Source organism: Triticum aestivum, chromosome 1D, assembly GCF_018294505.1.
Source record: "Triticum aestivum cultivar Chinese Spring chromosome 1D, IWGSC CS RefSeq v2.1, whole genome shotgun sequence".
Classification (NCBI taxonomy): domain Eukaryota; kingdom Viridiplantae; phylum Streptophyta; class Magnoliopsida; order Poales; family Poaceae; genus Triticum; species Triticum aestivum.
The window spans coordinates 269072007-269144095 of NC_057796.1; positions in this window are offsets into that span (position 1 = coordinate 269072007).

Below are 72089 nucleotides of genomic sequence, written 5' to 3' on the forward strand. Positions count from 1 at the left end.
CGACCTCATGTAACCCTAGATCTCTCCGGTGTCTATATAAACCGGAGAGCATAGTCTGGATAGGACAGATTCATTACCATATACTCATAGGCTAGACTTCTAGGGTTTAGCCATTACGATCTCATGGTAGATCAACTCTTGTAATACTCATATTCATCAAGATCAATCAAGCAGGAAGTAGGGTATTACCTCCATAAAGAGGGCCCGAACCTAGGTAAACATCGTCTCCCCCATCTCCTGTTACCATCGATCCTAGACGCACAGTTCGGGACCCCCTACCCGAGATCCGCCGGTTTTGACACCGACACACCACCAGCCGAACCTCGCGCCGCCTCACCACCCCGAAACAACTCCCCACCGCCGGTCCGCCGCCGCCTCGAAACAACTCCCCACCGCTGGTCCGCTGCCGCCTTGCCGCCCTGAAACAACTACCCACCGCCGGTCCGCCACCGCCCCGGCCAGCCCTCTAGACCCCCTCCCATGCCAATCTTTTTCTCCGGCGATCCCCACACCACCGCCCCACCATCGCGCGCCCCACCGCCAGCGAGCAGCACCGACCCAGAACCCTAAGATAGATAGTGTGTACCTCTCCGGCGAGCCCCCCTCCCCGCTGCGGGTGGTTCTTCCTTAACTCCGGTGAGACCCCCACCCCCTGAAAATCGACTGACCCAAAAGTCGATTCAGTCGATTGAAGTGTAGCTAAATCGGAGCAGAGCAGCAGCACGAGCAAGGGGGAGAGTAGCAGCAGTAGCGCGAGCGAGCGAGCGAGCGAGAGCCCGAGCAGCAGCAGCAGCGTGAGCGAGCGAGCGAGAGCCGGAGCAGCAGCAGCAGCGCGAGCGAGCAAGCGAGAGCCGGAGCAGCAGCAGATCCGGCTGGTATGGACGCCGCCGCCAAAGGGGCCTCGCACTGGGGGAGAGTGGCCGTGAAGATGTCGCCCGTGGCGCCGGCTTCGAGGTAGCCGCTCCATGGGGGTGCGGGATGGAGCACCGTCGGTGCCAGGAGGTCGAGTTAAGGAGAAGGTGCGATGCGATGACTGTGCAACCTCTTTGGTGGCACCGAGTAGGCCTCGGCTTCGTCCGAGGAGTCGGTGAGGATGTTGCGGTTCCGGTGGAGCAAGTTAAGGCGGCGCTGTGGGGATGGAGCAACTGCGATAGACGAGGTGATCGTCGGAGAGCTCCTTGGAGGTGGAGGACGGGGCGGCTGAACCGGCGGGACGACGGGGTGCAGGACGGATCCTCATCTGTGGAGGTGGATGAGGGACGTCGAGCTATTGCAGTGGACGATGTCGTCGGGGAAGAGGCTCCGGCTTGGCAGCGGTGAGGTGGCAGACGGAGGAGGGTGGGGTTTCGCGGCTGGAGCAGAGAGGTTATGGCGGACAGATTTTGAATGGCGAAAAGGAGGCGATGGGAGGGGGAACCATGACTTAGGGACGCGCTTGTCCAAAATGTAGGGTGTGTTACAAAAGTACCCCCGCCGATTTGAACTAGCGGCCCTTTCGGATCAGGGTTAGAAGGGGGATTTCGCGTGTCGGGATTTGGCAGCTAGAGGGAGTTTTCGCGCGCGTTGTAATTTCGGGATAGCAAGGCACGGGTTGTGAAGGCGCCAGTTTTGGGAGCATGATATCTGAATTTTCGAGATATAACAAGGTGCGGGTTGAATTTTAGGGACAAGCCTAACGTGCAATATTGTACTTGTAGTACGTACCAAATCAATTCGCACTTTCCTCAACGAAAAAAACGAAAAAATAAAACTATTCACACCACACAAAGAGAGTCTTGTCCCGTTTTAATATACAAATGCTATTCAAAGCTACTCCCTCCTTCCATCTATATAGGGTCTAATGCCTTTTTCGAGGCTAAATTTGACCAACCAAATATTAGAGCAATAATATATGACATGCAACTTACACAAAGCACACTGTTAAATTCGTGTGTGAAAGGAGCTTTCAATGATATAATTTTTCACATTGTCCATGTCATGTACTATTAATCTTGTCAATAATCAAAGGCGGTCTTAAAACACACATTAGGCCCTATACAGATGGAAGGAGGGAGTATGGATCCATGTTATGTCCAATTAAATTTTTTCGCTGGCTGTATAATGCATGTAACCTACTCATGCCAACATTTGAGTGCATTCCAAATGTCTATACTACCGCTGCAATTCGAACTGAATTTGAATTCGTTTCTCTATTTCAATAAGAATCTACAATCATGATTGTTGCCAACTTCAACCATCATTCGTGTATTACCTTAACAACACACCACATGATTACTATAGAGATAGATATGAACTATGTTTACTATATGAACTCGAATTCAATTTTTTGAATACACTTGATGTTGATTCCAAATAATAGTACATTTGATGTACTAACTATATATTCATAATCTAAACCATGTTCCATACGTACACCATGTTTATCACACAAACTATAGTGCCGCGCCCCTACATTATGACAAGTATTTAGCCCTGAGCTGCAAAAGCCACACATTATCCCAAATTATAATCAGTGTTCCATATATTATATGTAGTACTAGCAAGATGCCCATGTGTTCCACGGAACATCAACATGATCAAGGGGATGCCTTATTTGCAAATATGGAGAGGGGTGTGGGTATCTTTTTTTAAAATTGCCATAGTTTCCTTCCTATCCATCAGATATAAATCGGACAACCTATATTGCAGGATGGCAGGCGCACCATCGTCAACAACTCTGTTTTTTACAAGAGTAGAGATAAAATATATTATATGTAGTATAACATGTTCATAACCAAACCATGTGTATCACCATTATATATATTCACGCATGCGTCGGTTTAAAACACTATGATAAATTCATCAAATATCTGAATTCGCTTTTTATAATGAATTATGATCTCTATTCGTCTTTTACGCCCACACAATCCTCTTATCTTTGTAGCTAGCGCTAACTTTCTCTCGTGCATGCACACGCCCGCATCCCTCTCACCCTCCCTTATCATTCTCTACCTCCATCGCGCAAATTTGTCTTTTCACTTTAGGTCGTTCACCCACGGTGTGTGTAGGCCCCCCAGCTCCTTCTTTATGGCACACATCGATCGATATGCCTCTCTAGCCAGATGTGCCTACCACAAACACAAGCTTCCCCTCTTCTCTTCTCACCGTCCATGCCTCACTCCCACCACTCTTTTCATCGATCTCGTACTCGCACATTCCTTCCCCCTCGATATAGTATGCCTCTCGCACCACCTCCTAGCTAGATGCATCCCTCTCTCTCTATCCTTCTCCCCGGGCCTTATTTGCTTCTAACACATACATGCATTTATACCAATCAATCTCCCTACATATACCTAGGTCGAGTTTAACTATTTCCCCCCACCCATCAACCGACGTACCTCACAAGTTATGTCTCTCCTTTCTCTGACAAAGGACGATTGATCTTCCTACGTAGTTACGTCTTCTTACCACGGCCATATCGTCCCCCTCATCATTTGTGCATGCCTCCTGACCCGTCTTTCGCACGCACGTGCACAGACAGGCAGCCATCCCCTCTCTTGTTGATATTGCAGGCACGCCCTCCGTTTGTCTAGCAAGCCTCTCCCACCATTAGTTAGAAGCAACTCCACTACCACCCCCTCCAACATTCTAGCTTTGTCTCTCTCCCAACCTTATTCCACTCCTACACATAGACATGGATGCCGAACGATCTCCCTTAATACACAGAGGCGTAGCTAGGGGGTGGCCAGGGTGGTCCACGGACCACCCTGGAATTTCCTATAGCTTGTATATAATGTAGTAAAAAAATATTTCTATGAAAATAAATAAACTTATGTAAATACTAGCAAGATGCCCATGCATTGCACGGAACATCAAGATGCATTTATATGAGTAGTTTATCTTGTGAGAGAAAAGGATGAATGAGGGAAGGCCTTATTTGCAAATGTGGAGAGGGGTGTGGGTATCTTTTTGCAAAATTGCCATAGTTGCCTTCCTATCCGTCAGATATAAATCGGACGGCCTATATTGCAGGATGGCAGGCACACCACCAACACCAACTCTGTTTTTTATAAGAGTAGAGATTTCTATTGATGGATCACCCTGGCTTATTGGGCTAGCTACGTCACTGTTAATACATAAGGTAGGCCTCTCTCCTCCACAAATATACCAGCCATTGTAACTCTATAATTAATTAGCCCCCCCCCCCACCACCACACACCGATAGTCGAGCGTTGTAGGTAGGTATCCATGCCACAGAGACAAACTGCACATGTCCCCTCTCACATTCTAGTAGGCCAGCCACTCTATATCTTTGACGTGGGCATACACAAATTCGATGGCACTCTTTATCGATCGCGCGGACACACACACACACACATCATCCCTCTTCGATTCTATGGATACCTCAAGCCGATGATACCTCAACTCTCTTGTCGTGGATCGCCCCCTCTATATATATTATATATCCAGGACTCTATTTCACACACATTGCATATGTTACATTTTTTATTGACCACCCCTCCAAAAAAAACACTCACGAACCCACACACTATATCTCTCTACGTTTGTATCTCTCTCACACACCCCCACGTAGGTGGTGTACGTACACGAAGAGAATAGGTGCACGTACTCACGCTTCGTGCCCAGCCACACCCGCGTGGGTACACGGTGGAGCTCATTTCTGTACGAAATGGCAGCCCACGTGCTAATTTGAACACGTGTAGCGGTTGTTTACCTTCGGAGGTCATGTACCACGCGTGCACGAAACAAAGTTCAACTTGATGCGTTGGCACATTATTTTTAAATAAAGTTATATCGCTCAATGGCATGTACACAAAATATAAAATGATTTTTATGGAGAAAAAGGTAGTCCGCTCCACTATATACAATCGAGCCTGCTTGCATGGGTTTGTCTCTCTTCAGAGTATATCACACAAGGTGACGGTGGCCTCTCTCTCTCTCTCACCGTTGGTCACTGATCCGGCCGCATCCCGTCCACCGGCGGAAAGGGAGGATGTGCATCGTTTCTCCGTTCGGCGGCGCCGAGGCAGTACGTCCCGATCTGCGGTACCCACCATTCTCTCTGACCAAGCTCCGGCGAGGTAGGGCCTACGCCACCTGATTGCTGCCGCAGTATGGGCAGACCGCGCCCGCCGCCGCTCACCTAGTTACATCCCGACGACCCCCAGGTATCCCCTCCGGCCATGCTCCACTTCCCTTCTTCCCACGTCGCTGCATGTGGATCTTCCATAGTTCTTTGCCCAAAACGTAGCTCGTCCGGCATACTTTCCGTATTGCATTCTCATCCTCACACCGTTTTAGACAAACACAACTGTGTTGTAATCTTCCCTTATTACATGGAATGTGCTTCTTTTTTGTCGGTGTATGTGTCTTCAATTCGTGTTATTGGCCAGTAATTGTTTCCTTTCTACCTCTTTTTTGCAAACAGGGCTACCATTTCACCTCGTTGCTATTGCGACCTTTTGGTGAACTGCACAAATCACTTTTTTCTTAAGAGTGTTTTGTGCAGTTGTACTAAAATGTCACACGGGCAACGTCTCTACATTTCAGTGCGACTGCACAAATGCAGATTGGTTTTGCTCTATCCTCCTCATCCAACTCCGAGCCTAATCTTCTCTAACTATTTGCTTAATCTTCTCCAACTAGTTAGTCTTAAGAGAGACTGCAAAGGTGACCGGCTTCTATTTGTGTGTTTATTGTTTCATCAGCAGTCCTCTATTATCGTAATCACACTTAATATCTTTGGAACAGGGACGCTCAGCTCTATTTTAGTGGAACTGCACAAAATGATCGGAATGTTGCATGCACCAGACAACTACTTTTTTTCCCAACATGCCTTGTTGATTTAGACGGAGCTGGGGGGACGTTGCTGCCAATGAAAGCATGGATCAAATTTAATTTAACACCTTCTCACAACTTTGTCTTCAGTTGTGATGTAAATATTAGCTCTGATCTGCTAATCATTGAGATGCATTAGCAAGGAAGTTGGTTGTTTATTGTTTCCGAAAGAGCATCGATGGCAAGACACACGAAACAAAAGCTGAAAGCTCAGAGCATTGTACAATTTCATGTCGCTGGAAAATTATTTGTATAGTACGTCAATAATGTAAACAAATGCTGGAAGCTTGATAGCATTGCCAGAAGCCTCTTCAGCATCCGGGTCCATGTGCCATGCACAAAATTATACTCCTCCGTTCCTAAATATTTGACTTTTTACATATTTCAAATGGGCATATTGTAGAGTGTAGATTCACTCATTTTGCTTCGTATGTAGTCACTGCGGAGTATATTTAAGAACCGAGGGAGTAGTGGACAACCGCATGGGAGACTCAGCCCGGTCGTTGCGCCGCATTAATAGTGAGTAATGAGCAGTCAAATCATAAGCCCCACCTTTCCCACTGTATGTTGCTTGGAAGAAGCAACCATCAACACGCTCTTCTTTGAATCCGCTCATACTACTCCATCCGTCACTGTATATAGAGCGCGCTTCAAAAAATCTGTGGGACCAAGGCGACTAGCGATCGGCCTGAAAAATAACATTGGTAGTTATAGCACGACATCTATTACAAGAGGAAATAATGTGTACACACATGCATGCAGTGCTTCCACCACGGGTACACACATGCATGCACTTACTCCACTCCGTAGTACATCAAGAGAAAATTTTGGACTTGATTGCGATTACCAAGCCCTAATTAATTGAACATTAAACCAAACACGTCTAAAGTCTCTCTGGTGGTGGAAATGCATCCGAATGAAGCGCGCCCTGTAAACTGTGACGGAGGGAGGAGTAGTATGAAGGTGCAAAACTGAGTGCGTGTATGGCCAGTCGGTCAACGCACCTCATGTTGGCATATCACTGACATGTGGGACCGGAGTGTGAGCAAACCGATCTCAATTGATGGCAAAAAGGCCAACCTGCCGTTCCTTGACAGAGACGAGGAGTGAGAACACACAGACGGGCTCGCACGGAGGCCAAGATATATTCGAGCATGGTTGATCGACATCATCATTACATGTTCGATGTTTTCTAATACTATACTATTGGGATGCCGTTTTCCGGCCTTCTCCTGAATAAATGTGTACTTTATCAGAGATTAAAATAAAATAAGAGTACACATGCTCCACCATGCGGTTCTAGTAGTAGTACTACTCATACTACTAAACCTTGCGCCTGGCTCTTCGTGAAGTCGAACAATGATGGTACTCCGCATGTTGGGTACTACAGTGTATGCCTCTGGCAATCTCACACCGAATGAACGGATGCATGTCCACCGCCTAGGCGAGGGCAGGTTGCATTAGTCAAAAGGCGTAAGCGAGCTTCACCTTGTCCTGCAAGCTTCTCCTCGTTCTGCGAGTTGACGGGACACACCAAAAAGTAGTGCTAGTCCATACTCCCTCCTTTCCACTTAATATGGCTTAATCTTTTTTGCGGGTAAATGAGAGAGCTTTATTCATATATAAGCATACTTAGGACGATCAGCCAAGGGACTGGTCACTAGGAAGCGAGGTACCCCGCAAAAAAAGAAGAAGGAAGCGAGGTGTTTCATAAAGCCAGCTCTCGGTCACATTCAAAGTGCAGCAAGCATGGTTCGCACAAAGATGCGCCGCAAGGTTTGTTGACCTGTTTACATGTTGAATAACAAAAAAGAGGAAATATTACCGAGCGCTCCTATTTGTAACAGGATATGAGCGAGAATTGTGGCGAGTGTTCCATGCAATTAACTTCCATTATGACATGCGAGAACCCTCGAAGAGAACCAAATGTGTTGAAGATTGCTTTATCACATTTTTAAAATATAATAAGAGTGCAGACGCTCCTCCATCTGGTTCCTAGTAGTATAGTACATACCTCTATAGTAGTAGTACTAGTAATAGTAAACTTTGCGCTTGGCTGTTCGCCTCTTTGGGAAATCGAACAATAATAATACTAGTATAGTGTATACTTCTGGCAATCTGACACCAAATTAACTGTTGCACGTCCACCACCTGAGCGAGGGAGAGCTTGCATTAGTCAGAAGTTTCTCCTTGTCCTCGAGCCACCGCGCGCAAGCTTCTCCCGTCCTGCAAGCTTCTCCTCGTTCCGCAAGTTGACGGGACACAGCAAAATGATGCTAGTCCATACTGCCTCCTTTCCGGTTAATATGGCTTAATTTCAAACGGGATAAATACACTGTATGTCACTATATATTTGTAAAAATACGGTCAGTGGACTTCATAATACGCTCATTGCGCTCAATATATACATTTTCCGGTGGTTATACGGTCACTAGCTCACCCTGGCTGAGTATGTGTGTGCATGCACGTGTAGGTTGAGCACTTGCAGCGTGACCGTGTGTGTTCCGTTGTGTGCTCGGACATTCATGCATTAGGGCGTCACGCACGTTTTTGCGTCCATGTGTACGTGTGACTGTTGCATGCATGCACGAGGTTGTAGTCCCTCACATTCACATGTTCATGAGTCAATGCTTTGTCAAAATGTTGCATGCAAGGTTTAATCATTCGTTGTTCACGCATGCATTCCCGATATTAATACGTTGGTAAATACAATTTCTTGAGGAATACGAGCCCATGAATTGAATCCAAAGGGGACCAATAAGCTAGGACGGAGGGAGTACCAGTAGTGAACCGGAAGGAGGGAGTAGGTACAAGTAGTACAGTACTACGTAACAACGTGTAGTAACAAAATTCATCTGTGCGCATCCTCTCTACGTGTCATGCAAGAAAACAGAGATAAGTACAAGTGAGACTCGGGAACGGTCATACACGTAGGGGGAGTACGTGTAGGGGCCACTAAGGAGCGGTCAAATCACACGGTAAGTTAGCCGGAAGAAGCAACCATCATTTCACTCTTCAATGACACGTACGCAATATAAAATGGTTGATATGGAGAGAAAAAGAAAACCACTATATATACACTAGCAGGAGCCTAAGCTACAAGCCTGCTTGCTTCGGTTTCTCTCTTCACAAGCATAGAACAACGGTGGCCATACCGCTGATCACATATCCGGCCTAATCCCGCCGCTGGGGGAAGGGAACAATGTTCTGCGTAGACGCGGTCGACATCGGCGAGGGAGAAAACCCACAGTCGATGCGTCCCAATCGGGGGTCCCCGTGGTATGGGCTGATGCCGCGTCCCAACCGCCCTTCTACTACAGCCCGACGTCCCAACCGCCCTTCCTTTTGGAGCCGGCTTGCTCCACTGCCGCAGCTCCCCACGTAGCTCCATCTCCATGTCGATCTTTCTCTACTTCTATCGGCTTCTATTTGTGATGAGTTTATGTCTCATGAACTAATGCCAAGTACTATTATTCTAATCACACTTCTTCAATATCTTTGCCATCAGGGATGCTCAGCTCGATTTTAGTGGAACTGCAAAAAAGCATCATATGATCCGAGGGTGCCAGCCATCTTTCCTTCGACAAGTTCTACCTAGCCAGGAAATTAAATCCTGTTTAGGGTTTAGGGTTTAAGTCGTAGTGACCCCATCAGTAGTTTTTCTTTTGTACACGCTCTCACAACTTTTGTCTTTAGTTGTGAAGTAAAAATTGGTTATGATCTGTGAATCATTGAGATTCATCAGGATGTGTGTTAGTTTTCCTTTGTATTTGATGGAATGTTCTAACGGGGCAACCTTGGAGTAGGAATGAAAATGGAGTGGAAAGTTTCCGTTTTTCCGGAGAAAATAAGGAAACGGAGAGAAACAAACGTATCATTTCGTTGGATCGCACCATCGAGCATAACCAACGTTTAAATCACGTCTATCGCGTTCGTGTCTCACCCTCCTCCACGGCTCCACCCCACATGGTCGCTCGGCATGCCATTCACCATAAACGGAGTATACGATAACTTTCGCGCCTGCTTGTCGATGGATCGCGCCATGGAGTACTATCACTACCGGAAGAGACTGACGAGTTGGGGGAGGACAGCTAGCTGTAGCACGGACTCCCAAGAACTTTTTACATGCATGTTGTGGCCGGCTATTGCGACCTTTGAACACGGAGCAGTCGCGTGCACCGGAAAGCGGTGCGGGCGACGCTCTCTCGGTCGGCACGCCGCTTCAATGCCGGCGCCAGTGACAGGTCGCCTCCGCTTTGGCCGGGCATGAATGCGGCACTGACCATTTCGGGTGGGAAGCACGCGCGGGTGATGAAGAGGGTTCGGGTTGGTCAGGAGCAGGCATGGCAGCGGTCCGGACGCCCGCAAACAAGAGATGTTGTACGTTAATATTGTTGCGTATATAATTAACAACGTAAATAATGTGCCAGTTGGACAAATGTGATTGGAGATGGAGATGGAGATGGAGATGGAGATGGAATTTTACGTAAATACGGATATGCATGTCTATGTCTATGTGTGTGTGCGCGACGACTCTCGCGACCTGGAAGCAGGGGCGTGTTTTGATCGAGTTTTCTTTCTTGGTCAGTTTTAGTTTCTTTTTTCAGGGAACGCGCGTATTCTATTTAAAACCACTGCTATGGAGAGAATTTTTTACTCCATTGTATATATAGCCTCTTGTTTGATAGTGTTTCTCACGTCTTGCTCTCTCACCCTCTCCATATCAAAACAAGATGACAGTGTCCACTCTATCTCTCTCCTCACCGATGGTCACAGATCTGACCGAATCCCGTCCGTTGCGGGAGGTGAGGAGGGGCAGCACTGACGTTGTCGCCGTCGGCGATGGAGGAAGCCGATGCGCACCGTCCTCTCAGAGCCGACGCTGGCGCTGGCGCGGACGAAGGTCCTCTGCGCCCTTGTTCGCAGCCGTCATGTGGGAAGATCCCGCCCGCCCCCCTAATCGATATCTCGCCCACCTGAGGTATAACTTCTTGTACTGGTCCAGCTCCCCAGGTCGCTGCATGCGGGTTTTCTTCTATGCGACTACTCCCCAGCTCCCCATGTATAGTAGCTAGGGTTCGTCGGCTAGTCCAACATCACCTACTATTATAGAGGAAATTCCACTCGAAAAGTTGTCCTGATTTATGCCTCGGTGGAGGTATACATGTTGTTTCGACAAAAAGTACATGGTGGTTGTGTGGTCATTGTCCATATGCTCCTATTGCTGGTGCTAATCTAATACTATCACTGGTTAAATGAAGAAATATTTTTTTCTCGGGTATCCTGGTTTAGTTCCCATCAAGATAATCATGATGCTTCTGTTTGTTGGCATACTTTTCATTAATTCTTGTTGACAATTCAGATGTCGTTGTTAATCTTGTACCACTGCCAAAACAAAGTAACAACACTATATCCCTTTTTTATATTTTTGCAAACAGCGATGCGTATCTCCATACCCGGGCATGTCTTCCTCAATTTAGTGGAACTGCACAAAATTGGATGGCCATTGTTGTTCCGCCTCACTGTCGTCTTCCACGTGGTTCTTCCTTCCTCGAGCTTGATTAATAGAAGAAACAAACCACAGTGAGGATTTATCGAACTTCATAGGTGCCTCACCAAAACTTGATGCCAAATGGATGATGCATCACCACGATGACCTATCGATGCTCATGGTTGCGCCTCATGGTTGCGTCGGCTAGTGAAGCTGATCGATTTTTGACGAAAAACAAGTTGTCTTCCATCAGTGCTCTTTGCTTGGTTGCGTTAGAGACGCAGTCGTCTTTCACGTTCGTGCAATTTTATCACACAATTGGCTATGAACCAAATGTTTCCTCGAAGCAGGATCGACGTTGGTACTAAGAGCATAAGTTTTGTATTGATTTCTAAGCCTTCTCACAACTTTGTCTTCAGCTCCCCTATAATTTTATTTGTCCACCTATTAACTTTGATTAAAAAATGGTGTGGACTAAAAACCCTGATGGTCGTAGTAGCCCTCCATTTTTATTTACTCTGCATATTAGATTTGACTGAAGTCAAACTTTGTAAAGTTTGACCAAGTTTAGGCCGAACACAACAAACCATAATTATTGAGAGAGGGCAAACTGTACATACTCTCAAACCTTTCCGATAATTGAAATTAAAATTCTTTATTTGTACACACTCTCACACATTTCCGATAATTTGGCGCATGTGTGGTTATTCACTTAAGGGAGGGTAGTGTACCGCACGTGAAGGACAGGAAGTGCGACCAGGACGCGTGGATCGTTAGTTCATCGGAAGTACTAGTAGTTTTGTTCACTGGTACGTTAAATAAAGAGTTTCGTTTTGTACTTACACAATTTAAAAAGATTGTTATGGAGAATAAGAAAACCACTCCACTATATATTAGTAGTATACGCGAGTACTATATGGACGCAGCTTCATTGACTTAGTGCACCTGCCTTTGGGTGTGTGACAGGTGGGCCCAAAATGTGGCTGGCCCATGAAAGTGCGTTATATCGACTAGAGGGGGGTGAATAGGTGATTTTTATGAATTCTTCACTGAGGAATTTTGGAGTGAGAAAATTCCTAAGCGAAGAACTACTTGCAGCGGAATAAGTACTCAGATGTAAACATAACAGAACACAAGCATGGACATCATGTTGAAATGAAGACAGGCACAAAGTACAGAAAGCGTAAACACAGGATAACACAGGATGAAGACAAACAGACTGAAGAAATTGAACTGAGGAAATTGAGAAAGTCTTCAGTCAAAGTCCTCAAACAGATATGAACAGGCACACACCATGGAAATGAGGAAATGAAAGAGTTGAGGAAATAGAACAGTAAGCTTGGTGAAGACAATGATTTGGTAGACCAATTCCAACTGCTGTGTTAGTTGTACATCTGGTTGGAGCGGCTAGGTATTTAAACCTAAGGACACACAGTCCTCACCGTATTCTCCTTGAGCTAAGGTCACACAGACCTCGCCCAATCACTCGTGGTATTTCTTCAGGTGACATCCAAACCTTCACAAACTCGGTCACTCCTTGAGCTAAGGTCACACAGGTGACTTCCTAGGGAGCAGCCCGACATGATAAGACATAAATGCCCTTCAATGATATGACCGTTAGGTGGGTAGATATTTTGGGACAGCTGGCACATAGCACAGCAATGGTCGGAATTTTGAGTATCAAATACCTCAGGGCTATCATGTTCCTCACTGTGTAGGCAATCCGCACTGGCGAATTCCTAACTCCTCAGTCAGAACAAATTCTCAGCGGCCAGAAGAACTTCGTCTCTGTCACTGAAGAAATTGACTAAACTGTATGAGATTTCCAACGGCTTCACTCGAAGGGATTGGTAGGTGTAGGATTTTGAGTCGAGCATCACTTGGAAATTTTTCCTTAGTATTTCCTCGACCCCCTTTAACAGTACGGTGTTTCCTATGACTCAAGAAAGAGAAAATGAAACTACAAAAACAAAAGTCTTCACGCTTCATGTTCCTCGAATGAATACCAAGTCTTCAAGGTCACACCTATTTCTTCACTTTCAAAGTCTTCAGAAATCCAAAATCTTCAGTCGAAGATATTCATTTTTAGGGGTCGACTTTTTCTGTAAATATCAAACTCCTCATAGACTTATAGACCTGTTTACACTCATAAACACATTAGTCCCTTAACCTATAAGTCTTCAATACACCAAACTCACTAAGGGGCACTAGATGCACTTACAATCTCCCCCTTTTTGGTGATTGATGACAATATAGGTTAAGTTTTCAACGGGGATAAATATATGAAGTGTAAACACTGATATTGAGGAATTTGATAGCAAGATATAGAAGAACTCCCCCTGAAGATGTGCATAGTGAGGTATTTTCTTTTGAAGCAATGCACACTTGAAGAGTAGAATCATGGAGATCTCCCCCTATATCTTGTAAATAATACACGCATTTGACATATAATATGAAGAATTTGAAATGCATGATGAAATATGGTGACTGATGTAATTCAGCATGCGTGCATTAACATTAACAAGGAATAAGCATGCAGAAAAACTCAGCAAAAGTATCAGACCACCATAGAGTTTAAGTTTACAACTCGATCAAATAAAGTCTCAGAAGAACGAGAGTTGTAACTTAGCAAGAAAAATGCCCATAAGATAGACCCGCTTGAAGACTAACTCAAATTTCTCCCCCTTCGTCATCGAATGACCAAAAGGATCGTAAATGAGGACTAACGCCCCTGAAGAGTACCAGGTTGAAGAAGGAGCGCTAGCGTTGTTGGGGTCGTGTGTTGTTGTAGGTCCTGCCGCAGTGTTGTTCAAGTCTTCATACTCGTCGGTGTCGCGTGATGAAGAATACGAGCTGGCCACCAAGGAAGGAACCTTGACTTCTTGAATTTCTTCGGTGGAGGTGCAGACCAGTCAAATTTCCTCCTTGAGACCCATTTACTTCAGGTCTTCTTCACCATACAGATGTGATACGACAGCCCAGGTGCTACCGAAGATCTCATGGAGGTAGTGGTGGTTTTTCTTCACTTCATTATGTGTAGCAGTCATGTTGTGAAGAATAGAACCAAACTGACGCTTAACCCATTTGTGATTTCAATCCACCTTCTGGTGAAGACTAAGAAGAAGCTCACGGTCAGTCATCACCCTGGGAGCTGTGGCTTGAGGATTTGGCTTGGATGCATTGGCAGCAGAGTAATGAGTGGCAGAGTCATCATTGGTGGAATAGGATGCAGCTTTGCGAAACTGACCATCCAATGGACGAATGCCTTCATCAATAATAGCTTGAGCCTTTCCCTTGTCATCAGCTGAGGAATCTGTCCGCTTGAGGACTTTGATTGGGGGCAAGTAGCTGAGGTGATTCTGAAAATCAGCCTTGTAGTTGAGTGAAGACCTTATCCTGAGGAATCTCATAATCCAAGGTGCCTAAGGCTTCAACTCAAATAGAGAGAGCGCAACATTTGCCAAAGTCCTCTTGAAGAAATCATGATAATTGACAGGAATACCATGTATGATGTTGAATAGCAGGTTCTTCATGATGCCAACGATTTCCTCATCAGATGAGTCGTGGCCTTTAATTGGACTCAAAGTCTTCGTCAGAATGCGATAGACTGTTCTTGGCACATACAACAATTCCTTCACGAGGAATTTTGTCCTTGGGACTTGACCGGGCTTCAGAGGCTTCATTAGCACTTGCATGTAATGAGCAGTGAGTTCAGGCTCTTGGTACAGACAACGAGCACCTTCAAGGGGAGGACTGATTGGCAGGGCATGAAGTAATTCAGAGGCCGGTGCTTTGTAATGAGTATTTTCGGTCATCCAGTCCAACGCCCAAGTGTTGATATCATCAGCATCTCCGGTGACATGCAGCGTTGCGTAGAACTAAAGAATAAGCTCTTCATTCCAATCAACAATGTCAGAGCAAAAGTTGAGCAGTCCTGCATCGTGAAGCACACTAAGGACCGGGGTAAAGCAAGGCAGTGATTACATATCCACGTGAGGAATATGCTCGTGGTCAAAGACTTTGTCCTTGTTGAAGAGCAGTGAAAAATAAAAATTTGCCTGGCTGGCAGTCCAGAAGCGCTTCCTTCTAAGACGAGCAGAGTCATAAGGATTATAGTCAGTGAAGAAAACATGCTCGCCGAAGAAGTCATCAGCCTTGAATTTCTGTTTCTTCGAGAAGGGATCCTTTTGCTTGGGCTAAGGAGTATCAGTCAATTGCATCACCACCTCAGGAATCGCAATCTCAGGTTCCACATGCTGAGTAATTTCAGCATCTTCTTCAGTGGCAGCCTGGGTCTTTAATTCTTCATTAACATTTGCTTCAGCACTAGTGGCTGGAATCTCTTCATGGACAGACGGTGTGGCATGAGGTTCTTCAGATCCCATATGAACTGTAGTCACTGGGGACTGAGGAATTTGTTGCAGAGGTGTCAACAGAGGAGAGTTTGGGTGCTGACTTTCCCAAAAGTCATCATTCAGCACTGGTGTTGTACATCCAATGTCCACATCTTCTTCTTCACTCTTTTCTTCAACGCCAGCCTCTTCAGCAGTGAACTGAGGCATGGGCGATGAGACTATTAGGTTTGAAGGGATTGCATCCACTTCAATTTCTTCATCCAACTGCTCTGACGAAGTAGCAGAAGGAATATCTTCATCTGATCCACTTGGGATCACATATTCTTCATCAAAAGGAACAAGGTCCTTTGATGGCATGGATGAGACCGGAATAGCATCAATTGGATTGTAAAAAAGAGCTGGTCAATGGCTTCATCTTCTTCGGAGTTGAAGAATCTGATGAATTTGATGCTTTCCTCTTCTTCACAGTTGCACGCTCTGCAGCCTTGGTCTTCTTCACATCTGATGCAGACGGAAGAATCAGAGTTGGGGTAGGTGCAGGAGGAGCAGAGGAATTTGGTTCATTTACTTCAGGCTCAGCGGCAGAAGCATCAGCTGGCCTGACAGTTTCTTCAGGCACAACACTAGTGGTTGCCCTGGCAATTTCTTCAGCGGATGGAATGCAGTCATCAGCCCTAACACTAGCAGTTTCTTCAGTAGCCTGAATGTCATCAGTGGTGCTGGCATGTTCTTCAGTCGGCTGAGCAGAAGCCTCAGCCTGAGGATTTTCTTGTTGCGATGTAGCTGCAACATTTGTAGTGAACTTCTCAGTTAAATTCACAAACCTGACTTTGGCTCCAAGCCAGTCAGCGCGGTATACGTCAAATTCATCACTGAGTTTCTTGATCTCAGATTGAATAGTGATAAGTTCTTCAGTTGTCATAGAGACAACGTTTTTCTTCAGAAAACGATCCTTCCTGTACTACGCTTTCTTCAATTGCCTGGCCTTTTCAAATTTCCATTTTTCTTCTTGAATGAAGGCAGTCAGCATATGACTTTGGCCAGGAGTCAGCTTGAAATCAAGCATAGGAGTGTTGGGGTCCTTGTGCCAGAGGTCAATGTAATCAAGGATCAATTTTGGATCCAAAAGTAGAGGCACATTTGTGCCTTTGGCTCTAGCGGCCTTGAGCTGCCTGTCTGTGATGATTTCAGCAAGTTCTTCATCATCAGCTTCGTCTTCATCAGACGGCACTTGAAAGGCAACCTGCTTCTTGTGAGGACTTGGTCGAGAGCCTCGTCCAGCAGTGGCCTTTTTCTTTAGCAGAGAGGGGCCAGTTGAAGAATTTGGTGGAGCTGAAGAACTAGCAGAAGCTCCTGAGGCAATAGAGATGCCTTTTGTCCTTTGGCATGTGGCAGGATGCACAGGTGCTGAGGATTTTATCGGAGGAGCTGAGGACTTTGGTGGAGGAGGTGAGGACTTTGGAGGAGCTGGAGCAGCTTGAGGAGTTGGCCGTGAGGGCTTTGAAGCATCTGGCCGTGAGGGCATTACTGAGGAACTTGGCCGTGAGGGCATTTGGGGTGAAGCACTTGGCTTATGAGCAGGCTTCTTTGCCATGGCCTTCTTTCGCTTGCTTGCAGAAGCCTCAGCAGTGGTAGCAGCAGCAGCAGAGTCTTCATTATATTTCCTCACTGCTTCCTTAGCTATTTTGGCTAGCTTGGCCTGGCGCTTGGCCCATTCACCAGGATAGTCCTCACCACGCTTGAGGCTGGTGGGATCAGCTTCTTGGCCAGGTGCCAATGGAGGTCTTGGGCATGGAGGATTTAGAGCGAATTTCTTCATATACTTGGGAGTAACATATCTGTACTCCCTCCATTCCCGTGCCCATCTCCTGTCTATCCTTTGTATGCGCACCTTGCGCTAATTTTTTTCCTCCTTGCCAAACTTGGCCTCATCAGGAGTGCAATAGTCCATGTATATGTCATCAGGGATCTCAAAAACAGTATTGATCTCAGGCCTTTTTCCTCCCTTCTGTGGCTTTTTACCGTCAGCCGTTTTCTTCAGCTGAGGAATATGAACAACAGAATTTTCTGAAGAGGTGTGCAACTTTTCTTTGAGGAACGCTGCAAATGAGTTAAGTTGATGAGAACCTAGTGATTCAGCAGTGGACATGAGTACCTGTGAACAGAGTATAGTTGCGAGGAATATGGAGAGGTCATATGCGTTCTCAGAAGGTTTTGCAAAACGAACAAGTTTGAGGAATTTGACCAGATGAGTCTTGAAGGATTTCACTAAGCGTTCTTTGTCTTAGGTTCCAGAGTTGTGCAGATTAAAAATCCACACAATTGAGGAATCTTGAAGAAAAACGTTGCTTAGGGAAATAGATCAAGAACAGAAGTTATGAGAGGTGTTCAGAGTGAGAAGATTAAAAAAATAAACACCTTTGAAGATTTTGTAGACAACATTTGAATCAAAGAGGGCAGTAAAAGTAACTTTTAATTACCCTTGATGAAGAACACGACGAACTGGGAAGTGTAGATGTGAACCTCGTCAGTTCAGATCTTCCACGCCCTAACTTGGCTGAGGAAGACAGCTACGGCACCGGCGGAGTGAAGACATCCGCAGCCGGCATGAGTACGACGGCGACGAGGTTGAGGCAGTGAAGCTGTTACTCACAGGCGACGATGGAAGTAGCGGCGGTGCTAGGGTTTGAGAAGCTCGAGCGGGAGTGAGGTCGAGCGGAGTAAAAACGAAGTGAGGAAGGGGAGGGGTATTTATAGCCGAAGTGAAAAACTGTTCGCCCGAAGAAATTGGACGAATGTGCCCCTGACCCTTCTCATTCGCTTGACATGTGTCACCCACGTACTGAGAGGTGGCGATCGTGGGTGAATATATAAGTATTATCGTGGAATGTGGAATGGTTTGAGCGGCAACAGCCGAAAATTTGGATAAGATAGGTTTTAAAGTTCCGTTCGCAAATTCTTCAGCTGACAAGGACACAATGAAGATTTTGAACGAGTTTCAAATAGAACGCACATGAAGAATTTGTGAATAGACTGGGTTGAGTTTAGCATAGAGGGGGAAGGGTCCGATCACATTCACTTAGTAGAAAAGACAACATGAAGAATTAGCAATAAGTGAATGCTGTAGAGGACATAAACTCATATGTAAATATATTATATATATATATAGGACAAATTTTATCTACCACCAGTGGTAGTTACCACCACTTGCGTTTGGTATGTTGTATGTAATATATGTCAAAACCGAGAGTATGTACGTGTAGTATGTAGTATATAACGATGTTTAGGTAGTATATGTACTACTTTTTAGGTAGTTTGCACCATATTTTAAGCATGCTCTTTTTTACGTATAAATATGTACGTATTTCATAAATATAACAAAAACTATGGGCTCATATGCAATTTTTTCATTTAACTTGCGTTGAAATATCTTAGATATAGTATATGAACATATTTAGACTGATAAAGTACTATATATATATAGTACCACATGATAGTATATGAGACATGTGGGGTAACTACCACTAGGTGGTAGGATGTATTTTCAAAAACGATGGAAATGGCGAAGACATTGCAAAGTTGAACAAATTGAACAACTGAGGAATTTCAAAATATGAGGAAAAACTCAAATTGAAGATTTCAACTTTTGGTGGTGGTGTGACCCACCGTATAAGAATGATGATTTCAGACACCGCGTACAATTGTCGTAGGGTTCTGAGAATCAAATTCTTTGTTAATTTCTTCACACTTAGATTCTTAGTCTTCATTGATTGAAGAAAAACGTTTCTTCATGTGTTCCACATCTAAGTCATCAAATTTGCATAAGTGTTAGGATGAGTGTCCTTTTCAAAGAACATTCGAAGATTCTAGGATATTTATCTCACACCTCAACTTGCTAAATCTCTTCTCATCCAAGGGCTTAGTGAGGATATCGGCTAGCTGGTCTTCAGTCCTTACATGCTCTATAGAAAGGTCGCCCTTCTACACATGATCACGAAGAAAATGATGACGAATCTGAATGTGCTTTGTCTTCGAGTGCTAAACTGGTTTATGAGCAATCTTGATTGCACTCTCATTGTCACAGTAGAGAGGCACATTCTTCATGTTGACGCCGTAGTCCTTGAGAGTTTGCTTCATCCACAGCAATTGAGCACAGCAAGAACCAGCATCAATATACTCAACTTCAGCAGTAGACAGTGACACGGAGTTCTGTTTCTTCGAGGTCCAACAGACCAAAGATCGTCCGAGGAAATGGCATGTGCCAGATGTTGACTTTTGGTCCACACGATCACCAGCATAGTCAGAGTCTGAATATCCAATGAGATCAAAAGTCGAGCCCTTGGGGTACCATAATCCAAGTGTTGGTGTGTGAGCTAGATATCGAAGAATATGTTTCACAGCCTTATGGTGTGATTCCTTCGGTGTAGCTTGAAATCGGGCACACATGCAAACACTAAGCATAATATCCGGCCTAGATGCACATAACTACAATAAAGAACCAATCATGGAGCGGTATACCTTTTGATCGAAGTCAATACCATTTTCATCAGTGCATAGATGGCCATTTGTAGGCATAGGAATTTTGACCCCTTTGCAATCTTGCATGCCGAATTTTCTCAATACGTCCTTGAGGTATTGCTCCTGAGATATGAATATGCCGTTGTGTTGTTGACGAATTTGAAGACCTAAGAAGAATTTCAATTCTCCCATCATAGACATCTCATATTCCTCCCTCATCATATAACCAAATTCGTCAGAGTAACGTTGGTCAGTACAGCCAAAGATAATATCATCAACATATATTTGGCACACAAACAATTCACCATCATAAGATTTAGTGAAAAGAGTAGGGTCAAGTGAACTGGGTTTGAAGCCTTTCTTCATGAGGAATTCCTTCAAAGTATCATACCACGCCTGAGGGGCCTGCTTGAGTCCATAGAGGGCCTTATTGAGTCTGAAGACTTTGTCGGGATGCTTTGGATCTTCAAAATATATGTGTAGCCTTGAGCTACAAGCCGTGCCTTATTCCTCACCACAAGGCCATTTTCATCTTGCTTGTTGCGGTAGATCCACTTCGTGCCAATGATATTGTGCTTGCGAGGATCTGGACGTTTGACCAGTTCCCAGATGTTGTTGAGCTCGAACTGATGTAATTCTTCTTGCATGGCTTGAATCCACTCAGGCTCCAAAAATGCTTCATCTACCTTAGTGGGATCTGTGATAGAGACGAAAGCAAAGTTCCCACAAAAGTTAGACAAATGTGAAGCTTTTGAGCGTGTGAGAGGACCTGGAATGTTGATGTCGCTGATGATTTTCTCAAACTGCACTTCGTTTGCAACGCGGGGATGAGCCGGTTGTCGTCGAGGAATTTGATTAGCATTTTCTTCAGCACCATTTTCTTCAGGTGCATCAGCATGACGTTCTTTACGTTCTGGAATGATTTCTTCAACAGATTCTTCAGTAGGAATGACATCCTCAGTAGCCTTGAACTTGATAGTTTCCTGAGGTGACTGTTCATCTAACACAGAAGGTAGGTGCTCTCTTTGCGAGCCATTAGTTTCATCGAACTGCACATCTACAGTTTCAACAACTTTGTGAAGAACGTTGTTGAAGATTCTGTAGGTGTGTGAGTCCTTTCCGTAACCAAGCATAAAACCCTCATGTGCTTTCGGTGCAAATTTTGAGTTGTGATGGGGATCTATAATCCAACATTTAGCACCGAAGACTTTGAAATAACTCACATTGGGTTTCTTGTCAGTGAGGAGTTCATAAGCAATCTTCTTCAAGAATTTGTGAAGATATACCCTGTTGATAATGTGGCATGCAGTATCAATTGCCTCAATCCAGAAGCGACGAGGCGTCTTGTATTCATCAAGCATAGTGCTAGCCATTTCAACAAGAGTCATGTTCTTGCGCTCCACGACGCCATTCTGCTGAGGAGTATAAGGAGCAGATAACTCATGAGTAATACCAAGTTCATCAAGATAGTCATCAAGACCAGAATTCTTGAACTCAGTTCCATTGTCACTTCTGATGTGCTTGATCTTCACACCAAAGTTGGTTGAAGCCCTCGAGAAATATCATTTGAAGACTTCCTGCACCTCATGTTTGTAAATGACAATATGCACCCATGTGTAATGAGAGTAATCATCAACAATAACAAAGCCATATAGAGATGCATCATTGGTGACTGCAGAATAGTGATTAGGACCAAAGAGATCCATGTGAAGCAATTCAAATGGTCGAGTGGTAGTCATGGTTGTCTTCGCTGGATGTTTGGTCTTGGTCATCTTTCCAGCTTCGCAGGCTCCATGCAAGTGATCCTTGAGGAATTTGACATTCTCAATGCCAATGCCATGCTTCTTCTTCGCGAGAGTGTGCAGATTCCTCATGCCTGCATGACCAAGTCGTCGATGCCATAGCCAGCCTTCTGAAGCTTTTGCAAGTAGACACACGGCTGGTTGAGGTCCTATAGAGAAATCAACAATATACAACTCTCCTCTCCTAAAGCCTTCGAAGACTTTGGAATTGTCAGCTTCCATGATCACAACACAACGATACTTGCCAAAGACAACAACCATATCAAGATCACAAAGCATTGAGACAGACATGAGGTTGTATCCTAAGGACTCGACAAGCATGACTTTGTCCATGTGTCGATCCTTTGTGATCGCAACCTTACCTAGACCCAATACCTTGCTTTTGCCTTTGTCAGCGAAGATGATATGCTTTAGATGCGATGAAGATAAGGGGACATCCATCAATAGATTCTTGTCACCAGTCATGTGATTTGTACATCCACTATTGAGGACCCACTCATTGGCTTTGGGTTGATCATCCTGCAGATGAATTAGTGCAGCTTACGAACTCATATACTTCATCAGTGAAGAATATGACATCAATTTCATCAGATCAATTTCATCAAGCACCAAAACAGATAAAGCAGTATTAGTACGTGAGAAATGAGGATTCATTTCTTCATGATTAGCCTGCGTCCTTTCAGGCATTTTCAGGTCTCCAGCAACTTCTTCAGACGTTTAAGCACGTCTGGAGACCTGACCCTGCAGAAGAAATTAGTTCTTTTTCTTCACCACCCACATTTGAAGGGGTGGCAAAAAGTTCATCACTCTACGAGCTCCATACGAGAAAGGTGGCATAGAAGCCAGCCCACTTCGTTTCTTATAAGAAGAGTTAGGGTAAGCAAATGAATAAGCAGAGAAGTTCTTCGAGGTCTTATGAACATAATGATTAGAAGAATAATGCTCATATTCATAGCCCTTAGTTCTTCCCTGCGAAACAGAGGTGTTAGCATGATGATGTTCATATGAGGACTTTGATCCTCTTGAGGAATTTGATCCATGTGAGGAATTTGGTCCGTATGAGGACTTGGATCCATATGAAGAATTTGATCTGAGGTTCCTAATCTTCACAGGTGGTGTCATGATGACATTCACCTGAAGATTTTCAAGGCACCTTTTGGGAACCCAGATTTTCTTCGTAGGAGAACCGTTCCTGCAGTTAGTGCCAACATATCTTGCAAATACTTCACCATTTTGATTTTTGAACAGTTTATAGTTGGAGTCAAATGACTCATCAGAAGAATGAGGAGAATCACATGTAAAGCTAGATAGATTAGATGGATCTACTGGAGGTCCCTTTGCAGCAACCCATGAAGTTTTGGGGTACTGCTCAGGCTTCCAATATGTTCCATCAGCATTGATTTTCCTCTCAAAGGCAATACCCTCTTTCCTAGGGTTCCTGTTGAGGATCTGCTTTTTAAGCACATCACAAAGAGTCTGATGCCCTTTGAGGATTTTGTACATGCCTGTCATGTACAATTCCTTTAGCCCTGCATCGTCAGTGTTACTAACAGCATCCTCAGATGAGGAATTAGTGATAGCAGAGACAAGTGAGTAATTTGTAGCATTAGAAGCATTTGAACATTCAGGTGAAGAATTAGCAGATTCACGTTCAATGCACTTCAAACATGGAGGAACAAATTCTTCCTGAGGAGCGCTGGTTTGTTGAGCAAGTAATGAATCGCGCTCCTTCTGAAGATCTTCATAACTCACTCTTAGCTTTTCAAGATCTTGCTTTCTTTGAAGAAATTCATAAGAAAGCTTCTCATGATCAGATAAGAGAGTGTTATGATGACCTTGAAGGTTGTCAAACCTAGACTGAAGTCTCTGACGATTTTCAGTCAAGGTTTTAGTGCGATCCATTTCTTCACCCAACATATCATCACTTTTGTCTAGCATGTTTTGAACCTTTTCAAAAGCCTTTTGTTTTTCACAGCAATCTTAGCAAGTTTAGAGTAGCTAGGCTTGAGGTTTTCATCAGATTCATCCTCACTTGATTCAGAGGAGGGGTATTTGAGTACCTTGGCACCCTTTGCCATGAATCAATAGGTGGGAGCATAGTCATCATTGCCTTCATCAGCCTTGTTGGTGAAGCCATTTTCTTCAGAGTTGAAGATAGACTTGCTGACGAATGCAGTAGCGAGAGCTAGGCTTGCCAGACCAGACTCAGACTCCTCAGATGCCTCCTCTTCCTCATGTTCCTCAGATTCAGCCTCAGAGTCCATTTCCTTGCCAATGAATGCCCGAGCCTTCTTGGAGCTGCTCTTCTTCTGAGATGAAGACTTTGAGGATTTTGATGATGAGGACTTTGAAGATTTCTTCTTTTTCTTCGCATCATCAGAACTATAATCCTTGTATTTCTTCTTCTTTGATTCCTTTTCCCACTGAGGACAATCTTGAATGTAGTGACCAGGTTTCTTGCATTTGTGGCATAGCCTCTTCTTATAGTCACTAGATGAGGAATCATTACTCCTTGAGGATTTTCCAACGCGGCCATGTCTTGAGAACTTCTGAAATTTCTTCACAAGCAGTGCTAGCTCCTGGCTCAGTTCTTCAGGATCACCAAGGCTGCTACCGGAATCTTCATCTTCAGATTCAGAGACTGCCTTGGCCTTCAGGGCACGTGATCTGCCATAGCTCGAACCATAGATCTCTCTTCTCAGCAAGCTGGAACTCATGAGTATTTAGCCTCTCGAGGATATCAGCGGGATCAAGTGACTTGTAATCTCCATGTTCTTGTATCATCAGTGCCAGAGTATCAAATGGGGAATCAAGCGATCTCACAAATTTCTTCACCACCTCATGGTCGGTGATGTCAGTGGCACCGAGTGCTTGAAGCTCATTTGAGATATCAGTGAGGCGATAAAAGGTTTGTTGAACGTTTTCATTGTCGAGTCTTCTGAAGCGGTTGAAGAGATTGCGAAGAACGTCATCTCGAGAGTCACGCTGAGTTGAGACTCCTTCATTGACTTTGGACAGCCTATCCCAGATAACCTTAGCAGTTTTGAAAGCACTCACTCTTCCATACTGCCCTTTGCTCAGATGGCCACATATGATGTTCTTCGCTTGAGAATCGAGTTGCTTGAATTTCTTCACATCAGCAGCATTCAGAGAATGTGTGACTGAGGGAACACCATTTTCCACAACATACCAGAGATCGTTATCAATTGCCTCAAGATGCATTCGCATCTTATTCTTCTAGTAGGGGTAGTCTGTCCCATCGAAGGTAGGACAACCAGCAGAGACCTTGATCATACCTGCGGTTGACATAACTAAAACTCCAGGCGGTTAAACCAAAATCACATAGAACAAGGTAGTACCTTGCTCTGATACCAATTGAAAGTGCGTTATATCGACTAGAGGGTGTGAATAGGCAATTTTTATGAATTCTTCACTGAGGAATTTGCGAGTGAGAAAATGCCTAAGCGAAGAACTACTTGCAGCGGAATAAGTACTCAGATGTAAACATAACAGAACACAAGCATGGACATCATGATGAAATGAAGACAGGCACAGAGTACAGAAAGCGTAAACACAGGATAACACAGGATGAAGACAAACATACTGAAGAAATTGAACTGGGGAAATTGAGGAAGTCTTCAGTCAAAGTCTTCCAACAGATATGAACAGGCACACAACACGGAAATGAGGAAATGGAAGAGTTGAGGAAATATAACCAGTAAGCTTGGTGAAGACAATGATTTGGTACACCAGTTCCAACTGCTGTGTAAGTTGTACATCTGGTTGGAGCGGCTAGGTATTTAAACATGAGGACACACAGTCCTCACCGTATTCTCCTTGAGCTAAGGTCACACAGACCTCGGCCAATCACTTGTGGTAAGTCTTCAGGTGACTTCCAAACCTTCACAAACTTGGTCACTCAGCGATCCACAATTTCCGCTTGGATGCTCAGACCATGACGCCTAACCGTCTGGAAGAAGCACAGTCTTCAAAGGTAACAAGCGTCGGATCTACACAATATCAATCTCTTCAGTGATGCTCAATCACTTTGGGTTTGTAGGTGTTTGGGTTTGGGTTTTCCTCACTTGATGATTTTCGCTCAAAGTCCTCGGAGGATGGGATGCTCTCAAATGACAAGTGTCAGTTTCTCTCGGAGAAGCCAACCAGCTTTGTAGGGGGCGGCTATTTATAGCCTAGGGAGCAGCCCGACATGATAAGACGTAAATGCCCTTCAATGATATGACCGTTAGGTGGGTAGATATTTTGGGACAGCTGGCGCGTAGCACAGCAACGGTCGGAATTTTGAGTATCAAATACCTCAGGGCTATGATGTTCCTCACTGTGTAGGCAATCCGCACTGGCGAATTCCTAACTCCTCAGTCAGAACAAATTCCTCAGTGGCCAGAAGAACTTCGTCTCTGTCACTGAAGAAATTCACTGAACTGTATGAGATTTCCAATGGCTTCACTCGAAGGGATTGGTAGGTATAGGATTTTGAGTTGAGCATCACTTGGAAATTTTTCCTTAGTATTTCCTCGACCCCCTTTAACAGTACGGTGTTTCCTATGACTCAAGAAAGAGAAAATGAAACTACGAAAACAAAAGTCTTCACGCTTCATGTTCCTCGAATGAATACCAAGTCTTCAAGGTCACACCAATTTCTTCACTTTCAAAGTCTTCAAAAAGTCTTCAGAAATCCAAAATCTTCAGTCAAAGATATTCATTTTTAGGGGTCGACTTTTTCTGTAAATATCAAACTCCTCATAGACTTATAGACCTGTGTACACTCATAAACACATTAGTCCCTTAACCTATAAGTCTTCAATACACCAAAATCACTAAGGGGCACTAGATGCACTTACAGCCCACCTGTCATACATCCAAAGGTAGGTGCAGTTAAGGCACTTGAGCTCAGTCCGTAATGAAGTATATATGTAGTACACTATATAAGATGGAGCCTCAGTGCTTACTCGCTAGGGTTTGCACTCTCCACACTCTCGCCGCACTACATATATATGGAACCCATATATATACACCCTGGAGGCTCATTGTTCCTTTGCTAGGGTTTGCTATATTCACAGTCTCTCACCCTCTTCACCAGATCTAAACAAGACTGCGTTGGCCTCTGTCTCTCTCTCCCCCCTCACAGCTGGTGAAGGAGGCGTCTGGATCCCGTCGCACCGGGAAGGGGAGGAGGTGCAGTGTTCACTCTATCGCCTTCGGCGAGGGAGGCAATCCACTGCCGGCTGCGCTGTTCTCTTTCACCCAGCGCCTATGCGAGAGGGCCACCGACCCCTTCTTCCTCGCTATCGTATGTAGTGTGGGCAGGTTCGGCCTCCCGCCGCACGCCTTGCCACATCCCGACGACCCTAAGGTATAAGTTTCTTTGAAACCGTCATTGCTCTTGCTTCATGCAGATCTTTTTCGATTCTGTAGTCGAATCCAGGTCTTGGTTCAAAGAGGAAAGAAGGGTGCGGTGGGGTGGAGCATGAATCTAGGGCGTGGTTCAATGAGGAAAGGAGGGAGGGAAAGTAGTATAGACTGGCTATCTAGCCGCTTTGTTGGTCGAAAAGGGAAAAAGGGGGTAACCCAGTACACACATCTGTAAGGAACCGATCTCTTTGTTGAAAAGGGAAAGAAACTGGGGGGTCGGGTAGTTTGTGCAGGACTAGATTTGCTGCCCTCACATAGGAAAATGGTTCAAAGAGAACAAATATGGGACCAACGCAGATATGCTGCTTGGCTACATACTCTGCATCACCCATTTGTACGTGTGGACGCACATGGTGCTGGCATGTCCCATGTCCCATGTCCCATACAACTATTTTGCTGTTGTTAATCTAAGAATGCTGCTGGAAAATTGAAGCAATGCCACTGTTAAAAGTAAATTACATTCTTAACGAATGTTGTTTTAAGAGAATGTCTCTGTTAATATGAATCAATGCAACCATTTTAGAAATGCTACTGTCCTACTTTGTTTTCCATCAAGATAAGTTAGATGCTTCTTTTTGTCGCCGTTTGTTTCATCCTCCTTTATTGGCCAGTAATTGTTTCCTTTTTTGCCTCTGTTAAAACAGGGATATCTAGTCAACTTGTTGCTATAGCAAACTTAAACGTCACACCAGCAACTTTGCTTGATTTCAGTGCAACTGCACAAAACGAGATTGGATTTCCTATTCGTGTTGGCAGATTCGTAGGTGATCTTGTGTGTGTCATGAAAGGTTGGTACTTGCCTTCATCCACATGATCGTGCAGTGTGTTTTGACACGTTGTGGTACTTGTATTGGTACTATTTTAAATAAATGTTGAATTGAAGCTATTGTATTCCTCTCTTTCCCCATTAAGTAGTGAACAAAAATGGTACCAACCCAGACATGATGCTTGTTGCTTTGTTACAACAAACTCTGCATCACCCCCTTTATAAGTAGATGGACGCACATGGTGTTGTTGCGTCCACTCTCCCCTGGAACTGTTTATGCTTTTTCTTAATCTAATCCCGCTGGTAAAATTAAGCATGCCACTCTTAGAATTAACTACTGAACTGTTTTAAGAGAATTTCTCTGTTAATACGAATCAATGCAACCGTTTTAGAAATGCTATTGTCCTATACTTTTTTTCCATCAAGATAAGGTAGATGCTTCTTTTTGTGGACGCATGTTTCATCCTCCTTTATTGGCCAGTAATTGTTTCCTTTTTTGCCTCTGTTAAAATAGGGATATCTATTCAACTTGTTGCTATAGCAAACTTAAATGTCACACCGGCAACTTTGCTTGATTTTAGTGCAACTACACAGAACGAGATTGGATTTCCTATTCGTATTGGTACATTCGTATTTTATGTTGGTTGTCTCATGAAAGGTCAGTACAGGCCTTCATCCACATGATTGTGCAGTGTGCTTTGAGATGCTGTGCTACTTGTATTGGTACTATTTTAAATAAATGTTGAATTGAAGCTATTGTATTGCTATCTTTTCCCATTAAGTAGTGAATAAAAATGGGACCAACCCAGACATGATGCTTGTTGCTTTGTTACAACAAACTCTGCATCACCACCTTTATAAGTAGATGGATGCACATGTTGTTGTTGCACCCACTCTCCCCTCGAACTGTTTATGCTTTTTGTTAATCTAATGCCACTGGTAAAATTAAGCAATGCCACTCTCAGAATTAACTACTGAATCTTAGTTCAAAACCGCAACACTTGTTAGGGATTGGCGGGATTACCATTTTTTTGGCCGGATGTTTCATCCTCCTTTATTGGCAAGTAATTGATTCCTTTTTTGCCTCTGTTAAAACAGGGATATCTATTCAACTTGTTGCTATTACGACATTTTTCTTTGCTACGCGAAACACTTATGTTTTAAGAGTGTTTTGTACAGTTCAACTTGAATGTCACACCGGCGACTTTGCTTAATTTTGGTGGAACTGCACAAAAGGAGATCATGTATTTTCATATATGTCTTGGGACTTCTTTCAAGTCCTCCTCGCAGGTTGTTTCAAATCTTGGTCAAGAAAGGTCAGTACCGACTTTCATCCACATGATGCTGCAGTGTGCTTTGAGATGTTGAGCTACTTGCATTGGTACTGTTTTCGATAAGTGTTGAATTGAAGCTATTGAACTGTTGTCTTTTACCATTAAGTGGGCAAAAATTGTTCCAACCCAGACACGATGCTTGTTTCTTTGTTACAATAAAACTCTGCATCACCCTTTATAAGTAGATGAAAGCACATGTTGTTGTTGCGCCCACTCTCCCCTCGAACTGGTTATGCTTTTTGTTAATCTAATGCCACTGGTAAAATTAAGCAATGCCACTCTCAGAATTAACTACTGAATTTAGTTCAAAACTGCAAAACTTGTTAGGGATTGGCGGGATTACCATTTTTGTGGTCGCATGTTTCATCCTCCTTTATTGGCCAGTAATTGATTCCTTTTTGCCTCTGTTAAAACAGGGATATCTATTCAACTTGTTGCTATTGCGACATTTTGCTTCGCTTAATTTTGGTGGAACTGCACAAAATGAGACCGGATTTCCATATATGTGTTGAGAATCTCTTTTAGATCTTCCTCACGAGTTGTTTCAAATCTTGGTATTGAAAGGTCAGTACCGACTTTCCTCAGAATTAACTACTTAATCTTAGTTGAAAACTGCAACACTTGTTAGGGATCGGCGGGAGTATCATTTCTGTTAGGGATCGACCGGATTACATGTTTAAGAAATGTATTGTTCAGATAATGTCTCTGTTATTATATATTAGTTACAGTGTTTTACAAATGGTAGTATCCTGCTTTGTAGTTCTTTCTACATGTTTAACCAAGGTATTGTTAAGATAATGTCTCTATTAAAATGAATCAGTCCCATTGTTTTAGGAATGGTGCTTTTCAGCTTTGTCATTCTTTATACATGTTGAAACAAGGCATTGTTAAGATAATGTCTCAGCTAATATGAATGAATCACACTGATTGAGAATTGCTACTCTCCTGCTTTGTTCCCATTAAGATAAGGTAGATCAGTAGATGTTTTTCTTCTGGGTACACGTCATCAACCGTTATTTCTCAGTAAGTGTTTCCCTTATACCCATTGTTGCTTACAGGGATATCAAATTAAAGCTCGGTTTTATTCCGACTTTGATTTTAGTTGAACTGCATAAAAGGAGCCAATGTGTCTAAGGCAAACTGCTGCATTAGTGGGTCCAGTTCGTCTTACCACTTTGCAGAAAGAAGCAGCCATTGTTTGCGCTACATTACGTAAGGAATGATCGAGAAGCTTTACGGAGTATTAGTAGACGCTGGTGACATGACTAGTCTGCAGAGAGCATAGGCAACTCTACAACACGTGGAGTGCACTGGGCAAAAAGTTCCCAAACAAGTACAAGAAGCCATGAGAGGACTCCAAGTCTACCAATGTCATTCTAAGCAACAATGATGGGGCATGTGGGTATGGTAATCTGTTTACCGTACTTTCAGTTTGTTAGTCCACCGATTGGTGGGTTGACACTGGGGCCAATATTCATGTGTGTGCTGATGTGTCTTTGTTTTCTTGCAGAATATAAATATGAAATCCACAGGGATGCTCAGCTTGATTTTAGTGGAACTGCACAAAATGTTCAGATGGTTTGTGTTCTCCATAATACTTCATCACGCACAATACATCGAATGGTTCTCTAATCATTCGTTGTCACCTTGAGCCACCGGACTATCAGTTGTCAAACTGATGACAAACCCTGCCTGTTCCAGAATCATAGGTATTACATATTTTGAATGGGAAAAGCTTGTCAAAGTTTAATCATTGATGCTAGCAAGAAGACATTAGTTTAATGTATTGGAACTGGAAAACCTTGTCAAATTTTGCTCATTGATGTTAGCCAGAAGACATGCATTTGATATTTTTGAGTGGGACGCACTTTGCTGTGAGCAATGTCGATCGCTTTTTCCTATTCCTGTCTTCAGTTCAGAAATATTTACTCTGCTGAGATGCATAGTCAAATGAATGTTGACTTATGCAAGGTATTTTAAGAGTTTGTTCTGAATGTTGTCAATGTAATGCCAGGCCTTGTGAGTTTGATTGCAAAGTGGAGCTTGGAATGCTGTGGCATGCGGCATCACGAGCTGTTCACCGTGCCTCCTGGGTGCTTCATATTGTTTTGCATGTTGAGCTAATGCTTGTGATTTGCATGTTATGAAGATCATCCTCTTCTATTGTTTATGTGCTTAAGAAGTTCATTGTCTTATGTTTCATTCATAGCCTATACGACAACTCGGCTAGGTTAGAGGTGAAACCATATGATCTTGCGACCAACTCATCATCTTAGGCCGTGATTGGATCGTTGTTTTCCAACCAAAACCGCTTGTAAAACTAACGCTTGTAAATAAAAGCAGATGGTCTCGGGCGAAGAGCTTGGTTGGTCGATTTCGACTAGTAAAATACACACTGGTCTCTCAAATTACACGCGTAACCCGCCGGTTTTACTTACAGACCTCGGGCCCTCGGTTTCATTACGCCTGTATTTTACGCGTTGTATCCGATGACGAGTAAATTAAACGTGTATCTTAATACAGGTGTGAAATAAACCAGAGCTCCCAAGCGCGGCCTTACCGTTTCATGCCGTCTCAGTCTCTTGAAGGTGCTCATAGGTGTCCGATGATCCTGGCTTCCTGAATGAGCAGTGGGCGCTGTATCAGACCATCCGTAGGGCCCGCGAGGCCCTCTCCGTCGTCCTTCGAGTTGTTGCGCTCACCGTGGCGCTGAGGATTGTCAACATGGTCAATGAACATGAGGATTCGGGAGATGACTTTATTTGACTGGATGACAGTAGGGACCCACTAGGGCCATAGCCGTACGTACGCAAGTGCCTCCTTATTATATACAACTATATATTTTTTGCTTCCTCTTGGTTTCCTGACAACACGGTCGAACACCATTGTCAACCTATGTAGTCAATAAATGAGAGAATTGCACAAGGAGTGGCCGACAGCTGGGACCAAGCAGCTCGAGCAGTATTCGTGTTTTTGAGGTGTGAGCACTGCAGATTTTTTCTTGAGCGATGTTTTCATTGTTGTTCAGAGGAGAGCAGGGTATTAACTGGGTGGCTGTGGCAAGTCTAGCCCAGGCCAGATATCCAGCCCAGATATTAATTTTTTTAAGCTGAAAATGGCTAGCCTAGCTATAATTTTTTTTGAGGAATACCCAGGCAAGGTCAACTTGTTATTCTCCGCCCCGCTAGGCTGCAAATCTTTCCTAGGAGGGATGCATTAGGCTTAACAGGAAAATGGGCTTTAAGAAATATTAAATGGGATGTAATTATAAAAACTGGGCAGTAACTATAAAAAATGCACCAAACACGTAATTAGTTTATAAAATATTATTTTTGGATTTTGAAAATTTTAATTTATTTAATTGTTGCGCGCGCAATGTTTCGTTGGATTTTTACGTAATACAAATTTATAGTGAAATTGTATTTAATCTGACTAGAAATTTCGGGATAAAAATATTTCGGATCCCATCAAAATGTGGGAAATTTTATTGAATTCTGTTTTGAACGGTTGGTTGAAATTATTAATCGTTGTCCTAGCTAGAAAATGGGATGTCCTTTTAACAAACTGTAAATGGGTTGTAGTAAATTCCATTAGAATTCAAAAATGGGTTGTACATTCTTACAAATCGCAAATGGGCTATAAGTTCTCTGCCACACACTTGTGGGCCTACTAAGTTGACGCGTCCCCTAAAAAAAGTAAGTTCACGCGTATGCAAGGCTTTGTCAACTTTTAGCCAACACACGGTTCTAGCAGTAGTGGCCGTTGGATGTCCATCCTACGGATGCCGTGCTTCTTCTTCAATCTCGGATATTCTAAATTCAGCCGCCCAAAAAATGATTCCTCCCCCTAACATCTGGGGCGAACCATTTCGGAGGCTGACCTGTGGGCCTACTAAGTTGACGCGTACCAAGGGCTTTGTCAACTTAGTCAATATAAACGATTCTAGCTGCAGTGACCGTACGATGTCCATCCAACGGCGTCGTGCTTCCTCAACCTCTGGTCTTCTTGCTCCAGCCGACCAAAGCAGTGCCGGTCGTGCCGCCTTCTCCTGCCTCCCGTGGCCGGCTGTGCTGCCGCAGAGGCCTCACCGCCCCCTACTACTCCCACCGCTGGCCAGGCCATCCCTCTACTCACCCACACCCCCTGTTATTCTGCGGCGGCGGCAGCCTCACACCGCAGGCGAACCAGTGAACCCTCATACTCCTCCTCGCGTGGGCATCCACTACCACGTCTTCCCCGGCTCCGCATCGTCCCCTTCCTATAGGCCTCGCCGTCGTCCACCGCCCTGGTGCTCCGGGTGCAGCATGGTCAATGTGGTCAACGAACGACATCCATCGGACGTGGACTCTACGTGGAGAGGCTGACAGCTAGGTCCAAGGCCGCACATAAGGAAATGCCTCCTTATTACGCGCAAAATAATGGTTCCTCCACCTGACATCTGGGACCCACTGGAAGGGCCTCCGTATTGCGCAAAAAACGTTCCCCCCGCTGACAGGTCGGACCCACCAGCTATATCTTCGCACGCAAGGAAGTGCCTCCTTATTACGCACAAAAAAAGAATACTCCCCCTGCTAGCTAGGACCCAGCATGGTGGGAGGCTGACTTGTGGGCCTACTAAGTTTATGGGGACGGAGGGCTTTGTCAACATAGTCAATATGAACGATTCTAGCTCTAGTGACCGTACGATGTCCATCCAACGGCCATAGTGCTTCTGCAACCTCTGGTCTTCTTGCTCCAGCCGCCCAAACCAGCATCAGTCGTGTCGCGTGCTCCTGCTTCTGTGGTCGGCTGTGATGCCGCGGAGGCCTCACCGTCCCCTACTACTCCCACCGCTGGCCAGGCCCTCAGCGACGGCAGGCTCACACCGAAGCCAAACCAGTGAACCCTCATACTCCTCTCCGTGTGGGCTTCCACTGCCGTGTCTTCCCCGGCTACGCGTCGTCCCCTTCCTAGGCCTCGCCGTCGCCCATCGCCCTGGTGCTCTCACCGCAGCGTGGTCAATGTGTTCAAGGAACGACTTCCATCGGAAGTGTACTGTACGTGGAGAGGCTGACAGCTGGGTCCACGGCCGCAGCAAGGAAATGCCTCCTTATTACGCAGAAAATAATGATTCCTCCACCTGATAGCAGGGACCCACCGGACGGGCCACCGTATTTCGCAAAAAAAACATTTCTCCTGACTGCCGGGACCCACCAGCTACATCTTCGCACGCAAGGAAGTGCGTCCATATTACGGGCAAAAAAATGATTCACCCCCTGACTATTGGGACCCACCAGCTACATCTTCGCACGCAAGGAAGTGTCTTACAGTCGGGACCCACCTGGTCGAAGCGTACGTAGCGTTGTCATTCTGGTCGCGAACGTGTACGTACATACTGGTCGATGTAGAGGCGTGCACGTGTCGTAGTAGAGGCACGTACGTACAACGACCAGGGTGCAAGAAAGAAAATATGGCCACGTACGTACATACGGGCAGGGTCTCGAACGCCTACTCGCGCATACGTACGGCCAGGGCTCGTGTACATGGCTGGGTCGAAATGGAGAAGCTGCGCCGTTGTCGTGTTCATGGTGAGGCAACCGGCTGGGTCGGAACGGAATGCGTCGCCGTGTCCATCGGGAGCCAACCGGCTTGGACGGAACAACCGATGGAAATGAGGCCTAGCGTACCGCAGAACGGAGGAAACGGCCTTGTGTTCGACAGGCCACGGTCGAAACAGGATCCTGTTCATCAAGAGGGGTTTGGCGTACCGCAAAACGAAGGAAACGGACCTCCTACGCTCGAAACGGGGTCCTGTTGATCGGGAGGGGTGTGGCGTACCGCAAAACGGAGGAAACGGACTTGTGTTGGAGCGCTACGGTCGAAACGGGGGTCCTGTTGATCGGGAGGGGTGTGGCGTACCGCAAAACGGGACTCCACGGGATACTGTTCATCTCCACCGTCGACCTCCTCCAGCCTCCAAGGGCTACTGTTCATCCACCGTCGACCTCCTCCAGCCTCCACCTATGACTGTTCATCCACGGGCTCCTGTTAATTTGGCCTCCACCGCGCGCTCCTCCACCGACTACTATTCAACCAGCCCTCTCCATGGGGTCCTGTTCAACCACCCCTCCACGGGCTACTGTTCATCCAGCCCTCCACCGGCTACTGTTCAACCAGCCCTCCACGGGGTCCTGTTCATCCAGCCCTCCGCGGGGTCCTGTTCATCCACCGGCTCGATCGATCGGGGGTACTGTTCATCCAGCGGCAACGGCCTCTACTACCACCGGGTCCTGTTCATCCAACCCCCACCGGGAACTGTTCATCCAAACCTCCTCAACAACACTCACTGTTCATCAAGGGAAGGAGTCAGCAATGTTCGATCAGCTTCCGTTAGCAGCAGTAGCGAAGGAATCACTCGGGTTCAGTTAATAGCAAGGGATCGATCGATCGCTCGGGTTCGGTAACGCGTAGCCTGCAGTGCAATCGCTCGGGTTTAGTTAGAGCCCAATGCCTCGCACACACGCGCGTACATACGAGAGAAACGTGCATCGCTCGACACCCGACCACCCACCGTAACCGGGAACTCCCCGATATTTTCCTCGCCCTCGCTTCTACCACGGTTTTTTTTCCGTCATGGACCACTGGTGCGCGTCGGTCCTAAACAAATGTTTTTTTACCCCTTTCCGCGACGACATTTGGAATCGTCGCCAAGTGAGTGGGGGCGATAGGGGGGTCCTTCCGACACGACCCAGAAACCTTCGGGGATAGGGAGCCTTGATGCGTATAGTTGTCCCTATATAACCGTTTCCGATATCTCGAATATCCCGAACGCTTCATCCTTGCTACTCGTTTTGTGGTTCTGCCTAAAACCAGGCAGATTCTAGGCACGGGAGCTTGCAAGGCAGATTTTAGGCAGATTCCAGGCACGGGAGATTTACGATGCCTGGCACATCACAAATAGTTCATGATTATAAACCGTGTACGGTAGGTAGACAATCACACACATTTAGTTTTCCCGCACCGTATGTGATAGTGTCTGACATCACACACGCTTTGCGAATGGCAATTGTGTGCATGCTTGCACACGTTTCCTCTCTGTGAACCGTCTTGGATTATGGTGTATATCACAAACGTTTGTGTTTTACCAACCGTGTGTGTCGTAATGACCTGCACAATGTAATTTCTCCCTAATTTAATTGCTGCTATTTAAATTTCTACCTAATTTAAACTTGAAAGTAGGCTATAGCTTTATTCATATCCATCAGGTTCGAACAACCAATGCCTTATTCGATTCACAGGTACATATGTTTAAAAATTACAGAAGCACCAAATAAAGAATGATGTACCAGGGTTCTATACTTGTACTATTACAGATGGTAAAGAAAGAGGTGACAGACATTCCAGTTGCTGAACAAGGTGAAGCGGAATGGCCCTATTGTGCTCTCCTAGATGCAGAAGGCATGCAGGACTCTAGTCCAACCCCTTGTGATGGCCGGCCACCAATCATGTAGTTTGAGAGGTAATCTTGAATAAACTGCTTCAGGATCCACTGCAAAAGAAAAAAGATTCAGATATTGTCATCTAACACAACTCATTACGGGCAGTAAAAAGAAGGCTACAGGGTTCTTACTACCATCCTGCAGTTCACTGTTGTCTTGCATAAACTGTAAACAAATAGTTCGATTGACATCTTTTGACCCATTTTAGTAACAATCTTTATCAGTTTCCTCACTTGATGCTGGTTCATGAATATCTCATTGCCCCATGCGCAGAAAGGGTCGAAGTGTGGATCTTTGGCAATGATATATGTACCTAAAAGCACCAGGTTAATATTAGAAGCTAAACAACAATTGAAAAATGATGTAGTACAACATTCCATCCATCCCATTATATAAGATTTTATTACATGTATATCTAGACATCATCAGAACATTAAGGTAACACTCTTCCTTGTTGCTATGTAGCCTGGGAGTGCATATTTAGTCATTCAGTACAATGCATGTTGCTAAACAACAATTGAAAAATGAAAAGGCAAGTTAACTGCAATATCCTTAACAGCAACCAAATATCGTAATTCATAGTGGTATTGTTGAAACTGTTATTGATGAAATTGAACTGCACAGCAAATAGTTGCACATATAGAGCATCACATTGTGAAGAACTGAAATAAACAAGTCATAAGGACATCTCTAGGCAATCCTTGAAAAGTTAAAGGACTAAAACCCTTAGTGGATATATAAATATATACTCCAGCAATTTTTGGCCTTTTCTAGTCGATCCCCTAAACTTAAGGTTGTGAACTTCAATTTTATCAAGTTCAAAGCAGGTTCAACCGAAAGTAGCATGCATTCAAACATAAACATAGATAGTTTTGCATAACCGAACATAAAACAGAAATTTAAACTAAGCTAAACTACTTTCGGTCGAAGTAGAGGTCGAGCCAATCCTTCCTCGTCATGTACAGTGTGCCGCGAGCCGGATCCGGGCCAGTACCGTCGTCGGGGTCATTGGGGAAGGCACTCCTCCACTTGTCGATGTCGATCTCCTCGTCCTGGGGGCCCACCTCGACGCCCTCTGCACCGCCGTCGCCGCCGCCTTCGACCTCGTCATCAGAGGAGAGCGCGATAACCTCGCCGCCCTCCGCGCCGCCGTCCTTGCCGCCTTCGACCTCGTCATTGGAGGAGAGCGCGATAACCTCACCGCCCTCCGCGCCGGCAAAGATCGCCCGTTGTGCCTCCACGAGCTCCGGGTGCTGCCGACGGAGCTCTTGCATGTAGGCCTCATCCGCGGCCTCAGCCTCAAGACGCCCCCACGCCTCGCGGTCCTCCCGCGCCATAGCCGAGCTCACCACCCCTGGCTCCGGCAGAACGAGGTGGACCGGGCGTGTGCCGAAGGGGAAATTGAGCCTAGCCGCCGCGCCGTGGTAGCGGACCTGCCAGTGGTCGTACTCCATGGCCGCGAGCTCGGCCGTGCGGAAGCTACCTAGCCACTGGCGGGTGTGGGTCTCTCGATCTATAATCTCGGTGACCCATGTCCCCCATCGCCGCTGCCGGACCCCAAGGTAGGACTTCGTCCGCTGCCGGTTCCGGGGAAGGATGGGGAAGTCCTCGAACCGGCGTAGGGGCGCGGCGGCAGGCGGATCGGGAGACCGGCGACGGAGGATCGGGCTCGCGGAGGACAACAGGGACACGTCGGCGGCCACCTCGCCGGCGTCGGGCGAAAAGGCCGCGATAAACCTCTTTTTGGCCATTGGATACTCGAGCTCCCCGGCACACAGGCAGATGTTGAGGATGGAGGCGTCGGCGATGGCGGCGACCTACCAATGGTTTCGAGGGTTGTGTGTGTCTTTGTGAGCGGAGGTTATGTTTGAGGAAATACTGCGGCAACTGAAAACTTTTACTAGGCGGGAGTAACAAGGCGGGGCTACTGAAAATTTGGATCAAGGGCGAGCAGATATTTTTGAGATTGCGAGGGATGCAGAGGCGGGAGTAAAATGCCGGGGCTACTGAAAATTTGAATCAAGCGACTAAAGCAGAGAGGGATGCAGAGGCAGGAGTTTTGGGGGAGCGAGCTAGTGTTCTTGACACGCCGGCTGTGGACTGTAGCCGACACATCTTCTCGCGTAAGCCATAGGCGTACTATACACCGACGGTGCTCCAAGATATTTTGTACTACATCTCACACGGTTGGTGAGAATAAACTGTGTGGGATCTACTTGATTTGAATTACAAAATGGTGCATACAAATTGGTTGAAAAATCAAATTTGTGTCCTTCAGTGCATGCTTAGGTCCCATGGAAGAAATGGGAATGAATTTTTTGGGGTTCGTTTGGCCTTTTTATACATTAACTGGGTTTTCTAGGCATTTTATGTGCATAATTCAAATATGAACTACAAGCACATGCTCCAATGCACTAAAGTTCGTTGAAAAATCACATGTGTGTCCTCGGGTGAATTTCTAGGTCCCATGCAAGAGATGTGAATGAATTTCAAACCCCAGGGCACTGTTGATTGCAAGCAAAACATTGGGATACTTGGTTTTTAAATTCTAGTAAATCCAAAACTCGTCTGAAATTCATGAAACTTGACATGCTATCATGGAGCGGCATCAACATGTCGTGGTGAAAATTTTGTCCCATTTGGACCAGGTTTGGGTATGAGCTTCTCACAAACCAGAGCTTCTCACAACAAGCATGATCGTTTCAATAGGGAACGTACCACCTTTGGGGATGAGACGATATTCGTTGCCTCTTATTGCTTTCAAAAAATTTCTAGTGTCAACATAGAATAAAATGAGTTTTGTGTTCAATCTTGGAATTTTTCGGGGTTCGTTTGGCCTTTTTTATACATTAATTGGATTTTCTAGGCATTTTATGTGCATAATTCAAATTTGAACTACAAGCACATGCTCCAATGCATCAAAGTTGGTTGAAAAATCACATGTGTGTCCTTGGGTGAATTTCTAGGTCCCATGCAAGAGATGGGAATGAATTTCAAACACCAGGGCACTGTTGATTTCCGGCAAAACATTGAGATGCCTTGTTTCTAAATTCTAGTAAATCCAAAAAACGTCGGAAATTCATGAAACTTGGCATGCTATCATGGAGCGGCATCAACATGCCGTGTTTGGGCATAAGCTTCTCACAAATCAGAGCTTCTCACAACAAGCATGATGGTTTCAATACGGAACGTACCACCTTTGGGGACGAGACGATATCTGTTGCCTCTTATTGCTTTCAAAAAAATTCTAGTGTCAACATAGACCAACAGCAGTGTTGTGTTCAATCTTGGAATTTTCCGGGGTTCGTTTGGCATTTTTTATACATTAACTTGTTTTTCTAGGCATTTGATGTGCATAATTCAAATTTGAACTACAAGCACATGCTCCAATGCACCAAAGTTGGTTGAAAAATCACATGTGTGTCCTTGGGTGAATTTCTAGGTCCCATGCAAGAGATGGGAATGAAATTCAAACACCATGGCACTGTTGATTGCCGGCAAAACGTTGAGATGCCTGGTTTTTAAATTCTAGTAAATCCAAAACTCGTCTGAAATTCATGAAACTTGGCATGCTATCACGGAGCGGCATCAACATGCTGTGGTGAAAATTTTGTCCCATTTGGGGCAGGTTTGGGTATAAGCTTCTCACAAACCAGAGCTTCTCACAACAAGCATGATGGCTTCGATAGGGAATGTACCACCTTTGGTGATGGGACGATATCCGTTGTCTCTTATTGCTTTCAAAAAATTTCTGGTGTCAACATAGAACAACAGGAGTGTTGTGTTCAATCTTGGAATTTTTGGGGTTCGTTTGGCCTTTTTATACATTAACTGGGTTTTCTAGGCATTTTATGTGCATAATTCAAATTTGAACTACAAGCAAATGCTCCAATGCACTGAAGTTGGTTGAAAAATCACATGTGTGTCCTTGGGTGAATTTCTTGGTCCCATGCAAGAGATGGGAACGAAAATCAAACACCAGGGCACTGTTGATTGCCCGCAAAACATTGAGATGCCTGGTTTTTAAATTCTAGTAAATCCAAAACTCGTCTGAAATTCATGAAACTTGGCATGCTATCATGGAGCGGCATCAACATGCCATGGTAAAAAAATTGTCCCGTTTGGGGCAGGTTCGGGTATAAGCTTCTCACAAACCAAAGCTTCTCACAAACCAAAGCTTCTCACAACAAGCACGATGGTTTCGATAGGGAACATCCCACCTTTGGGGACGAAACGATATCCATTGCCTCTTATTGCTTTCAAATATTTTCTAGTGTCAACATAGAACAACAGGAGTGTTGTGTCATTTTTTGTGATTTTTCGGGGTTCATTTGGACATTTTTATGCATTAACTGGGTTTTCTAGGCATTTTATGTGCATAATTCAAATTTGAACTACATGCACATGCTCCAGTGCATATAAATTGGTTGAAAAATCAAAGTTGTGTCCTTGGGTGCATGCTTAGGTCCCATGCAAAAAATGGGAATGAATTTCAAACACCAGGGCACCGTTGATTGCTGGCAAAACATTGAGATGCCTCATTTTAAATTCTAGTAAATCCAAAACTCGTCTGAAATTCATGAAACTTGGCATACTTTCATGGAGCGGCATCAACATGCCGTGGTAAAAATTTTGTCCCATTTGGGGCAGGTTTGTGTATATGCTTCTCACAAACCAGAGCTTCTCACAACAAGCATCATGGTTTTGGTACGGAACGTCCCACCTTTAGGGACGAAACGATATCCACTGCCTCTTATTGCTTCCAAAAATTTTCTCGTGTCAACATAGAACAACAGGAGTGTTGTGTCAATTTTTGTGATTTTTCGGGGTTCTTTTGGACATTTTTATGCATTAACTGAGTTTTGAATGCATTTATGTGCATAATTCAAATTTGAACTACATGCACATGCTCCAGTGCATATAAATTGGTTGAAAAATCAAATATGCTGGCAAAGTAACACATAGAGAGCAATGAACAATGATAATGCTATACTACATGCATATGTGGCTGGTGGAAAGCTCTATGGTTACAGTTTTGCGAAAAGCCAATTTTATCCTACTGCAAAGGAATAAATTTTATTTAACTATCATGGTGGTTGAAACATTGACAAGGTACCTCCAACTCAATCCCAATTAAGTATCATCATTAACCCAATCAAAATTAATTATAAGTATCACGGTGATGAGATTCAAATGAAAATCCAGGTACTAGATACTCAAGTTGTCCATAACCGGGGACACGGCTAATCATGATCAGTTTGTACACTCTGCAGAGGTTTGTGCACTTTTCTCACAAGAATCGATCGCCTCCGCTTGATTCTCGCACTGCATGATGTTTGAGAAACGGATGACCGAGACACAGTCTTTCAGAAACAGTCACTCTCTACTCTGGATGGACCGGTACACCTACTTTCCCCTACATCTGCTAGTCCACCTCTTCAAGAGATCCTGTAACCTACTCAGCTATGCTAGAGCCCATAATAGCTTGCGGCTGCACACGGAAGTTTCTAGCTTGAACAATCTTATGATCCCTTTGAGCCTGGGTGGCGGACCTTATACATACAGACAACACTGGGTTCTCCAGGTGTCTCAATCCACCCCGATGTGAGTTTTAGTTGCCACCTTAAGTTGAACCATTATTAAACATCTCACATCTGTCATGAATATCACTCAAACCCAATCCACGTCTACGAGCATAGCATGGCAAAATAATAGCAACGTAGAAGTAACTCCCAAGGGTTTGATAAACAAAACAGGTAATAGGTACTACCTCAACTACCTCCCAATACCCACAGTTTGATTAGATCCTAATCATGCAATGTGTTTGAGGAAATAGATCTAATGCATTAAAACTGGGTATGAACGGGGTATGATCAAAGTGTTACTTGCCTTGCTGATGATCCGCAAAACCTAGCGAGTCGTAGTAACAAGCGGCACACTCCGGGTACTCTATCGCAAAACAAACAAGCGTACAATCAGTACTCATCTAATGCACAGGTAAAACTCAAAAGAAAGATCCAACCAGAAAGTTCAACTTAAGAACTCCGGTTTGCAAAAAGAATCAACTCGAAAAAAAATAACGAAAGTCAAATGACGAAAGAAAGAAATTTCGTTTGCTAATCTGGATCTAGGTCCAATTTTACTGTAGCAAAAACTTGTTTGAGTAGGTTAAATGGAAAGAGAATTCCGAGACGAAACTCTAGGCGCTTGAATCACCTGATTCCGATAAACGAGCGAGAAGTTAAACAGATTCGAAATTTCGATCAGAAATCGAATATGAGAAAATAACGAGAAAATCCGACGAAAAAGATAAACGGACGAACGGTTAAATAACGGACGTTCGTTAACAGATAAAAACCGACGAACGCGTTCGTTAAAACGGACGGTTCGGTGAACGCTCGTAAAATAATAAAACCGAAAAAAACCGATCTAGGTTTTTTTTTAAACAAAAGGGTTTTTTTTCTTCAGAAAAACCGGTCAACTCGAACGGTACTGGCAGTACCTCGTCGGGCTACTCCGGCGAGGGCTCCGGCGCGGCGGGGTGCGGGGCTCGGGGCTCGGCGGGTGAGGGCGGCGACGGCGCGGGGCTCGGCGAGCGGCGGCGCGGGCGGCGAGCGGCGGCGCGGCGCGGGTGCGGCGGCGCGGGCGGCGAGCGGCGGCACGGCGCGGGTGCGGCGGCGGGGCGGCGTACGGGGAAGAGGCGAGGGGGGGGCTATATATATATGGAGGGGGGGCGAGGGCGGCTTGGGGGAGGGGCAACTGAGGCGGCGGCGGCATCGTGGCTCGGCCGGACTCCGGCGGCGTGCGGGAAGAGGAGAGGTCGAGGCGGCGTGGGCCGTCGGCTGGGCCTCTGGCCCAGTCGGCGCGGGCGCGTTTTTTTCCCCGAAGAAAATTGCGTAGAAAAATAAATAAAAATCAGAAAAATACGAAATAAATTTTCCCCCGTCTAGTTAGAAAATCTAGAATAGGGTGAACATTTTTAAAATCAAAAATAAATATTTTTTTGAAAACATGCATATTTTTAAATGCAATAAAAATTGGAAATAAAATCCAATAAATTCCAAATAATGATTTTAACATTTTTCCTCCAGTATTTCAATATTTTTGGAGAAGTCATATTTTCTCCTCTCGTTTATTTTTAAATGAAATATTTTTCCGGAGAGAAAATAATTAAAATCCCAATCCTCGTTTGAAAATCAAATAAGAAAATTTGAGAAAATCCCCAACTCTCTCTGAGGGTCCTTGAGTTGCTTAGGATTTATTGAGGATTTTGTCAGAATGCAATAAAACATGATATGCAAATGATGATCTATGTATAACATTCCAAATTAAAAATTTGGGATGTTACAACTAACCCGGACTGACGCTGTTTTCAGCAGAATTGCCATGGTGTTATTTTTGTACAGATATAAAAGTTCTCGGAATGACCTGAAACTTCACGGAGAATATTTTTGGAATATATAAAAAATACTAGCGAAAGAATCAAGACCAGGGGGCCCACACCCTGTCCACGAGGGTGGGGGCACGCCTACCCTCCCCCCCTGGGCGCGGCCCCTCCCTCGTGGGCCCCCTGGAGCTCCACCGACCTCAACTCCAACTCTATATATTCACGTTCGGGGAGAAAAAATCAGAGAGAAGGATTCATCACGTTTTACGATACGGAGCCGCTGCCAAGCCCTAATCTCTCTCGGGAGGGCTGATCTGGAGTCCGTTCGAGGCTCCGGAGAGGGGAATCCATCGCCGTCGTCATCATCAACCTTCCTCCATCACCAATTTCATGATGCTCACCGTCGTGCGTGAGGAATTCCATCGTAGGCTTGCTGGACGGTGATGGGCTGGATGAGATTTACCATGTAATCGAGTTAGTTTTGTTAGGGTTTGATCCCTAGTATCCATTATGTTCTGAGATTGATGTTGCTATGACTTTGCTATGCTTAATGCTTGTCACTAGGGCCCGAGTGCCATGATTTCAGATCTGAACCTATTATGTTTTCATGAATATATGTGAGTTCTTGATCCTATCTTGCAAGTCTATAGTTACCTATTATGTGTTTTGATCCGTTAACCCCGAAGTGAGAATAATCGGGATACTTACCGGTGATGACCGTAGTTTGAGGAGTTCATGTATTCACTAAGTGTTAATGCTTTAGTCCGGTACTCTATTAAAAGGAGGCCTTAATATCCCTTAGTTTCCAATAGGACCCCGCTGCCACGGGAGGGTAGGACAAAAGATGTCATGCAAGTTCTTTTCCATAAGCACGTATGACTATATTCGGAATACATGCCTACATTACACTGATGAACTGGAGCTAGTTCTGTGTCACCCTAGGTTATAACTGTTGCATGAGGAATCACGTCCGGCATAATTATCCATCACTGATCCAATGCCTATGAGCTTTTCACATATTGATCTTTGCTTAGTTACTTTACCGTTGCCACTGTTACAATTACTACAAAACTGCTACTGTTACTTTTGCTACCGTTACCGTTACTTCCATACTACTTTGCTACTAAATACTTTGCTGCAGATATTAAGTTATCCAGGTGTGGTTGAATTGACAACTCAACTGCTAATACTTGAGAATATTCTTTGTCTCCCCTTGTGCCGAATCAATAAATTTGGATTGAATATGCGATCCCCTATACTTGTGGGTTATCAACTACTAGTCTTCAAGTTTGGTGAAGTCGACTCCGGGCCGGAGGAGATAGAAAATAAGGAGGAATGGGGCCTCATGGGCATGGCCCAGAACGAGCTGGCCGCGGCGGTTGCTGCCCCCGCTCCCGTCCCAGTTCCCATCCACGCGCCCGCGCCAGCGACCATCCCCGTAGCATTGACGGGCTGGGCGCCGAGCACTATCGCAGAGCTAGAAGCCGCGGGCGTCAGCGAGGTCTCCGCGGACCCGCGCGACATTGGGTACATGCCAGCGCCCGTCCCGTGCGCGCCCCTCCACCCACCGTGCCGCCGGTCCCGTGCGTTTGGCTGCACCCGCTGCGCCCTTGCCCGTGCCCGTGCCCCCCCCCCTCAGTAGCATGGGACGCTGCCGTCGACCACTACCTCTCAACGACACCATTTGCCATCCTCCCGCGCCCCGCCCGTCGATTGCGCGATGACATGATGTTTGATTTACAAGTGAAGAACATTTTGTGCTGCATTGAAGACTTCAACAACGGCGTCCAGGAGGACGACAACGACAACGACGGCGCGACACGCCGCCTCCGCCGCCGCCGAAAATAGTTTTCTGGGGGTTTAATACTCTATCTCGAATTCTCGATCATATGAATATAAATTCGCAGTGTGACTGAATGAAAGATATGGTTTGAACGAACTTGCGTTTTTCTCTCTTAATGTACAGACTTACCAAACGATTTTCTTTTGAAAAAAATGTCAACGGTTTTGAAATATAAAACACTCGTCGCAAACGTTTTAGTTAGAACACCCATATGCAAACCGACAGCTTCCCCAGGAAGCCAAGGGAAAATGTGCCGAGCAGGATTTCTGCATCCCTTCGACGCAAACGGTTGTTTTGCATGACCCGTGTGCAACCACGTAAAAACAATTGGGTAAGATTTGCATATCTGTCATTTTGGGTATGTTGCCATTTCTCAAACTCGAAAGATTGACATTTGTTTATCTAGTAACATTCCCATTTGTCAACCTTGTAACACTGCGATTTGTCAAAATATGCAGTTACAAATCACTAGCACTATCTAATTTTAGCAACTAAAATCACTAGCAGTGTTCATATGGAAACCACTAGCAGGCGTGAGTTCATGGACGCATATGCAAATGTACCATTGATTACATACAACAAGTCATCAACCCACAACGACAACGAGGATACATGTTGGATTATAGATCATTTCCAACAAAACATTCTAGTAAAGTTTTTCTCACACAAAAAATAACAAAGCGACGAAATGAACTTCAGCTCAACCACTCGTCGGCGTTGGAAACGCTTGCTTTGAACCAGAAGTGATTCTCTGGGAAGGGCCAGCTACTGTCAATCTCGAGACCAACGCAGGACTGATCATCCAGGCTGAAGCGGCCTGTTTCAATACCCATTTTGGGACGGTAGGGAAGCATAGTAATGTCCGAGGTATAGAGACAATTGCTTCTCATAAATGGTAGTAATGTTGTGTCAACAGCAGCTGGATCGCCTTCCACCATCATTGGATAGTTTTGTCCAAGGAAGAGCGAGTTTCCTCCAAGACTTTCAATACTAAACCGGGGAGAAGGTGTTGGCTCTAGTACACCAGTATCCATCCCGAATACCCTGCAACGGATGTTGGAATAGGTCCGGAGAGTGGGACCATACGAGACAACACCTGCTTCCTTAGTAACATCAGCAGTGCCCCATATACAGACAAGAAGAGGTGATCCATCGGAATAAGTTGCCAGGCACCACTGAGTATATGGGTCCCGCTCGTCCTCATGCTCGTGAATAAAATTTTCAAGTATAGGTGGTGGAATGTTCACAGGACCATGGAAACACAAGAAGGTTAATTAGTGAAGGGAAACTAGCTAACCCGCATGCATGTGGATGAAATAATTATAATTACGGTTGAAGACAAACATACCGAAATCATGAGGATTCCATGCAAAAATAGTGCCACGAGTGGTGGCAGCAAACACAAGACCCCCGTATTGAATTGCAACACAGTACTCATCCGTGTATAGAAACTGATTTTTGAGCAATATCCATCGATTCGAACCATGAAGGACGGCAACAAGCTTATCGAAGATAGCAACAACATAAGCATTCCTATAACCCCAAGAGCGGTTGGGAACTCGACAAATTGCTATCTTCCATAGAAGACAGTCAGCATGATCGTATTTGAACTCACGTAGAATACCGGTGTACTCAACCTCTGGGCAGTCATCTGAGATTTTTCGAAGTGGAACCCGGTGACGAGTGTACACATTCACAAGTTCCCACTCGCAGTTCTACCCAATATAAACAACCCAATCTCCATTTGTGCCTGCCCAAGCCTTGCCCTCAAGCGATGGCATCTTAACATCATACGTATCATTATCAAGCGGCATCAACTTACACAAGGCGATGCTTCCCTCGTCCCCGCTCCAGTCAGCAGGGTCACGGCAAAGAAGATAGGGGAGATCAAACCGCTCTTGAACCCTTGGGTTCCTTGTAATGATGTTATTAGTTGAGTCGAGAATGGTCTTGAACGAATCTGCCCATGCTAGTCGAGGTGATGACGTCGCACCAATCAATGAGTTCCTCCACCGCGTCATCATTTAGATGGGGTCAAGAATAACGGGGTCATTTCCGGCTTGTTCCGTCCATGGAGAAGACGATCAAACAATGGCAGAAGGAAGGGTGAAGGCAAATGGAGGAGGGAGGAAGAGCTAGCGTGCAACAACAGTTCCAAATCGAGAGGGAAAGGCGAAGAGTCGGTGGACGGTTTCCACGGTACACGAAGAGGCGCCTGGGGAGCGAACGGTTGCCAACTTGGTCACACACTGACGACAAGGGCCGAGTGAACCGCATGCAATCCCATCGCACAACACACACGTCTTGTTAAGTTGAACCGTTTATGTACTCTTGTGTCAACGCAAATAGTTCATCTGAGTGAACCGCATGCCGTATATCCCACACACCTTGATATGGCTGACCGTTTCTTTTGTGTTGCCTAATCACAAACAGTTCATCCGAGTGAACCGTATGTTGTACATCGCACACACCTTTGATCTGGTTGCCCGTTTATTTTGTGTTGCCTAATCACACACTTTTCATCCCGATGAACTGTATGTTGTGTATCGCACACACCTTCATCTGGCTGCCCGTTTCTTTTGTTCCTCATCATCGCAAACAGTTAATTGAACTGAACCATGTGCCCTTCATCGCACACGCAACTAAAACCTGAACTGTGTTTGATGCATCCGTCATCGCAAACATTTTACACATTTATGACAGTTTTCATACAGCACTGTTTGCAATTATGGCATTGCACACAGTTTCTCGAAGGGTCTTTGATTGTAGTGTCACGTTAGCAGCATCCTGCACTAGTGAACGGCCCAAAGAATGTCATGCAACTGCGTCTCAGGCCCGCACAGGATGAAAAGCCCATTTTCTGTCATGATTTTTTGTCATAGAAGTAGGACCCCACCACATCTATGATGATACCGGGTTTTGTCACAATTATCGTCATAGAAGTGTCATAAGTATGACAGAAAAAAAATCATTCGGCCCAAAATATCACGGATGTGTCTTTTTTTTGTAGTGTTTGTGAGAAGCATATCCCAAAATCGGACAAAAAATTTACCACGGCATGTTGATGCCGCTCCATGATAGCATGCCAAGTTTCATGAATTTTAGACGAGCTTTGGATTTCCTAGAATTTAAAAACCAGGTATCTCAATGTTTGGAGCCGAGTGACGGTGGCAGGGTGTTTGACATTCATTCCCATTTCTTGCATGGGACCTAAGCATGCAACCGAGGACGCAAATTTGAATTTTCAACCAATTTATATGCATTAGAGCATGTGCCTGTAGTTCAAATTTGAATTATGCACATGAATGCATAGAAAACTCAGTTAATGCATAAAAATGTCCAAACGAACCCCGGAAAATCCCAAAAGTTGACATAACACTCCTGTTGTTCTATGTTGACACGAGAATTTTTTGATAGAAATAAGAGCCAATGGATATCGTTTCATCCCCAAAGGTGAAACGTTCTCTACCGAAACCATCAGGCTTGTTGTGAGAAGCTCTGGTTTGTGAGAAGCATATCCCCAAACTTGCCCCAAATGGGACAAAAAATTTCCCACGGCATATTGATGCCCCTCCATGATAGCACGCCAAGTTTCATGAATTTCAGACGAGCTTTGGATTTACTAGAATTTAAAAACAATGTATCTTAATGTTTGCGGCCGAGTGACGGTGGCAGGGTGTTTGACATTCATTCCCATTTCTTGTATGGGGCCTAAGCATGCAACCAAGGACACATATTTGAATTTTCAACCAATTTATATGCATTGGAGCATGTTCATGTAGTTCAAATTTGAATTATGCACATGAATGCATAGAAAACTCAGTTAATGTATAAAAATGTCCAAGCGAACCCCAAAAAATCCCAAAAATTGACATAACACTCCTGTTGTTCTATGTTGACACTGGGAAAAAAATTGAAATCAAGAAGAGCCAATGGATATCGTTTCGTCCAGAAAGGTGAAACGTTCCCTACCGAAACGATCACACTTGTTGTGAGAAGCTTATACCCAAACCTGCCCCAAATGGGACAAAAAATTTACCACGACATGTTGATGCCACTCCATGGTAGCATGCCAAGTTTCATGAATTTCAGACGACTTTTGGATTTACTAGAATTACAAAAGCAAGTACGTCGACGTTTGCCGGAGAGCCATGGTGCCGTGGTGTTCGAAATTCATCCCCATTTCTTGCATGGGACATAAGCATAAACCCATGGACACATATATGATTTTACAACCCATGTTGGTACACCGGAGCATGTGCATGTAGTTTAATTTTGAATTGTGGCCTGAAATGGCTAGAAAACCAATTTAATTCATAAAATGTCCAAACGAACCCTGAATAATTCCAATTCTTTTACGATGCACATATAATTGCATGTTCACTGTAGATAAAAGGTTAAGTAGTTCAAACACCGTCCATTGCCGCTGTGACCCCATTATGTTATTCAAATCAAGATGAAAAATCAAGTAGATCCCACACAGTTTATTATCACAAACCGTGTGAGATGGGGTACAAAATATCCTGGAGCACTGTCAATGTATAGTACGCCTATGGCTTACGCGAGAAGGTGCGTCGGCTAAAGTCCACAGCCGGCGTGTCAAGCACACTAGCTCGCTCCCCAAATATCATTTCACTGTTCAATCGTCGCCGGTGAAAGATGGGGACGTGGACCCGCGTCGTGAGGGCAACTTCGGCGGCCCACTCTGGTGAGAGCGCGGCTGCAGCCGCCATGCGCATGCTAACAAGGTGCATGAGCGCGGCGGCAATCTGCGACCGGGCGGCCAAGGCAGCCCAAACGGCCGCTGTTGCTTCTCAATTGGCGGTAGCAACATCTGCCTCGGGGATAGCAACTGGAGAGAGCGGCACAGCAGCTACCCGTTCTGCAGCGGCGGCCTTAGCCCTGATGGAGAGGCCACCCACGACCATGTCGAGGCCGCCCACGCCCAGCTCGTGGCGGTCACCGCACAAATCGAACGAACCTTCTCCGACAACGGTCGGCAACCCACGACCTAAGAGTTGGCAATCACCGAGAGCGTTCGAGGAGCCGCCCGTTCCTTCGACGCATACCTTGCAAAGACGGAGCCCGTCCAAGCCAAGATCGTGGCCGCCCACGCCCAACTCGTGGCGGCCTTTTCCAAAGAGATGGAGGAAGCGGATGGTGAGATGCTTGTCGAGTATTGAGCGATGGATGCCATGGAGCCTCTTCCCCAGGAGACCGTCGGGCGCGAGCTGGACATGGAGGCGGTGGCGGAGATCGACGAGCACCAGCCGAAGTAGTACTCTTTGTTTTGTTTAATTAAGAGCGCCGGTATTTAATTTGTTAGAGTAATGTTTAGGCCAGCTAACTCTGTTTAATTGCTGAACTTGCTCGATTAAGAAGTGTGGGTGTGCTGTAGTCTCCTTTGTGTACCCAAATTATGCAATGACGTGGATGACCACTGTAACCAGGGAATTTTGAACCAAAATTTTTGACGTTCAAACTCATCACACTCGTTTGTGATGTTCACATATCATACACAGTTCTGAATAAGGGACCATGTCTGATAACACTTTGCACGCTAGTTTTTTGGCTGAAGCGATTCCAAATTTTTGGCTTCCCCGGAAATATCTACCTCCCCGCCCCCTACCCCTTACCAAAAGCCACATTTCCCATGTTTCCGCCTTCCTTTCCAAGTTGAAACCTTCACTCCTTTCTTGCAGTGCCGCCTCCTCGTCGGCGACCCTCCTTCACGCTGCTCGGCCTCGTCTATCCAGGCAGGTAATCCACACCCGACCCCCATCCTCCACCTGCTTCCACATCCCACATGCCCCGACCGCCGGCGCGACACCTTCCACCCAAATCACTGACCCCTCCACCAAATAAGCGCCGCCCTAGGCCATGGTGCACGCAGTATAGCCAGGATCTCAAGGAGCATTTGGTAGCGGAGAAGCAAATCGTGGCCGCATGCGCGGATGAGGTTGATACGTCTCCAACGTATCTATAATTTATGAAGTATTCATGCTGTTTTATTATCATTCTTGGATGTTTTACAATCATTTCATAGCAACTTTATATCATTTTTTGGACTAACCTATTGACTCAGTGCCCAGTGCCAGTTGCTGGTTTTTTTGCTTGTTTTTTACATCGCGGGAAATCAATATCAAACGGAGTCCAACCACCGCGAAACTTTTTGTGGATTTTTTATGGACCAGAAGACCACCAATGGGCCAGAGCAGCACCTGGGGGGTGCCCCGAGGGGGGCACTGTTGGGGATCGTTGTAGAAATTAAAAAAATTCTACGCATCACCAAGACCAATCTATGGAGAGACTAGCAACGAGAGAGAGGGGAGTGCATCTTCATACCCTTGAAGATCGTGACGCGGAAGCGTTACAAGAACGCGGATGAAGTAGTTGTACTCGCAGCGATTCAGATCGCGGTTGATTCTGATCTAAGCACCGAACAATGGCGCCTCCGCGTTCAACACACGTGCAGCACAGGGACGTCTCCTCCTTCTTGATCCAGCAAGGGGGAAGGAGAAGTTGGGGAAGAACTCCGGCAGCACGACGGCGTGGTGGTGGAGCTTGCAGTTCTTCGGCAGGGCTTCGCCAAGCTCAACGGAGGAGGAGGGGGTGTTGGAGAGGGGTAGGGCTGCGCCTTGGATGAGGTGCTGCTACCCTCCCTCCTCCCACCTATATATAGGGCGAAGGGGAAAGGGGGCCAGCCCCTCTAGATGAGATCTACAGGGGGCCGGCGGCCAAGGGGAGGGGGCTTGCCCCCCAAGCCAAGGGGGCGCCCCCCCCCTTAGGGTTTGCCCCCAACCCTAGGCGCATGGGCCCTAGGGGGATGGCGCCCAGCCCACTTTGGGGCTGGTTCCCTTCCCCATACAGCCCATAGGGCCCTCCGGGGCAGGTGGACCCTCCCGGTGGACCCCCGGAACCCCTTCGGTGGTCCGGGTACAATACCGGCAAACCCCCGAATACTTCTGGTGACCGTATGATGACTTACCATATATAAATCTTCACCTTCGGACCATTCCGGAACTCCTCGTGACGTCCGGGATCTCATCCGGGACTCCGAACAACATTCGGTAACCACATACTATTTCCCATAACAACTCTTGCGTCACTGAACCTTAAGTGTGTAGACCCTACGGGTTCGGGAACCATGTAGACATGACCGAGACATCTCTCCGGCCAATAACCAACAGCAGGGTCTAGATACCCATGTTGGCTCCCACATGTTCCACGATGATCTCATCGGTTGAACCACGATGTCGGGGATTCAATCAATCCCGTACACAATTCCCTTTGTCTACCGGTATGATACTTGCCTGAGATTCGATCGTCGGTATCCCTATACCTTGTTCAATCTCGTTACCGGCAAGTCTCTTTACTCATTCCGTAAAACATCATCCCGTGATCAACTCCTTGGTCACGTTGAGTTCATTATGATGATGTCTTACCGAGTGGTCCCAGAGATACCTCTCCGTCACACAGAGTGACAAATCCCAGTCTCGATTCGTGCCAACTCAACAGACACTTTCAAAGATACCCGTAGTGTTCCTTTATAGCCACCCAGTAACGTTGTGACGTTTGGCACACCCAAAGCATTCCTAGGGTATCCGGGAGTTGCACAATCTCATTGTCTAAGGAAATGATACTTGACATTAGAAAAGCTTTAGCATACGAACTACACGATCTTGAGCTATGCTTAGGATTGGGTCTTGTCCATCACATCATTATCCTAATGATGTGATCCCGTTATCAATGACATCCAATGTCCATGGTCAGGAAACCGTAACCATCTATTGATCAACGAGCTAGTCAACTAGAGGCTCACTAGGGACATGTTGTGGTCTATGTATTCACACATGTATTATGCTTTCCGGATAACACAATTATAGCATGAACAATAGACAATTACCATGAACAAGGAAATATAATAATAATCATTTTATTATTGCCTCTAGGGCATATTTCCAACAGTCTCCCACTTGCACTAGAGTCAATAATCTAGTTACATTGTGATGAATCAAACACCCATAGAGTTCTGGTGTTGATCATGTTTTTCTCGTGGAAGAGGTCTAGTCAATGGATCTGCGACATTCAGGTCCGTATGCACTTTACAAATATCTATGTCTCCATCTTGAACATTTTCACGAATGGAGTTGAAGCGACGCTTGATATGCCTGGTCTTCTTGTGAAACCTGGGCTCATTGGCCACGGCAATAGCTCCAGTGTTTTCACAGAAGAGAGTCATCGAGCCCGACGCATTGGGAATAACTCCTAGGTCGGTAATGAAGTCCTTCATCCAGATTGCTTCATGTGCTGCCTCCGAGGCTGCCATGTACTCCGCTTCACATGTAGATCCTGCCACGATGCTTTGCTTGTAACTGCACCAACTGACTGCCCCACCATTCAAAATATACACATATCCGGTTTGTGACTTGGAGTCATCCAGATCTGTGTCGAAGCTAGCATCGACGTAACCCTTTACGACGAGCTCTTCGTCACCTCCATAAACGAGAAACATATCCTTAGTCCTTTTCAGGTACTTCAGGATATTCTTGACCGTTGTCCAGTGTTCCATGCTGGGGTTACTTTGGTACCTTCCTACCGAACTTACGACAAGGTTCACATCAGGTCTGGTACACAGCATGGCATACATAATAGACCCTATGGCCGAGGCATAGGGGATTACACTCATCTTTTCTCTATCTTCTGCCGTGGTCGGGCATTGAGGCGTGCTTAATCTCACACCTTGCAAGACAGGCAAGAACCCCTTCTTGGACTGATCCATATTGAACTTCTTCAATATCTTGTCAAGGTATGTGCTTTGTGAAAGACCAATGAGGCGTCTCGATCTATCTCTATAGATCTTGATGCCTAATATGTAAGCAGCTTCTCCAAGGTCCTTCATTGAAAAACACTTATTCAAGTAGGCCTTTATGCTTTCCAAGAATTCTATATCATTTCCCATCAATAGTATGTCATCCACATATAATATGAGAAATGCTACAGAGCTCCCACTCACTTTCTTGTAAACACAGGCTTCTCCATAAATCTGCATAAACCCAAACACTTTGATCATCTCATCAAAGCGAATGTTCCAACTCCGAGATGCTTGCACCAGCCCGTAGATTGAGCGTTCGAGCTTGCATACCTTGTCAGCATTCTTAGGATCAACAAAAACTTCCGGGTGCATCATATACAATTCTTCCTTAAGGAAACCATTAAGGAATGTCGTTTTGACGTCCATTTTCCATATCTCATAATCATAGAATGCAGCAATTGCTAACATGATTCGGATGGACTTCAGCTTCGCTACGGGTGAGAAGGTCTCATCGTAGTCAACCCCTTCAACTTGTCGATAACCCTTAGCGACAAGCCGAGCTTTATAGATGGTCACATTGCCATCCGCGTCCGTCTTCTTCTTAAAGATCCATTTATTTTGTATGTCTCGCCGATCATCGGGCAAGTCTGTCAAAGTCCATACTTTGTTTTCATACATGGATCCTATCTTGGATTTCATGGCTTCAAGCCATTTGTTGGAATCTGGGCTCGCCATCGCTTCTTCATAGTTCGAAGGTTCACCGTTGTCTAACAACATTATTTCTAGGACAGGGTTACCATACCATTCTGGTGTGGAACGTGTCCTTGTGGACCTACGAAGTTCAGTAGTAACTTGTTCTGAAGTTCCTTGATCATCATCATTAACTTCCTCTCTAGTCGGTGCAGGCACCACAAAAACATTTTCTTGAGCTGCGCTACTTTTCGGTTCAAGAGGCAGTACTTCATCAAGTTCTACTTTCCTCCCACTTACTTCTTTCGAGAGAAACTCTTTCTCTAGAAAGGATCCATTCTTGGCAACAAAGATCTTGCCTTCGGATCTGAGGTAGAAGGTATACCCAATAGTTTCCTTAGGGTATCCTATGAAGACGCATTTTTCCGACTTGGGTTCGAGCTTTTCAGGTTGAAGTTTCTTGACATAAGCATCGCATCCCCAAACTTTCAGAAACGACAGCTTAGGTTTCTTCCCAAACCATAATTCATACGGTGTAGTCTCAATGGATTTTGACGGAGCCCTATTTAAAGTGAATGCGGCAGTCTCTAAAGCATAACCCCAAAATGATAGCGGTAGATTGGTAAGAGACATCATAGATCGCACCATATCTAATAGAGTGCGATTACGACGTTCGGACACACCATTACGCTGAGGTGTTCCAGGCGGCGTGAGTTGTGAAACAATTCCACATTTCCTTAAGTGTGTGCCAAATTCGTGACTCAAATATTCCCCTCCACGATCTGATCGTAAGAACTTTATTTTCCTATCACGTTGATTCTCAACCTCACTCTGAAATTCCTTGAACTTTGCAAAGGTATCAGACTTGTGTTTCATTAAGTAGACATACCCATATCTACTTAAGTCATCAGTGAGGGTGAGAACATAACGATAACCACCGCGAGCCTCAAGGCTCATTGGACCGCACACATCAGTATGTATGATTTCCAATAAGTTGGTTGCTCGCTCCATTGTTCCGGAAAATGGAGTCTTGGTCATTTTTTCCATGAGGCATGGTTCGCACGTGTCAAATGATTCATAATCAAGAGACTCCAAAAGTCCATCTGCATGGAGTTTCTTCATGCGTTTGACACCAATGTGACCAAGGCGGCAGTGCCACAAGTATGTGGGACTATCATTATCAACCTTACATCTTTTGGCATTCACACTATGAATATGTGTAACATCACGTTCGAGATTCAATAAGAATAAACCATTGACCAGCGGGGCATGACCATAAAACATATCTCTCATATAAATAGAACAACCATTATTAATGAGTAGCCATCTCGCATTAAGCGAGATCCAGATACAATGTCCATGCTCAAAGCTGGCACTAAATAACAATTATTGAGGTTTAAAACTAATCCCGTAGGTAAATGTAGAGGTAGTGTGCCGACGGCGATCACATCGACCTTGGAACCATTCCCGACCCGCATCGTCACCTTGTCCTTCGCCAGTCTCCGCTTATTCCGCGGCTCCTGTTTTGAGTTACAAATATGAGCAACCGCACCGGTATCAAATACCCAGGAGCTACTACGAGTGCTGGTAAGGTACACATCAATAACATGTATATCATATATACCTTTGGTATTGTCGTCCTTCTTATCCGCTAAGTACTTGGGCTAGTTCCGCTTCCAGTGACCGTTTCCCTTGCAATAAAAGCACTCAGTCTCAGGTTTGGGTCCATGCTTTGGCTTCTTCCCGGCAACTAGCTTACCGGGCGCGGCAACTCCCTTGCTGTCCTTCTTGAAGTTCTTCTTACCTTGCCTTTCTTGAAACTAGTGGTTTTATTGACCATCAACACTTGATGTTCCTTTTTGATCTCCACCTCCGCTGATTTCAACATTGAATATACCTCAGGAATGGTTTTCTCCATCCCCTGCATATTGAAATTCATCACAAAGCTCTTGTAGCTAGGTGGAAGCGACTGAAGGATTCTGTCAATGACCGTGTCATCCAGGAGATTAACTCCCAGCTGAGACAAGCGGTTGTGCAACTCAGACATTTTGAGTATGTGCTCGCTGACAGAACTATTCTCCTCCATCTTACAATTGTAGAACTTGTCGGAGACTTCATATCTCTCGACTCGGGCATGAGCTTAGAAAACCATTTTCATCTCTTGGAACATCTCACATGCTCTGTGCTGCTCAAAACGCTTTTGGAGCCCCGATTCTAAGCTGTAAAGCATGCCACACTGAACCAGGGAGTAATCATCACTACGCGACTGCCAGGCATTCATAATGTCTTGAGTTGCTGGGAAAACAGGTGCTTCACCTAGCGGTGCATCAAGGACATATGCTTTCTTGGCAGCTATGAGGATGATCCTCAAGTTACGGACCCAGTGTGTATAGTTGCTACCATCGTCTTTCAGCTTGGTTTTCTCTAGGAACGCGTTGAAGTTGAGGGCAACATTAGCGTGGGCCATTTGATCTACAAGACATATTGCAAAAGTTTTCAGACTATGTTCATGATAATTAAGTTCATCTAATCAAATTATTTAATGAACTCCCGCTCAGATAGACATCCCTCTAGTCATCTAAGTGATACATGATCAAGTCAACTAGGCCGTGTCCGATCATCACGTGAGACGGACTAGTCATCATCGGTGAACATCTTCATGTTGATCGTATCTACCATACGACTCATGTTCGACCTTTCGGTCTCTCGTGTTCCGAGGCCATTTCTGTACATGCTAGGCTCGACAAGTCAACCTAAGTGTTTTGCATGTGTAAATCGGGCTTACACCCGTTGTATTCGAACGTTAGAATATATCACACCCGATCATCACGTGGTGCTTCGAAACAACGAACGTTCACAACGGTGCACAGTTAGGGCGAACACTTTCTTGAAATTATTGCGAGGGGTCATCTTATTGAAGCTATCGTCGTTCTAAGCAAATAAGATGTAAAAACATGATAAACATCACATGCAATCAAATAGTGACATGATATGGCAAATATCATTTTGCTCCTTTTGATCTCCATCTTCGGGGCGCCATGATCATCATCGTCACCGGCATGACACCATGATCTCCATCATCGTGTCTTCATGAAGTTGTCTAGCCAACTGTTACTTCTACTACTATGGCTAACGGTTACCAATAATGTAAAGTAATTCCATGGCGTTTTCAGTGACACGCAGGTCATACAATAAATTAAGACAACTCCTATGGCTCCTGCCGGTTGTCATACTCATCGACATGCAAGTCATGATTCCTATTACAAGAACATGATCAATCTTATACATCACATATATCATTCATCACATCCTTTTGGCCATAGGCATATGCTGCAAGAACAAGTTAGACGTCCTCTAATTGTTGTTGCAAGTTTTTACGTGGCTGCTATAGGTTTCTAGCAAGAACATTTCTTACCTACGCCAAAACCACAACGTGATATGAAAATTTCTATTTACCCTTCATAAGGACCATTTTCATCGAATCCGATCCGACTAAAGTGGGAGAGATAGACACCCGCTAGCCACCTTATGCAACTAGTGCATGTCAGTCGGTGGAACCTGTCTCACGTAAGCGTACGTGTAAGGTCGGACCGGGCCACTTCATTCCACGATGCCGCCGAATCAAGATAGGACTAGTAACGGCAAGTAAATTGACAAAATCGACGCCCACAACAACTTGTGTTCTACTCATGCATAGAAACTACGCATAGACCTAGCTCATGATGCCACTGTTGGGGATCGTTGCAGAAATCAAAAAAATTCTACGCATCACCAAGACCAATCTATGGAGAGACTAGCAACGAGAGAGAGGGAAGTGCATCTTCATACCCTTGAAGATCGTGACGCGGAAGCGTTACAAGAACGCGAATGAAGTAGTCGTACTCACAGCGATTCAGATCACGGTTGATTCCGATCTAAGCGCTGAACAACGACGCCTCCGTGTTCAACACACGTGCAGCACGGGGACGTCTCCTCCTTCTTGATCTAGCAAGGGGGAAGGAGAAGTTGGGGAAGAACTCCGGCAGCACGACGGCGTGGTGGTGGAGCTTGCAGTTCTCCGGCAGGGCTTCGCCAAGCTCAACGGAGGAGGAGGGGGTGTTGGAGAGGGGGAGGGCTGCGCCTTGGATGAGGTGCTGCTGCCCTCCCTCCTCCCACCTATTTATAGGGTGAAGGGGAAAGGTGTGACACCCCAAAATTTTGACCTTGCTTTTATTTATTAAAATTTTGCCAGGAAATAAAACTTTGCCATTTGTCAAGATTTACCCGTTTGTTATTTTGGATTTTTACCTCTAGTGAAAAAAACTTTCAAAAGGTATTGTTGGACTTATGTGCCCTCTTTATAAAAACAATTCTTTATCAAGGGATTTATTTGCATAATTGTTTCTCAGAGCTTTATCCTTTTAAAAATGATCTTTCAAAAAATTTAGAGCCTGTTTTGCACTGCAACCATTTGACAAATGCCTTTAAATATTCCACCAAAATTTGGGGATGTCATGTGATGTTTCCACATCACTTTTATGCAAAAATATCTGTTGGCCATTGGAGATTTTGAGCTCTACACCAACTTTTCCAATCTGGTCCAGTGGGCACTTTTGCACTACAGCCCATTTAAATATTTCTTTAAAAATTCTTCCAAGTGTTTGGAGATGTCAGTGGATGCATACAATTCATCTTCATGCAAAAACCCAATGATGTTCTTTGAAAATTTTGAGTGAATCACCCTCTTTTTCATTCTGGCCCAATTTGGTGATTTGTACAGCAACTCTATTTTATTTTGCTCCAATGCCCATGACCTTTTTCCTGCTTTTAACCCTTCCTTCAAAACCCTTAAGTCCAGGACAGTGGACTCATTGGAGGTTTTTAAGTGCATGCTATAAACCCTTTTTCTTTCTGTCCAAAACTGTGGTTTTGCAAAACTTGCACTAACAAGTTTCTGGTTTTGCCCATATGATCTTGCCTTCATCATCCACAACTAAAGAGACCCTGATCTGGAGATTTTTGCCACTCCAAGAGTTGCCTAGATGCTTTTGGCATTCTGTCGAACACCTGGGGTGCACAGTCAATTTTGGGCATGTTTCCTAGTTTGCACTGTGATCTTGCTCCAATGACCTAGCAACCATGTCCACTGAACTCCCAGCTATCTTTAGCCTAGTCCTGTTATTTGCCAGCTCCACCCTCGCGCGCTAGACCGCCCTGGCATTTCATTGAGCAAGTTCCGTGCGTGCTCTGGGCGCGCCCAGAGCGCACGTTTTGCACGCGCGCGCACTGAGCCGCCGCGCCGCACTGCCACACTCGACGCGACCCGTCCCTGGCCCCTGCTCACCCGCTGAACCGCGCACTAGCTCGCCCACTCTCCATGCCACCTCTGGCGCCCTGCAGCGCCGCTGGCAGAGCTCTTGGCGGCACGCTGGCGTCGGCAGCGAACCTCTGACATGGACGACGCCGCCCAAGCCACCCCAGCGCGCCAGCTGCCCCCGTGAACAGCTCAGTCTTATCCCGAAGCTCGTCGGCACGCGCTCGTCGCCGCCACGCCGCCCTGCAGCTACAGCACGGCTGTCGCCGGCGATCTTATCCTCAGCCGCCGCGGCCCAACCCCGAGCGCCTATTTAAGGGACCCCCGAGCTCGTGCAAGACCTCAAGCGACCTCATACCTTCCCCCTGGTTCTCCCCTAGCCGTAGATTGACCGGTCAGGGCCATCTTCCCCAACTCCGGCCGGTTTGGCCGCCGCCGAGCTCCGGTGAAATACATCGCAGCCAGCCACTCTCTCGCCCAACTGACGCCACCAGCAGCTTCCCCTTGTCCTTGCGGAGCTGCCCAACTACCCAACCTCGATCAGAGACCACCGGAGCCCAAAAACCACTTCACCACTGTAGCCCCTCCGCCGCGGAGCTCGCCGCCGGCGATTTCTTTCCCCCCCGACGACCCAGTGACCACCGAGAGGACCGCCCAAACCTAGCGAGTCCATCCCTGCCCTCAGGTGCCCTCGAAGAGCCGCCGTTCGTCGATGGCAATCACCGGAGGCCGCCACCGTTCGGGCAGAGAGAGACACGAGGGAGGGAAGAACGGTCAAACCTGACCAGTGGGCCCTCTGGACCCACTGTCAGTGACCCGCGCGTCCGTCCCCTCTGATTAAGTGAAGGCACGGACGTCCTGAGTACGTCTCCTCTACTGCGAAAGCGCTTTTCTCCCGAAACATTTTCTTTTCTGGTTTTATTTAAAAATAGAGATTTGACCAAGCTTTGACTGGCTATAACTTTTAAAATAAAACTCCAAATTAGTTGATTCTTTTTCCTACCTCTCTCAAATTCCGTCTAGTTTATTTTAAGATTTATTTCAAAAATATTTGAGACAACTTTTTATACTGTGTTTGAAATAATTGTTATTTGAATATTTCTCAAAATAGGATTTTGGAGAGAGGGAAAGCTTTCAAAAAGTGCATCCTTTGCATACTCTTGAAGGCAAGCAATTCTGAACTCTGGCATAATATTTTGTTGTGGTGTTCTAATACGATTACAACACCATTTGACTTGGAGTATGCGTTAACTTTATGTAACGATAAAGTCTCATGCATGAGCGTTTTTTTTGGAGATATTTTGTGGTCAGCAATGGATACGCTAGTGTTTTGGACCATCCTCGTGAGCTCCTCATGCATACCGGAAGGAAGCCGGGAAAGTCGTGGTCTTGGGTAGACACGAGCTTGTCCCTAGTTCCTCGTCGAGACGAGTATGTCCGGTATGGCATGGTGAGGCTTGATGAGTGGTGATTTATTCCTTTAATGGTAACATTGTTGGTTATGCTGATCATTCGGAGAATACTTGGACCACCTGAGTCGGTCGTAGGTCGAGTCTTGATCAGTATCTTCCCAAATTGTTTGTACTGCCACTTGTCCCTGTCGCAGACGGGGTATGGTTCAGTAAGTTGTCAACCCCTTACCAAAGCACACACCGTACAGAGAGGCCATGGTGGAAGATACTGGGTGCATCCGGTAGGCATGCCACCTGGTCTGGGGGCATGGGTGTTTCCGGTTGGGACCGAGAGGGGGGCACCCCTTAGAGCGCGCGTATATAAATTTGATCCCATGCTACGTCGAGGTTGTAGCCTCCCCACTTAGAGTTTGCTTGACCGGTGTCGTGGGTGATTCCAGACACCGGTAAGTTAAGCTGGTGTGTGCAGGTCAGGCGGGTTTTCAATTAAAAGGCCGTAGATGGGATTAGTCCTGACGGACTAAATAAATCAGTTACTCGTGGGTGGAAAGTACACCCTCTGCAGAGGTCATATCCATTTGGATAGCCATGTTCATGAGTAAGGACTTCAGTCTGAGATAGATCATAGTAACGGTATTCGGATGGAGACACGGTTAAGCTAGATCATAGTAACAGTTTTCGGATGGAGACACGGCTAACTGGATCATAGTAACGGTATTCGGGTGGAGAACGAATTAGCTAGAACTCAGTGACGGTCTTCGGATGGAGAAACGGCTAAACTAGATTTTTGTTTATGACCTGTGACATCTGAGGATCATGTTTTATTATTATTGTTATTATGGACTAACCATTTACATTATGTACTTTATTGACTATCCCTGGGATGGTTCTACCTCCTGGATATTCACTGTGATTATTCTTTTATAAGCCCTTTATGTGGTGTCGCTCAGACGCCCGACTGCGGCATGCTTGTTGTTTATTTATCTTTTATAAGCCCTTTATGTGGTGTCGCTCAGACGCCCGACTGCGGCATGCTTGTTGTTTATTTATCTATTATAAGCCCTTTATGTGGTGTCGCTCAGACGCCCGACTGCGGCATGCTTGTTGTTCATTTATCTTTTATAAGCCCTTTATGTGGTGTCGCTCAGACGCCCGACTGCGGCATACTTGTTGTTTATTTATCTTTTATAAGCCCTTTATGTGGTGTCGCTCAGACGCCCGACTGCGGCATGCTTGTTGTTTATTTATCTATTATAAGCCCTTTATGTGGTGTCGCTCAGACGCCCGACTGCGGCATGCTTGTTGTTCATTTATCTTTTATAAGCCCTTTATGTGGTGTCGCTCAGACGCCCGACTGCGGCATACTTGTTGTTTATTTATCTTTTAGAAGCCCTTTATGTGGTGTCGCTCAGACGCCCGACTGCGGCATTTTTGAGTTATTTGCAACCTTTCGAGGAGTCATTTTAGACACTCGCTCAGTGCATTTCTTTTACCTCCGTATTGCATGTCCATATTTTCTCTGCACACGTGCATCGCAGATTTTCGTTAAATTCATGGCAGACTTATCATCATAAAAATGTTTCGGTGTATGATTATCTCTTATTATATTATACCCGTGTTCTGAATGTTTGCGAGTACATTCAAACGTACTCACTGGCTTGTCCCTGGCTATTGTCTTGGCCAGATTCCTTGCCTGGAGATAAGCATCGCGACGACAGCCCCGGAACCTGCATTCTGACGATAGCAGCCTCGCGAAGATAGGAGTTATCCTGGTCAGCCGTTCTTGTGGGAAATGGAGTCCCATAGACGCAGATGTACCTCAAACCGCTTCCGCCATCAACCACTAGAAACCCAGTGTTGTACTCCTAGGCCACCATGGTCTTGTACTACATATTTTTGTACCTTGCTTGGAATTCTTGTATCAAGTTAGTGTCTCATCAGCTAACAGTAATCCTGGGCTGGTGAGCACAAAGGCCGTTTTCTGGGAAATCGATATCCCAAAAATCCGGTCGTGACAGACTTGGTATCAGAGCCAGGCTGACCATTGGCTAACCCTATCTTAGCCAGGTCAATAAACCTAGGTTAACCAGACCACCAGACCTTAGCCTAACCCCGGTCAAGCTTCCCGCGTAAGATAGCCCCACAGTGACCCAACGCCTTTCGGCAGACGGTGCCCAACCTATCAGGCTAGCCCGTCGATCATGCGCCAGTGACCGACACCCAACCCGTCTCTATCGCAAGCGTGCGGAGGAAGACTCCGTCCCCTTTCCCTATAAAAAGGGCACGCTAGCCTCAACACTGCACAACACAGCCTCTTTCCCCAAACCAAGCCGCGATGCCTGGCCCCACTGTTTACAATGAGACCACAGCAACCAACCTTGGTGGTTTTGTGACCGTGCTCGCAAACCTCACCCACCGTGCCTATGCGTTAGAGGAGCCTCCTGAATATGTTGTGTACCAGGGACCCATGTACGGTGAGAGCCGTCAGTACTGGGCCACTGTGCACATCTACGGTAGGGGTCTGTCACCAGAACGCCCCTACAGGTTCACCGGAAGGACAACTTCCTTTGAGCCACAAGCCATCCAACTGGCAGCCCGAGAAGCTATAGTTCAACTTCGGCACTTGTCGCCCAGATTTAACTGTCGCTCGTTCTACTACTACCCCAGTCGTGACGGGTATGGTAGGCCGCCCCAGGTTGCCAACGGAGATCACGAGACAGATCCTGCACTGTTGCATCTGGTGCGCTATGTAAGCGCACTAGAGCAACTATTCGATCAGGTCACCCTCGATCTGATCGCAGCTCGTGGAGAGCTGGTCCGCCGAGCCCCGGCGAGAAGAGAAGCGGAGCCCAACGTCGACAACCCAGTTGTGCTGTTCGGACACCCGATCAACCCCTTGAGGTCTGCGCCAGCCATCCACCAGAGTGCTTTGGTGACCCCAGAAGCGCTTCGTCGCCTTTTGGGAACCCATTCCAACGAGATTGTGGCCAACAACCCCCGCGATGGTCATCACCACTACCCCGACCCTGCAGCCCCTCAACCTCAGCCAGCAAATGCCGACGGTGAGACCCGTGGAGAAGCATCGGCGTCCGCAAGGCCAGCCCACTTAGACATTAACGAAGTAGACTAAGTCGCTCGAGTAGTATCGAGCCTTAGTTTTCCGACGTTTTGTAATGCTGTGTGGTCTTGTATCACTTTCATTAAATGCTGTCTGCTTGAGCGCCCCTGTTTTAGAGTGGGAGCTATGCATATGTACGTTAGCGTACAGTTGCATTTTTAGAATTCAGGCGCAGCTACCAAGACCAACCCCGAAGGCACCCACAGTAATGCGTCACATTTATGTGATATGTATATCTGTGGCTTTGACCCAAGTACAGGATCGGCAACCAATCACCTTTCCCCCAGTGGTTAATCCCGCCCCAATGCTATATAAAGGCCACCTCGTGACCTTGCCGAGTACCCCTCGCCTTGTGCACAACACTCACAACCATTCCTTTGCCATGCCAACCCCCAGTATTTATCTGAGAACCCCAGATGCAACCCCAGGTAGTTTTGTCAAATTATTGTGGGACTTTACCTGCAGCACCATGAGTGCCACCCACCCACCCCAGTACGAGTTGCTCAAATCAAGGATCACCCCTTCCACCTTGAAATATTGGGCAGTGGTGCACATCCCTCCCGCATACCCAAACCAAGACCCAACGGAAGTCTCCTTCGTGGGGAAGTCCATGCCAACTCCGCATATGGCCGTAGAAGCTGCTGCACACGAGGCGCTCACTCGTCTTCGATTCGCGGTACCCTATGCCAGCGAGCGAGGATATTATTATTTTCCGAGTCGGGCAGCACCCGGAGAAGTCGCATCCTTTCCCGGTGGACGAATTGAGAGAGATCCAGTACTGGCCAACCTTGCCCAGTACATTATCGCTCAGGAGCGTTTGACTCAGCGAGTAATGGGTTATCTCCAGAGCCTCGCTGATTTAAATCCTCGGATCGCTATTGGCAGACCACTGAGGCCTGACCAGGAAGGGCGCATTCATCGACTGGTCAACCCACTTCCCCCGATAGAAGAGGAGTGTGCCCTAGTACCAGAGGCGTTTTCTCAGGACCCTGTCTTTTTGCCATTTTCCTTGTAAACGTCTCTGCTGTATTTATTATCCCAGTATTTAATTTACATACTGTAATTTGTGCGATGGATCCAATTGCGTTTTCATTTATGCAGATTTACTGCTGTTATTTTTGTTTAACAAATTTTCGCTCGCAATTTTTTATTTATTTATGAGATTTCTTTCCCCCGAGTTTCTGCAGCATATATGTATCTCCTCGACATGAACTTTTATTCGCGCAGCACCGTAACGGCAGACCCGCAGCTACAACCACTCGATCCCGTGCACTAATTACAAATCCTCATGCACATTTTTGCGCCTAACTGACCACACTCGAGGGCACCACAGTCTCAGTGAGAGAGATTTGTGAGTGATCATTCGGGCGCGAGCTGCCCCAGCACATCCGACAGCAGTCAGCCCTCGACGCCGCACCTAATCCACGTGATCGCCGCCACCGCGAAGAGCTAGCACTCGAGCGGCAACATCACAACGATCATCCAAGATCATCACGCACAAGAGCACAGATAACCCCAGCAGCACCGCCAATCCTCCACACACCAGGACCACATACCAGTCCGGCATCGCCTCCGCCATTAGAGCCTCGTCTCGAGCTCCTGCTGACAGCAATGGAGGAGAAGGAAGGAGAAGTGGAAGCGAGGCCAGATGTGAGGAAGAAGAGAGGAGCACCGCGGTCATTTTATAGCTCGAGATCGGTGTACGGTGGGCGAGGTCCACCAGCGCCACTCGTCGCTCGACCGCCGGTCTTCGGAGGCGAGTCCGTGAGCAGTGCCGACAACGCACTGGCCCGCGAGGTGAGTGCACGCAGCACCGGCAGCTAGCACGCCGCGCACTACCACGGTACGGCCTCGATGCCCTACGAGCTAGGCATCGCCGGTGGAGGAAGCGCGGGAGAGCACGCGAGAGAGAAGAGAGAGCCAGAGGTAGAAGAAGAGGCCGACAGTGGGCCCTGGGTCCACCTGTCAGCCAGAGAGAGCACTGTGCTCTCGGGTGCGACCAGCGTATTTAAGTAATTTAGAATTTATTCTAAAATTACTGTATCCGCGTAGAAATATCTCGTTTCCCCTCCAACCATAGATTTTTTCCCACGCTACGCCAGTGTATTACACTGTGGTTTTACACCACTAATTGCCCTCTCACTGTAGCCGCTTTGTTTGTGCACAATTGAGTGATTTCTTTTCGTAAAAGCAATTTTTGTTCAAAACAACTTTTAACAAATCTCGAGGACGAGATTTTTCTTAAGGGGGGTAGTGTTGTGACACCCCAAATTTTTTACCTTGCTTTTATTTATTAAAATTTTGCCAGGAAATATAACTTTGACATTTGTCAAGATTTACCCGTTTGTTATTTTGGATTTTTACCTCTAGTGAAAAAAAACTTTCAAAAGGTATTGTTGGACTTATGTGCCCTCTTTATAAAAACAATTCTTTATCAAGGGATTTATTTGCATAATTGTTTCTCAGAGCTTTATCCTTTTAAAAATGATCTTTTAGAAAATTTAGAGCCTGTTTTGCACTACAACCATTTGACAAATGCCTTTAAATATTCCACCAAAATTTGGGGATGTCATGTGATGTTTCCACATCACTTTTATGCAAAAATATCTGTTGGCCATTGGCGATTTTGAGCTCTACACCAACTTTTCCAATCTGGTCCAGTGGGCACTTGTGCACTACAACCCATTTAAATATTTATTTAATTCTTCCAAGTGTTTGGAGATGTCAGTGGATGCATACAATTCATCTTCATGCAAAAACCCAGTGATGTTCTTTGAAAAATTTGAGTGAATCACCCTCTTTTTCATTCTTGCCCAATTTGGTGATTTGTACAGCAACTCTATTTTATTTTGCTCCAATGCCCATGACCTTTTTCCTGCTTTTAACCCTTCCTTCAAAACCCTTAAGTCCAGGAGAGTGGACTCATTGGAGATTTTTAAGTGCATGCTATAAACCCTTTTTCTTTCTGTCCAAAACTGTGGTTTTGCAAAACTTGCACTAACAAGTTTCTGCTTTTGCCCATATGATCTTGCCTTCATCATCCACACCTAAAGAGACCCTGATCTGGAGCTTTTGGCCACTCCAAGAGTTGCCTAGATGCTTTTGGCATTCTGTCGAACACCTGGGGTGCACAGTCAATTTTGGGCATGTTTCCTAGTTTGCACTGTGATCTTGCTCCAATGACCTAGCAACCATGCCCACTGAACTCCCAGCTATCTTTAGCCTAGTCCTGTTATTTGCCAGCTCCACCCTCGCGCGCTAGACCGCCCTGGCATTTCGTCGAGCAGGTTCCGTGCGTGCTCTGGGCGCGCCCAGAGCGCACGTTTTGCACGCGCGGGCACTGAGCCGCCGCGCCGCACTGCCACACTCGACGCGACCCGTCCCTGGCCCCTGCTCACCCGCTGAACCGCGCACTAGCTCGCCCACTCTCCACGCCACCTCTGGCGCCCTGCAGCGCCGCTGGCAGAGCTCTTGGCGGCACGCCGGCGTCGGCAGCGAACCTTTGACATGGACGGCGCCGCCCAAGCCACCCCAGCGCGCCAGCTGCCCCCGTGAACAGCTCAGTCTTATCCCGAAGCTCGTCGGCACGCGCTCGTCGCCGCCACGCCGCCCTGCAGCTACAGCATGGCTATCGCCGGTGATCTTATCCTCAGCCGCCACGGCCCAACCCCGAGCGCCTATTTAAGGGACCCTCGAGCTCGTGCAAGACCTCAAGCGACCTCATACCTTCCCCCTGGTTCTTCCCTAGCCGTAGATTGACCGGTCAGGGCCATCTTCCCCAACTCCGGCCGGTTCAGCCGCCGCCGAGCTCCGGTGAAATACATTGCAGCCAGCCACTCTCTCGCCCAACCGACGCCACCAGTAGCTTCCCCTTGTCCTTGCGGAGCTGCCCAACTACCCAACCTCGATCAGAGACCACCGGAGCCCAAAAACCACTTCACCACCGTAGCCCCTCCGCCGCGGAGCTCGCCGCCGGCGATTTCTTTCACCCCCGATGACCCAGCGACCACCGAGAGGACCGCCCCGACCTATCGAGTCCATCCCTGCCCTCAGGTGCCCTCGAAGAGCCGCCGTTCGTCGACGGCGATCGCCGGAGGCCGCCATCGTTCGGGCAAAGAGAGAGAGGAGGGAGGGAAGAACGGTCAAACCTGACCAGTGGGCCCTCTGGACCCACTGTCAGTGACCCGCGCGTACGTCCCCTCTGATTAAGTGAAGGCGCGGACGTCCTGAGTACGTCTCCTCTACTGCGAAAGCGCTTTTCTCCCGAAACGTTTTCTTTTCTGGTTTTATTTAAAAACATAGATTTGACCAAGCCTTGACTGGCTATAACTTTTAAAATAAAACTCCAAATGAGTTGATTCTTTTTCCTACCTCTCTCAAATTTCGTCTAGTTTATTTTAAGATTTATTTCGAAAATATTTGAGACAACTTTTTATACTATGTTTGAAATAATTGTTATTTGAATATTTCTCAAAATAGGATTTTGGAGAAAGGGAAAGCTTTCAAAAAGTGCATCCTTTGCATACTCTTGAAGGCAAGCATTTCTGAACTCTGGCATAATATTTTGTTGTGGTGTTCTGATATGGTTACAACACCATTTGACTTGGAGTATGCGTTAACTTTATGTAACGATAAAGTCTCGTGCATGAGTGTTTTGTTTGGAGATATTTTGTGGTCAGCAATGGATACGCTAGTGTTTTGGATCATCCTCGTGAGCTCCTCATGCATACCGGAAGGAAGCCGGGAAAGTCATGGTCCTGGGTAGACACGAGCTTGTCCCTAGTTCCTCGTCGAGACGAGTATGTCCGGTATGGCATGGTGAGTCTTGATGAGTGGTGATTTATTCCTTTAATGGTAACATTGTTGGTTATGCTGATCATTCGGAGAATACTTGGACAGCCTGAGTCGGTCGTAGGTCGAGTCTTGATCAGTATCTTCCCAAATTGTTTGTACTGCCACTTGTCCCTATCGCAGACGGGGTATGGTTCAGTAAGTTGTCAACCCCTTACCAAAGCACACACCGTACAGAGAGGCCATGGTGGAAGATACCGGGTGCATCCGGTAGGCATGCCACCTGGTCCGGGGGCATGGGTGTTTCCGGTTGGGACCGAGAGGGGGGCACCCCTTAGAGCGCGCGTATATAAATTTGATCCCATGCTACGTCGAGGTTGTAGCCTCCCCACTTAGAGTTTGCTTGACGGGTGTCGTGGGTGATTCCAGACACCGGTAAGTTAAGCTGGTGTGTGCAGGTCAGGCGGGTTTTCAATTAAAAGGCCGTAGACGGGATTAGTCCTGAAGGACTAAATAAATCCGTTACTCGTGGGTGGAAAGTACACCCTCTGCAGAGGTCATATCCATTTGGATAGCCATGTTCATGAGTAAGGACTTCAGTCTGAGATAGATCATAGTAACGGTATTCGGATGGAGACAAGGTTAAGCTAGATCATAGTAACAGTTTTCGGATGGAGACACGGCTAACTGGATCATAGTAACGGTATTCGGGTGGAGAACGAATTAGCTAGAACTCAGTGACGGTCTTCGGATGGAGAAACGGCTAAACTAGATTTTTGTTTATGACCTGTGACATCTGAGGATCATGTTTTATTATTATTGTTATTATGGACTAACCATTTACATTATGTACTTTATTGACTATCCCTGGGATGGTTCTACCTCCTGGATATTCACTGTGATTATTCTTTTATAAGCCCTTTATGTGGTGTCGCTCAGACGCCCGACTGCGGCATGCTTGTTGTCTATTTATCTTTTATAAGCCCTTTATGTGGTGTCGCTCAGACGCCCGACTGCGGCATGCTTGTTGTTTATTTATCTATTATAAGCCCTTTATGTGGTGTCGCTCAGACGCCCGACGGCGGCATGCTTGTTGTTCATTTATCTTGTATAAGCCCTTTATGTGGTGTCGCTCAGACGCCCGACTGCGGCATACTTGTTGTTTATTTATCTTTTATAAGCGCTTTCTGTGGTGTCGCTCAGACGCCCGACTGCGGCATTGTTGAGTTATTTACAACCTTTCGAGGAGTCATTTTAGACACTCGCTCAGTGCATTCCTTTTACCTCCGTATTGCATGTCCATATTTTCTCTGCACATGTGCATCGCAGATTTTCGTTAAATTCATGGCAGACTTATCATCATATAAATGTTTCGGAGTATGGTTATCTCTTATTATATTATACCCGTGTTCTGAATGTTTGCGAGTACATTCAAACGTACTCACTGGCTTGTCCCTGGCTATTGTCTTGGCCAGATTCCTTGCCTGGAGATAAGCATCGCGACGACAGCCCCGGAACCTGCATTCTGACGATAGCAGCCTCGCGAAGATAGGAGTTATCCTGGTCAGCCGTTCTTGTGGGAAATGGAGTCCCATAGACGCAGATGTACCTCAAACCGCTTCCGCCATCAACCACTAGAAACCCAGTGTTGTACTCCTAGGCCACCATGGTCTTGTACTACATATTTTTGTACCTTGCTTGGAATTCTTGTATCAAGTTAGTGTC